The sequence below is a fragment of the Mauremys reevesii genome, linkage group 22 (genome assembly GCF_016161935.1).
Source record: "Mauremys reevesii isolate NIE-2019 linkage group 22, ASM1616193v1, whole genome shotgun sequence".
NCBI lineage: Eukaryota > Metazoa > Chordata > Testudines > Geoemydidae > Mauremys > Mauremys reevesii.
Genome location: NC_052644.1, coordinates 9,340,805 through 9,409,596, shown reverse-complemented (window position 1 = coordinate 9,409,596; position 68,792 = coordinate 9,340,805). Strand labels below are relative to the sequence as shown.

Genomic DNA, 68,792 nt, shown 5'->3' with positions numbered 1-68,792 from the left:
AACCCTATAGTTGAGGGAAAACAGGTTCTGAAAGAGTTCGTCGGGGTCTCTCAACACTGCTGGTATTGGGTAGGTTTGTGGAGCAGATGATATTATTATTATATATTATTAATCACATGAAACTGTCTTGTAAACTTAAAAATAAAATATTCATTAGGGTATTTTTCTATTTAAAAAGTCATAGCTTTAAAACAAAATAATCCATTTCAGGCTGTATAACAAACAGGAGTTTTGAGTTTTTCTACCATTTTAAAACAAACCTACAAACTTTTTTTTAAATACACCTCATTTTGCAAAATAAAAACCAAACGGCTTTTAAAATCAACTTTTAAAATCCAGGTTAAAACACATTTTGCACACTAAAAAAACAACACCCTCTTAGTTTGAAACACACCGTTACCATCAGTTTGCAGCCATATACTTAAAAAAAAATCCCACCTATGTTTTACAGAGAGAGAGAGAAAGAGAGAGAGAGAGAGTTTAAAACCCACACGCATTTAAAAGCCAATTTCAGAAAGTTACCTTCTACTACAGGATAAAGTGTTGCAGGCACATGCTTGTTCTGTCCCCCTCAATGTGTGTTTGGGCCTTTGGATTAAAGAACAAGCACAAACTGTTAGTTAGTATTAGCCCCAAATCCCTATACAACCTGTCTAGTATCTGAAGTTATTAAGCAAAACGACAGTTAAAATGGTTTTTACCTTGGCCTGGTGATGAAATGCAATTTAAAGTTATTAGTTCTGTGCTAAACAGATCACACTGCAATAAACATAGGCACCATTATTTACTAAGACAGCACAGTCAACGAGTGATATTATACAATATATCTTTTCAGAGTTTAAAACAGGGAGCATACCTCCTCTTGCAGCCCAGCAGCCATTCAAGAGTTTCTGTTGGAAAAAAACAGTCTCCAAAATACCTGAGGTTTTCATACCATCCAAGCAAGCCCTTTGTTTCAAAAGGACTTCAAAATAGTAGCTAGCAGGTTGATTTGATCGCTACAGCTCTGAAATACTAGAGACTTAAGGACTTTAGGCCCCTTCCTAACATTCCCTTTTGTGAGCTGGGGTGTGGGAATTAAGCTGTCTGAACAACTGAGGTGCTTTCGGCTACATTTTTTCTTTTAGTTAAAATACATTTTTCTGTAGGGCCTTCTTACAGTATTAAACATAAATCCCCAATCCTTAATGTAACTGCTTCCCCCCCGCCCCCCGTCCCAAGTGGGGACCTTTTGCAGATATCAATACATCTCTTTGGGGCTTGTTTTTTAAAATGTTTCTTTCATGCATAAAGTTTGGGGTGGGGGTTGAAATAAAATGGTTGTATCACAGCCATAATAAGCCCCCTAGAGCTTTTAAATGTTTGATTGTCTTTAGAGCAAATGCTTCTTCTAAAGCATGATGAAGGTTTGTGACCCCTTGAAACATTTGAGTTTTGGTTTAGACCCTTTGGGGGGGGTTGTTTGTTTGTTGTAAATATATTAATTTAAACTTTTAATGGCTTTGAATTGACCCATAGCATCCAACCAACTCCCGGGTCATATTTAAACTGTCCAATAACACTCTGTCAGCTCCAGGGGTTATATTTAAACTGTCCAATAACATCTGCAAATTCCTGAGGTTTTATTTCATTTCATATTAATCAAAACTCACCCACCCACCTCCCTTACTATGGGTGCACACCAATCAAATTTATCCCTATGGCAACAACGATAAGTAGTCACAGTTACCTTCACTATTCAGTGGGGGGTGGTTAAAACCATTCAGTTCAACAGGATGAATCAACTCTATTGTACTCAAACACATGTCTGAACCATCCCTGTTTGTTTTACTGTTGTAAGCAGAGTCAGGGTGAGATCTACCCTGACATTTGGTGGTGAGTTGTGGAAAAGAATGTCAGGGGTTGATCTTTTTTGCACAGGCACACCCACCCCGCCTAGCATGAGCCCACAGTAGCCCAAATGGTCATTTTGGCTGCTGTGGAATCCCCAGTTTCTCTGTTATTGAGGCAGGAAGAATAAAGTGTTGTTATCCTGATTATGTGAATCAAGGACAGTGGAACTGTACTTGGCCTTTTATGAGGGAGGGACTCGCCATCAACTAATTAGCACTCGCTAGGCAAGGGACATGGGTTCCAAAACTCAGCAAATTGAGAGAGGCTGGGGACAGGTATTTGTACCTGGTGGGTCCCAGACACTAATTCCATCTCTTCTTCCTGTCTCCACTGTGAAATGTTAGTACTAATTTTGATTCCATGAAGAGTCTGATTACAGACTGCAGAGCTGAATTCACTTTGGGCTAATGGTGAACCAGCACTGAGTCCTCCCTACTACTTAACACAGTAAGTGGTGATTTTAGCTTGTAGTAGGGGAGCCTCAGTGCCCCACTGGCTGAGGGCTTGAGCCAGTTTTGCATTGTGTTATTGGAATGGAGTTCCTAGCAACTGAATGCAGCTCTTGTTGCTGCCAACTCTGATGGGCAGAATGGTTACACTGTAAACACATTTTTAGGATTTTTCTCCTCCCACAACATACATTTCAGCTTTTTGCTATAAATGGGTCTTTTTTACACAAAACCACAAAAGTTAGATTCTCACAAACCATTTTTTTTAATTTAAAAGACATACAGCTTCTTGAAAACAAACCAAGAGGCTCCATTAAAACTTTTAGCTCACTTAAGGGCCAGAGACCTTCTAACAGAAATGCATATAGTCACAGAGCCCTTTTCAATAGATGTTTTTTAATTTACATATTTAAATTTACAAATTTACATATAAAGTTGAAGTCCAAATCACACAGTCATGGTACCATTGGGCTGGGGCATCTATAACATAGCCCTCACAATCTTCAAAAAGCTTTTCCCTAAGACAGTTATTAAGAACAGCATAAACAGCAATGCATACGATAGTTCACATACATTTTTACACTCACAATGTGGCACTGGCTCAGCGAGTTCCATGCCAAACCTTCTCCTAAACTCCTTATAACCTTCATCCTCGAAGTCCTCTTCAACAATTTTTAGCGGCATTCAGCAAAAACAAGGCGGGCCCAGTTCATCTTTGCTGCTTGATGCAACGTTGTCCAGGGCCTCCGGGTCCTCTAGAAAGGCATCATCGAGCTGTCTCAGACAAGAAACAAGTGTAAGTTCTCACTGCTTGTTATTTAGATTTACACAACCCTAGGTTCCTAACCTCATTACACCTCATCATCAACTGTCGCTTCTTAATAATTCATTTACCTGAGCGACGTCTTTTCCGTTCAGCTTGTCCGCCGGTAACTCCCCCAAGCAATGATCGCCTTCGTCCTCCAGGGTGGTGGACGAGAGGCCACCATGCTCATTGGTGTGTCTCATGAATGATTGGGCTTTGGGTTCAGGTTCTGGCGTATCCATCAATGGCTGGGCCAAAGGAATCCCCTCGGCTGTTCCCTCAACTTCTTCGGAACTGTTGCTGCTGTAGCACTTTCTCCACACGAGTCCAAAGGTCCGCGGGGCTAAAACAAAGTCTGAAGTTCTCAGGGGGGTGGTAAAGGAGTCCACGTTTCCTCTCAGCCTTTCCACAATTTCTGAAACATGTCTTCTTGGTAAGAGATCGCCTTCTCTGTCCAGCTCTGGAACTTGTGGGGTGATGGTGATGCACTCTGATTGGCAGAGGGCATTGGGAGGAGTTCTTAGAGGGGTCACACAACCCTCTTCTGGGTGGTCACCCCATCCCAGAACCTGCCCTGTTTTGGTCAAATCTCCTTTCGGGGCAGTCCTCTGCAGCCGAAACCCATCGCGACTGGTAGAGGGTGGTGGGACGAGTTCCTAGAGGGGGTCACACGAACCACTTCTGGATGGTCACCCAGCCCCAGAATTCCCCCCAATTGGTCTAATCTCCTCTCAGGGTGCTCTCTAGTGGCTGAAGCCCCTCCTGATTGGTAGAGGGCAGTGGGAGGAGTTCTTAGAGGGGTCACACAAACCCCGGAACTCCCCCTGGTTGGTTAAATCTTCTCTCGGGGCGTTCCTATCGGGGCAAAATCTATCCTGATTGGTATAGTGGAAGGAGTTCTTAGAGGGGTCACATGACACACCTTGCTTCCAGTCATGTGTCTGCCTTGACCCCAGAAGTAATACCCCCATGGGGTGGGGCTTCTGATGACCGGTGGGCAGGGCTTATTGGGTCAAGGGGTGGGGTTAAGTTTTGATTGACAGTAGGGCCCTTATACTCCTCGCTGCTGCTACCCAAAATTGGAAGAAGACAGAGGCAACTATAATACTGGGCAGTAGTCACCGTTGTCCTACTGCTCAGATGCTGTAAGTGAGAGAAGGATCAGGCCCTGTAAAGTAGCCTGGGTTGATTTTTATTACGCAAAGCGTTTTTATTACACATCAGGACATCTAGTCATTCTGATGGACATGCAGCCTCTGGACAAGCTCATTGATAAGCATGTACATTATACTGCTTGCTCAGAGGTCATTATTATAGTAACAGTCAAGTACTGGCCCAGATCCTCAAATACACCTGAGCTCTAGACTCTGGGCTGTTCTAAATTACGCTGTCTTGTAACAGCCATTGCTGCACTGGAGATAGCTGTAGCACAACGCACACTGTGTGTGCCATCTTCTGTTCCCAGCTCACACCCCATATACTTGGGTGGGAAGCTAGGAGTTGGTGACATACAGCCAGCTACACTGGCTGTACACTCTACATGCTGGTTCTCTGGGTGTTAGGGATTTGCACATGCTGGGGAATTCCTAGCTGCCTCTTAGGGCAGCTTTATGGCTACTTTGCCCTGCTCCACTGCAACATAGGGCAGCAAAAGGGTGACTTTACAACTAACCCCACCCCTATTGATGCACATACCCGTGGTTGTTAGGAGTCTGAGTTCAGGTATCCGGGTTTGGAAAACCCACTCACCTGGCATAAAGTTGTCTAATGGCAACCAAAGGCCAAATATGCCTTTAAACATCAGTCCCCTTGTTTTTCAAATATCTATTTGAAACACCACAAAGCTGATAGAGATTTAAGTGCCCTAATCAGCACCTCTGCAGGTGGCTATAATGGGATTTAGGCATCTACCTGCAGATTTTAGTGCTTAACTTTAGCCACCCAGGGCCTTTGTATTTGTCTTGCCCAAGCCTATGAGTTGCTGAGTGTTCTCAAACTCCCACTGATGTTATTGGGAGATAAGGATGCTCTGCCCTTCACAGAAGGCGCTCAGCAGATATAACTCATCCTCCAAAGTTAGCTACTATGATCCTTCACCTCCTATCAAAAGGTCACTCAATGGTCAGGTTTCTAGTCTCCATCACCACCTCATTCTCCAGTTTACTGTCCCCTTGGGTGCAGGGCTTGTGAGGATTCACCAGGCAGCAGTTAGCAGAGGAGGGCGAAAGGCAGAGGGAGTCTGGGGTGTTATTGCTTATAGTTCTCAATGGGGAGACAACGTTCCTGTAATAGTTGAATATTTGAAGGAAACCCAATAGAGACCCCTGTTGAATTGACACATTCTGCTAATTCAAAAGTGACTCTATTAAGTAATATGGGTTCCCCTAATCTTGTAGTGTTTCCTGTTTTGGTGATTGTTTTCTATACCGTATCCAGCAGCTCATTCCCAGTCCATGTTCTGCTATTGTTATTCCCTAGTATTCTGCACTCTGTTTAAGTGTATTAAGGGGCACTGGACAAATACTGATGACTCTTCACATTTCTTTTTCAGGTGCTGGCCATGTATCTCACAAACAAGATCATATGTAAATAACCCAGCTCCAGATTTTGTATATACTGTGTACATATTTCCTACTAAACTGTTTGAAGTATCTGTTTCAATTGCTCAGAGGCCTGATTTCGTCTTTCAGAGAATTGGGGCTTCCTCAATGTCCTCTGTAACCATGATGTGGGGGCTTCCTCCCTTGCTCCGTGGAGCTGGACGAAGACCTCAGCTCAGCGCCTCTCTAGGGTCTCTAACCACTCTTCCGCAGTCCCCACAAAGCTAGATCTACTCCCTGTAGTTAGTGGCCTGGGGTCTGGTTCTTAATCATATTCTCATATTTGTTTTTCTGGGAATTCAGTGTTGCTGATGAATTCTGGGTTGTAAGTGGGATGGACTGTGTTCTGGCGAGTTATCCTCCCTCCTGTCTAGCCTATTTGTGGGTCAGAAGGCTATCTGTGAACTGCGTCTGTTTACTTACAGCCTTAGGCTCGGTGCCTGTAATAGTGTGTGAGGGAAGGCATCTCTGCTTTTCTAAGCCAAGTCCCTGTTTGTGAACTGCAAGACTTTAGCCGAGAGGAACCACTGGATTCCCTAGCTTCCCCCACTGCACTACAAGGGAACGACTGTCATTGGGTATCTCTGACAGGGTATGTCCTGCTGTGCTCACTGGTCTTGTGATGTCTCCATATCGGGGACCAGCTCATTTTGTTAATAATTCACATTGGACTAGAGCTGGGTGAAGGCTGATGGGGCAGTTCACTGAGGGGCTCACCAGTTAAACTCCACAGTTCAGAGAATCCTAGAAATGTAGGGCTGGGAGGGTCCTAGAAATATCATCCCATCCAGCACTATACTTAGACCGTCCCTGACAGCTCGTTGTCCAATGGGTTCTTAAAAACCTCCAGTAATGAGATTCCACAACCTCCCTTTGAAGCCTATTCCAGAACTTAACTATCTTTATAGTGAGAAAGTTTTTCCTAATATCTAACCTAAATCTCCCTTCCTGCAGATTAAGCTGATTCCTATTTCTCCTACGTCCAGTGCACATGGAGAACAGTTGAGCGGGGTCCTTTTTATAACAGTCCGTAACATATTTGAACATGGTTTGAACATATTTGAGGGTTGGCTAAGATAAAGAGGCACGTGGAGGAGGGAAAGCAGGTTACAGGGGTATGTGTGCAGCTTTCTTGGGGTGCCCAGGCTGAGTCACCTTGTTACTCATCCGGCAAGAGGAAGATTTTCTCAGGGAGCTGATATCTAGTCAAGCATAACACCACCGGTCTGTTAGCCAGCCTACCAATCTCCACAGGGCTCTGCCAGCCCTTGCTCTGCCTTGCATGGTAACAGTAGTTGCACCACGGCCACGAAGTCCCTCTGAAAGTGTCCCCCAGTAGCATCAGATTACTGTCACAGGACACTCACAGAAATTACCAGGGAACAGAATCTAAACAGCTTGATTGGTACAGCTCAGGATCAGATCTTTATAACCTCACAGCACTGAGACATATGTATAGTGGAATAATCCTAAATTCATTACCAAAGATTAAGATTTAAGAGGTAGTGAGTCAAGATCATGGAAACAGAACTGGTTACATATAAAATGAAAATCATAACATGCTTCTTAGAGTCTAAAATCAATTATTACGGCAGTTTTTCACCTAAAGCAATCTCCCAGCAGCATTAACCAACATGCCTGGGATCCAACTTTCCTGAGGAAGGAAAAGGGCTTTTTGCACACTGTTCCCAGATGTGCCCGTTACTTTGGGGGTAGGCTCATTTATCAGGGTTACTCTTCTGGGGGAGGGGCTTCTGTAATTCAATTAACGTGCTGTGAAAGTCACTTGTGTGTTCACATGGAGTTCTGCTCCTTCCTTCTGCAAGTCCCCTCCCAATGGAGCTCTCCTGCAGGACCTCGGTTCCCCAGGGCTGGGTTCCTCCAGCGCTAGAACTAGATGAAAATGTGCACACACACACTAGCAGAGCAAGTCTGAGAGGACCAGGTCAATCAGCACTCTCCAGCTGATCCCCTCATGTGTTCCTGTACTCAATGGGCTGGGTTAAGCAGCACTTTCAAGCTGGTACCCTTATGTACTCCTGGTCTCAATAGGCTGGATTGAGCATCACTTTCAGCTGCTCCCCCCACCCACCCATGTTCCCCAAGTTAAACACATCCCTATCACACATTCACATTACAATTGTACTGGTAGTAACGCACTTGATGAGCAAACCCCACAGTATATTTTGGGGCACTACGGGGATCTTTAGCTTAGGTACAAGAAGCGTCGCTGCAGAGTAAATGGGGGAAGCTAAAACACAAAAGAGTTAAATTCAGCGAGAGAGAGAAAAGCAACCAGCTGAACCATAAAAGTCATTTATTGAATCATAGTGATAACCACACCAGGAGGGCTAAACAAACATAACAGTTACATTTTAAAGGTTAATACCTGAGGTAGGAAAGAAAACAGAGAGAGAGAGATGGATCTCACCCACTCCATGAGGCTTGAACTGGTCGGGGTTCCCAGGTGATGGTGGTAGCTCAGGATCCTGAGTGCTGGAGACAGGCAGAGCCCCTAGCACGATCAGTCAGAAGATAGAATCCTGGAAAAATCCTGATCCTGGAAAAGCAGAAACTGGATGGAGTCTTCCAAGAAGATGCCCCCGTAATCCGCGGAGAGATGGTTGTACGTGTTTTCTTTGACTTTTACACACCAGTCACTACCCACCTCAATCATCACAGCAACTTGTTGGTTCATAATTCAAAGGGACGTCTTACTGGGCTACATCCCAAAGTCTGTGCTCACGCAGACTGATCTCCTCTTTCTCTCCCGGTGCAGTTACATGGGCAGCAGTGAATGGAGATTCAGGCCCAATGGACCAGAATGTATCTATTTAGTCCTTAGTGGACTTTATGGAGTCTTTGGCACTTCTCCCTTTTTGGGGATAAACATTCTGCTGGGGGTAGATCATTTTTGGTTTTGTTGTTGTTCGGAGTATAGGACTGAAAGGGGGGTCATTGTTGGAGTTAGGGGTGTCAGGGTTGGGATTAGGGGTGCCAGGGTTTAGGGCATGTCAGTGTTAGGGTTATTAGGTAAAAGGGGGTGTCAGTGTCAGGATTTAGGGGTCTCAGTGTTAGGGTTTAGGGTAGAAGGGGTTGTCAGTGTCAAGGCTTGGGGGTTTCAGTGTCAGGGTTTAAGGTGTAGAAGGGGGTGTTGGTGTCAGGATTTAGGAGGCATCAGTGTTAGATTTTAGGGGTCTCAGGATGGGGTTTAGGGATCTCAGTGTTAGGGTTTAGGGATTGAAGGGGTGTCAGGGTTTAGCAGAGGTGCTGGAACTAGGGGTGCGTGGGGTGCTGCAACAACCCCTGGCTTGAAGTGGTTTCCATTATATACAGGGTTACAGTTTGGTTCAATGGCTCTCAGCATCCCCACTATAAAAATTTTTCCAGCACCCCTGGGGTTTAGGAATGTCAGTGTCTGGGTTTAAGGGATCTCTGTGTTAGGGATCTCAGTGTTAGGGTTTAGGGCAGAAGGGGGTGTCCATGTCTGGGTTTAGGAGGTGTCTATATCAGGGTTTATTAGATAGAAGGGGGTGGGGTTAGTGCCATGACTGTTGTTCTCATGGTTGAAAGACATCTCCAAAGGGGATAGTTTTGCAGCATTTACTAAAGATGCTTAGGCTCTGGCCTGATCTCCCCTGGGCATTGGTTCCCCAGCCAGCTCCCCTCAACTGAGAATGCCTTGTCCACACCTCTCATGAGCTTCGTCCTGGGCTTAGTGACTTGCATTGCCCCAGAGGAGTGCAGCTGTCTTGGTGCTTCACAGGCCAAAGTTTGGTTTTTGATGTCACTGGGGCTTGATCCATTAACTCACGGGAAGCTGCCTGGGAGCTAGTGGCAGGACCTGAGCACCGGCCTGGTGAGCTAAATTCTCTCACACTGGTTTAATACAAAGCATCTCTATTAACTTGGATGGAGTTCCTCCACACTGATAAAGGAGTAACAGTAACTGAGATCAGAACTTGGCCCAGCTATAGGTCTGGCCATGACTGAGAGTCCATTCTTGGGTAGCTTTCTAGGAAGCATGTGTTCTGCTATACTTTCCTATGCTGAGGTCCTGGGATTAATTCTTCCTTTTCATGGTACTCGGGGGACTTTCTTATCCCAAATCTGTCCTTTGCTCCCCTTTAGGGAGGGTACAAGGGTGCTGAGCCTGATGTCTCTTTAACAGCTTTTGTGCTGATTGCATTGGAAGAGGCCAAGGACATCTGCAAGGATCAAGTCAACGTGAGTATCTCTGCACCGTAGAGTCACTTCTACGTTCATACCCAGGTTTTCCCATCTTTCCATCCCCTATGAACCACGCCCCATGGTGTTATGCTTATAAGAAGCACATGAGATCTTTTTCAGGGGAAAAGGCAATACGCCACATTTATTGAAGATACAGCAATTAACATACGCATTCAATCTCACACCACACACACACTGTCCCACCAGTCAATGTTATAGTTATCAGTCCAGAGTCCGGATCAATCTAGTGGCCAGCTAGGTTGATCACAGGTAAGTAGGAGCCGGGTTCTGTCGGTTGCAACATGATGCTCCGGGGAAGTCTTGGAAGAACGAACCCAAAGTTTCATGGCACCCCATTTATATAGTGATTTTCCTTCATTGGGACCAATGACTTCTTCTTTGAGTGCTTGCTGATATCAATTCCATTTAGGTGTGTGCATGCGCTGCGTGCACGGTTGTCGGAAACTTTTCCCTAGCAGCTACCCATCAGACCAGCTGGGGAGCCCCCTGGAGTGGCACCGGTATGGCACTCTATATACGACCCTGGCGGCCCGACCCCCCTTCAGTTCCCTCTTACTGCCTGTGATGGTTGTTCAAACAGTGGTTTCTTTCTTGCAAGTGCTCCACTAATCCCTGGCTCTTCTGCTTATCTTTGTATATAGTTACCCATTGTTAGTTAATTGTTCTCTTCTAGTTGTTAATTGTAGTCTTTAGTGGTTGGGGGGGGTTCCCCTTCAATGAGTGCCCCTTGGGGCTCCAGGGCATGCAGTCCCAGGGCTTCAAACCCTATAGCTCCTGCACCAAGCCTATGCCTACGGGCAACCCCCATGACTCCTGTCTCTGGTGTCTGGGAGAAGCCCATCAGGCAGATAAGTACAAGATCTGCAAGGCCTTCAAACCTCACACTACAAAGGAGAGGGACACTCGTTTAAAACAACTCCTCATGGAGTCAACCCTCTGTCTGCAGCAGGACCCGGCCCCGAGTGCTTCGGTGCAGAGCACCCCTCCAGCGGTGCCATCAGCAGCACTCTCAGGGGTCGGCGGTCTCCTAGGGCCCAGAAGCGTTCCGCTCAGCACCGCTCCCACTCGCCAGTTGCCCACAAGAAGCAGGCCAAGGGCAAGCCTCCACAATGGCCTGATTCAGAAACCGTCGCCTCGGCAGGGCATGCTGCAGAGCATGGGCCTAAGGCCAACAGAGGTTCTGCTGGACTCCTGGCCGTGCTTGTTACATAATTGGTCTCCTCAAAAAGCTGTTACCTGCTTCTCAAGGGGTTTCATCCACAAGGATTCAATTTGACTCCAGTATGAGGGATTCGTCTGAGCTTAAAACAGCTACTGGATATGGGAACCCATGGTCAAGAGCCATCATGATGTCATACTCGCTGCCACCTAGTGCTTTGTCCGAATCGGGCAGCTGCTTAGACAGAATTCTGTAACGTATCCAGCCGGGCTGGTATCAACCTGCTCCTCAGGACTTATGTGGTCATGAGGTGGGGGAGCTGCCTCTTGGTTAGCTACGGTCTGAGCTTTCCAAGCATCAAAGTCTCAGCCCCCCCTTAGATCCTCTGTTCAAACTGCATGGTTTGAAACATGTTTAGACTGGAAACTCTTTGGGGCCAGGGCTGTGGTTTTGTTCTTTGTTCATACAGCTCCTAGCACAGGGTCTATGGTCTGTGACTGGGGGTTTTAGGTGCTACCACAATAAAAATAATCAAAGGGATCCATGTGAAAAATTCGCCAAGTGAAAGGGGGCGAGAGGAGGGGGAATCAAATTATTTCAAGCTTCCAAGATCTGCCACTTTGTGCAACTTCTCGTTGCCACCTCACAAGCTTTGTGCTAGTGCTTCCAAAGTTACAACAGTAAATGCACTGATTCTCACAGGCATTTAGGTGCCTAATTCCCATTGATTTCAATAGTGTTAGGTGCCTAAGTACCTTTGGCAGTCTGGGACTAAGATTAAGCCTTCTCCCCTTGAAGTCAATAGCAGGACTCCCACTGACAGCAGACTATTGTATTTGGGAGAGGGCCTGAGCCCTGCCTGCCCCCTGTACAAGCCCTGCCTTCCCCCCGTGCAGGGCTGACATCGCCTGTCCCCCCTCCTTGCACATTCCTCAACACCCCACGTTTTTTACAAAAAGTTGGGACAGCCAAGACAGGTCTGAAAAAAGGGACTGTCCTGGCCAAAAAGGGATGTGTGGTCACCTTAGGCACAGATAGGTACAGAAGACTCTCTCCTAAATATCCATCCATGCTTATCTAGCCACCCATTCATGCTTGTCCATCTAATTTAAGGTGTTTCTTGTGCACTCATGATCCTAGTAGCTGGTTACTTATAAAGCTCTATTGCAGACTATGTAAAAAGTCACACAGCAAGGCAGGGTAAGAATTCAGCCTTTTATATAGAGAGAAACAATAAGAAAAAAAAAGAGTGAAACCCCCAAAGAGGACAGGGCTAGCGGCGAGTGTCAGCAGCATTGGGACTCTGAGTGGAGCTGTCTCCACCTGAGGGTTATGCTCCATCTCAGCTCAAACTGTCCCCTTGGGGCTGCTGGGAAAGCTGGGTCCAAGTTTAGGTTGGGCAGCCAAACATGGTTATGGCTTCAGAGAACTCAAGGAATTCCTGGCAGAGGTTCTGGAAATCCAGCTTCTGGCATTCGTCCTCGTTGAGCCACTTCTCGATCCAGGTGTCCTTGCCAATGATGTAGGATAGCCTGGGACGGACAGGCAGGAGGGTGAGCAATGAAGCACAAAATGTGTTCAATTTGTTTGCTCAGTTCCTCAAGGGCAGCCGAGTTTGCCTAAGGGCATGGCCAGCGGGTATGGCAGGCCAGGGGAGGCTGATTCTCCTCAAACAGCCAGGCGTGGCCCCACTCATTCTCCGTCCTGAACCCCGTCCTACTTCCCACCGCTTCCCCCGGCCACAGCCCATGCAGGCTGCTCCTCTTCCCCAAGGGGGCTGGGGCTAGCACAGGCTGGCCTGCGGCTCGGGACTTGAAGTGGCTGGGTGCCCCTGGTGCTGGGGCCCCCCAGCTCTGGGGCTGGCGGCGCTTGAGGCACTGGGGCCACAGCATATGGTGCTCCTGGGCTGGTGGCACTGGGGCCGCGGCCTCTGGGGCTGGGGATGCTGGGGCTGCAGCGCCCAACGCTTCAGAGCTGGGGGTGCTCAGGTTAGCTGGCCGGAGGGGCCTGGGGCTGGGGCAGGGGGCTGGTAGCCACAGGGGTCGTGCTGGACCTCCGGTGGGAGGAAAGGGCGGAGGAGGGGTGGTGTCGGGGTCTAGCCTTCCCAAACAGGCAGCTCACACTCCGCCCATGCCTAAGGGCCACATCTGACTTGCAGAGAAACAGTGGGTTGCCTCCCCTCTCACAGGTCCAGCCCATGGAGTACAGAGGGACTACAGATCCCAGCATGCAATGCTCCATATACAGCATGAGGATGGAACTTTCAGCCTCTGTGAGCTGCATCTTTGTTGGTGAAACTCATTTTTAGGTGCAGTTTTTACCCTAATTAATGACATTTCCACCCAGTTGAAACCTAAGTGATTTAGGAACAACTGTGGCTGGATGCAGGGACCATGAAATTGCACTGACAATGTGATCTGTTCTGGTGAAATAGTTGGGTAGCCCCTGTGAGGAATGGTGGTCCAGGGTTAGACTACGAGGCAAACCTGGATTCAATTCCCAGCAACTCCAGAAACTTCCTTTTAGTACTTTGGAGAGGTCACCTAAGGCCAGTCAGTGGGAGTTAGGTGCCTCAATACCATTGAGGACCTGGACCGTAGGCTGTCTGTGCCTCAGTTTCCCCATCTGTTAAATGAGAGTAATAACGCTGCCCTGCTTCCCATAGTGAGAATAAATACATTTGCTCTTGTGAGGCCCTCAGAAAGTACAGTAATGGGGGCCTGATGGGTACAGTAACTCCTCACTTAACCCTGTAGTTATGTTCCTGAAAAATGCGACTAAGTGAAACAATGTTAAGCAAATCCAATTTCCCCATAAGAATTAATATTAAGTTCCAGGGAAAAACATTTTTGCCAGACAAAAGGTGTTATATACATTTTAAACAGGCAGTTTAATACAGGTACTGTACTAGAGTTGGGAGGCGCCCCTGCCGTACCCCACCCAGGCACAGCCCACTGGCACTGGAGAGGAGGCAGGCAAGGAGGCTGAAGGTGCTGTAGGTTAGGAGAAGCACCTTGCGCAGCAGCGGCAGCTTCCTCTACTCTGCAAGCACCAAGGGTGAGGAGGCTCAACTCTCAGCCCTCCCACTTACCCCCTTCCCCCAAACCCCCACCCTTAACCTGCCTCTTCTCCCCCCGACCTCCTCCCCCTTTACTTCCCACGCTGCATCCTCGCTTCTCCTCCCTCCCTTCCCCCCTCCCTTCTAAATGCCACAAGCCACCTGATTGCCCCGGGCAGGAGGGACGGGGAGCCTGCATGCTGAGTCCTCACTCCTTCCCCCTCCCTCCTGCCAGGGGGAATCAGCTAGCTTGTGGCGTTCAGGAGACAGGGAGGGAGGGGGAGCCTGCACTCTGAATCCTCGCTCCTCCCTCCTGCCCCCAAAACGCGGCAAGTCAGCTGATTGCCAGAGGCTGGAGGCAGAGGAGGAGGGGGAAGGCGCTGATCTGCGAGGTCTGTGCTGTGGGGTGGGAGGGCACAGGGAGGCAGCCAAACCACGTAAGAGTGGAGCATTGCACAACTTAAAAGGAGCAGGTTTCCTAACTGATCAGTAACATAACAACGTTAACCGGGACAACTTAAAGTGAGGAGTTACTGTACCTAAAATAGATAGGGCAATTAGTTAAGGGCGTGTCTGCTTGAAACTGACTAACACAGGGTAACCACAGGAGGCTACTTACTCAGCTTCCCTGGGCCACAAGTCGGTGCTGCGTCCCCAGATCAAGTAGTCTTTGTTACGCTCCAGCCTCAGAGACTCCCTGCATTTTATGTGACTGATGAATTGGCGGGTTTTTCCTTGCGGATTTTCATCAGTCCCTGTGAAAAAAGATGTCACATATAAGAGCAGAGTGAGGATGAGATAATATGGGGTGGAGAGGGATGGAGATGAAAGGAACAGAGAAGAGGAGACTCCTAAGTGTTCTCTTGAGGTTTCAGTACAAATTCAGCCCCAGAGTGACTGCAACGATAACCAATCACTGAAGCTCCAGCAGTCACTAGAGACAGGAAGGACCGTCTTGTGGTTGTGGCACTGGGCTGGGCCTCAAGAGGTCAGGCCTCAGCTCCTGTTTCTGCCACAGACTCCTGGTGTGACCTTGCACAAGTCACTCGATCTCCCTGGGACTCAATTCCCCACCTGTGAAATGGGGCTAATAAATCCACCCAGTGTCGATTTAGATTGTAGCCTCATCAAGGCAGGGGTTGTATCTGGATATGTCCAGTGCTTAGCACAAGGGGCCCCTAATCTCAGGTAATACAAATAATTAGAGCAGTCAAATCAGCTCCCAGCGAGTGAAGCTGCTTTGAGCTCAGTTAGATCCCTGCTTCCTTTGCCTTTATATTGATTTATAAAAATCAGCATTGAGGAAGAGAGACTCCACGTCCCCTATAGCAACTTGGGCCAAAGGGCCACCAAGTCTGGGATCTTGACTCCCCCAGTGGCCAATACCAATTGCTTCAGAGGAAGGTTGAAAAAGCCCATAATGAGACTGGTCAGTTGTGCCAAGCTGACCACAGGGAAAGGTTCCCCCTGTTATTTTGTTTGCCTAGGAGGGTTGAGCACATTCTTTCTTGTCCCTTGTGGCGACAGGTTAATGCCTTGGAGCATGAGACTAGATTAACCTTGGGGCTTTAGCACTTTCTCTGGCTAAGAGAAATAGCTCTTATGCCGGCCTTTATCCCAAAGGCCATTCATAGAAATTGCACCCTGATTGTAGAAGGGGAGCTCTTACCTGCTTTAATGATTTCCAAAATTTTCATGGTGTAGTAGTCAGAACTGCCCGCTTCTTCACTGCTAACAAGCCTGGTCTTATACACTTAAATAAAAGAGGAAGACATACAAAACACCAGTTGAAGGTCTGCAGTATTTTTCTGTAGTGAATTCAGTGTGTAACTGACTCCTCAAATTGGCTGTGAGAAAGCTGGTGCCATGGTGAGGGCATTAGCTGGAGACTGGGGTTCATTTCCCTGCTCCACCACAGACCTACTGCATGACCTTGGGCAAGTCACTTAGTCGCTCCATGCCTCAGTTTCCCCTTTTGTACAATGGGGATATTTGCACTGCCCTGCCTCATATGTAGTAGTAGGATTTTATATTTTTATTTTGTATGATTTAGAATGAGGGATAAAGAATGATGAGATAATAATGTAGCATGTATTAAATGTATTGCTGTATGATTTGATCAAATGCTGCCAGCCACCCTTTTGGAGTAGGAGAAAGGAATGGCCTAATAGGCCAATTGGCAAAGATGCATCAGCCGGAACCTGTGTCTGGGCTGATTTCAAGGTAGTAAAAAATGTTTTAAGCTCACTACTTTGTTGTAGGCTTAGCATTTTAAAATAAGTAAAAGAGTGCCATGATTGTTTTCTTTTGCATTGTAACTTGATATTCTTGTTCCAATGTTCTGTGTAAATTGATTCCATTTCACGTGTGAATGAGGAACTTATGTGTTAAGGGATACGTGTGAAGGCCATTGCTGAATGATATGTACAGGGGAGGAACCAGAGACAGACGCAAGGGCGCCAGGAGGCTGAACACGCCCCTGTTGAAATGTCTGAGGAGGGCAGATTGACAACTCTAAAGATGAGACAGGCACCTATCCATGGGGACAAGATAGCTGTGATAAAGAATGAGAAGGACTATTTAAGAAAACAAGCCCTCAGACAATAATTGAATAAAACTCATTGGTTCCAGTGAAGGAAAGTCACTCTATAAACAGAGTGTCTTGCCATGAAACCCTGGGTTCATCCTGCCAAGACTTCCCCAGAGCATCATGTCGCAACCGATGGAACCCAGCACCTCCATACCCATGATCCACCTGGCTGGCCACTAGATTGATTCGGACTCTGGACTGGTAACTATAACATTGACTGGCAGGACAGTGTGTGTGTGTGTGGTGTAACTGAATGCATATGTTAATTGTTGTATCTTCAATAAACGCAGCGTATTGCCCTTTCCCCTGAAAAAGATCACAGCACGGGCGGTTGTGAGGATAAGCATATTAAAGATTGGGAAGTGCTCAGATACTAGGGAAATAGGGGGCAGATAAATACTTAGGGTTAGATTGAATCTTAAACTGTCATCTGATTTTGTTCATTTCTGGGAGCTTAAGGCCCCAAAATCTCATCAAGTTTCTGCCCCAGCAGATCCAGACCTTACCCCTGATTCAGCCTCAAAGGCAAACTTTACAATCCAAATCGAATTCCAAACCCTGTCTCTGTGCTCTCCTCATGGAAAAAGATGCAGCAGATCCAAATCACACATTTACCATAATCCACTCCAGGTTCACAGGCTTCCTCCATTCGCTTGTTCAGAGTGATGGGATCCTCTGTCTTCTGCTGCATGAAGCAGCTTTCTGTGGGGAAGGAAGATGGGGAGAGAATCACCAAGGGAGACCATAGTTTCAGCTCTGTTATTAGTGACCTACAAGTGCCCACCTATTTGAATCCTGGGTGAGCTGCGCTAACCCACACAGTGACCAGTGACAGGCCCACCTCCTCCGACAAGGGAATGGCCATGGAAAAAAAATAGGGAGTGTTCAGCACCCACCAGCCACAGCCATTCAGCGGGGATGCCGATCAGCTGTTTGGCGGGTGGCAGGAGGCACTTGGCAGAGAGCAGCTGGCGGGGGCCTCTGGGGAGGGGGCAGAGCGGGGCCAGGAAGTGGCAGAGCGAGGGTGAGGTCTCAGGGGAAGGGGCGGAGTGGGGGTGGAGCACCCACCAGGAAAAATAAAAGTCAGTGCCTGGGTTATGGGGCACAGTAAAAGATGAAACAAGGGATGGAGGGGTAGGTTGCAGGGTCTAAATAAGGTGATCCTGAGCAGACAGACTCAGACAGCTCTGCAAAGGAATCAGTAGATGTTGCCCAGAGGAACTCTGCCTGGGTGTATGAAATAACCAAGAACCATAAGTAGGCCTGGCAATCCCAGCTAACTTCCCTCTCTGCACTGATGGATCTCTGCCTGGGTCAGCGCCAGGAGGAGCCTGGTCACAGGACTTAGTGGAGCTGCAGATGGGGAATCAAAGGTGATGGGAAGGACAGATCCGGAGACTGAGCGCCTCTCTGTATGCCCGGCAGACAGCAGGGCTACAGCAAGTTCCCCACTGAACAACGGCCCCACCAATGGGTCTCCACCCTCTTCCTAAGAGTCAGTGGGGAGCAGAGCCTCCATGGATCATTCAAACTGACAGTGGGGGGCTGAGGGGTGCCAGCTGTGGGCATCCTGGAATGAGATGACCCAGATATTTTAAAGAAGTGCCTGACTTCATGTCACCACCCCCTACCCCCACAGTGGATTCCAACCATTGAAACAGCTGGTATGTTTCCACTGAAGTTTCAGAACCAGGGAGGAGCATCCCTGTTGGAATGGCTGGAAACCCAGCAACTCCTGCATCCCAGACTGCCCTGCTTCCATGTGTGCAGCCCCACTTCATGGTGTGACGGGTTCAGTCACGGAGACCCCCTTGGGACTGTCACCTGATGTGCTGAAACTACCTTTGAGCCCATTTTATTTGCCACCTTGGGACTTTAGAACCCTGTCTTGTTGAGCAAGACAGGCAGCCTGCTGCAACACAGACCCAGAGTCTGAACCACACCCCCAAAGCTGCAGTTTAAGCTGAAAGGAGCTTAGCAAGTACTCCTGTCTCCAGCACCCAATGGGATCCAAACACCAAATAAATCCATTTTACTCTGTATAAAGCTTATACAGGATAAACTCATAAATTGTCCGCCCTCTATAACACTGATAGAGCGATGCACCACTGTTTGCTCCCCCAGGTATTAATTACTTACTCTTGGTTAATTAATAAGCAAAAGTGTTCTTATTAAGCATAAAAAGTAGGATTGAAGTGGTTCCAAGTAATAACAGACAGAACAAAGTAAGTTACCAAGCAAAATAAAACAAAACATGCAAGTTTAAGCCTAATACATTAAGAAACTGAATACAGGTAAATCTCACTAAGATTCTTTCATAGACTAGACTTCTTCCTAATCTGGGCCCCATCCTTTCCCCGGTACAATCCTTTTTAGTTCCAGCTCAGGTGGTAGCTAGGGGATTTCTCATGACTGGCAGCCCCCTTTGTTCTGTTCCACCCCCTTTTATATCTTTGGCACAAGGCGGGAATCCTTTGCCTCTCTCTGGGTTCCCACCCCTCCTTCTCAATGGAGAAGCACCAGGTTTAAGATGGATTTCAGTATCATTTGACATGTTCACATGTCCTGTGAGACTTCATTACCCGCTGGCTGGCACACAGGTATACAGGAAGGCTTACAAGTAAACAGAGCCATTTACAACCAATTGTCCTAGTCAATGGGAGCCATCAAGATTCTAAACTACCATTAATGGCCCACACTTTGCATAACTACAATAGGACCTCAGAGTTATATTTCATATTGCTAGTTTCAGATACAAGAATGATACATTCATACAAACAGGATGAACACACTCAGTAGATTATAAGCTTTGTAAGGATACCTTAGAAGAGACCTTTTGCATAAAAGCATATTCCAGTTACATTATATTCACATTCAAAGTATATTTTCATAAAACATATGGAGTGCAACATCACACATGGATCAGCTAGCTTCACGCAGCCCCCAAGGCCCTGATGGGCAGAGAGGAGGAACTGATGTCTGCAGTACCCGGTCCCTCCTAGGCCACCCAGCTAGCTAGAGAAATTCTGCTTCTACGTCCTGCTGCCAGTTCTCCTGCAATTGGCAGGTGGGGTTGCCATTGGAGAAGAGAAGGAGAGACCACAGGTGAGGGTAGGTGGTCAGGGAGGGTGGAAACCATCTGCAAATGTGGGGGAGAGGGGATAGGATAGGGAGTGAAGGAAGCTATTGAAACTCTGTGGGAGTGAGGGGCAGGATTCAGGTTGGGAAGGTGGGTCCTGGGGGTTCCTACAGCCTCCAAGGCCTGTTCTGCTCCCTGGCCCGATCCCAGGCCCTGCAGACCCTTCTGAGTCCTCTCTTGCCTCTGCTCCCCAGGCGTGCATCCCCCACATGTTTCCACTGAGGGTACCCTCACCCCAACCCTGGTCCCACCATTCCTGTATGTGGTGATGTGTATCAGGGACACAGCCAGCCAAGAGTCAGAGCTCCAAGCTAGGGGACAGACCCAGGGACCGTCCTGCCTGTGGCTGCCGTGAGCCTGTATCGCACGTGAGAATCACCCAGAGCCCACAGGGAAGGAGGGCCCTGATCGGCAATGGAGGGGGCTGATGCTGGGGGGCCCTTGGACTTCATGTTTGCTGATAAAGCTGACACAGGAGCCCCCACCAGAGATATAAACAGAGACAGGACTCTCCTTACCTTCTGCACAATGGCAGACGTCCCCATAACAGATCTTACTGAAGAGCCCGCTCTGGTTAGACGGGTGGTAGAACTTGGTGCACCGGTCATCTAGAGAAAGATCAGAGACACAGATCATTCCCCGTCCCGCAGAGCAACGGCCATGGTCTACAGCACCTAGGAGACACCCCTGAAGCCCTTACTTAAGCAGATGTCTCACTGGGTGACCCTGGGGAAGGGAGCAGCAGTCTGTGTGAACGACTTTCTTAGCTATAGAAAACCATCAACTTGAAATGATGGGCTGGTGCTTGTTGGAGACACCCTCTTAATCACACTAGCAGCAAATTCACCTCTGGAGGTAAAACGGGGGGAGAGGGCAAGTAGGATAATTATTGCCTGTAGTCAGAGGTTCCCCTTATTATTTTGTCTACCTTTGCATGGGTGTGTTAAGGTGATGAGTGTGACAATATAATTCCAAAATGGGGTAATGTTGGAACAGGAGGAACTGGGAGGTGAGCAGTAAACCAGACTAGACAGACTAGTCTGGCCTTAAAGTCTGAGTCTAAATCCCATATTCTAATCCAGTAGTTCTCAACCAGGGGGACACATACCCTAGCGGTACCCCAGGGGGTATGTTAACTTATCTAGATATTTGCCTAGTTTTACAACAGGATCTAGAGCCCTGCAGCAGGACTGGGATCCCGCAGGGCCTGCTACCATAATAGGGGAAGCAGGATAAAAATTCAACAAACAGTGCAGGAGTGGGAGTAGATCTTATGGGGCGGGATGAGAGCAGGATTGAAAAAGATAGTCCTCATTCACCGCCAACAATACCAACTCCACAGCGAGCAGCTGCCTCTCTCTGGCCACACATCTCTGAAGGCATCGCTCCCACCAGCAACAGCTCAAGTCCCCTAATATCTGTGCGGCTACTGGCGGCAGCATTATCTTGAGAGCTGGGAAGCTGGCCAGCAGCTGCCGCTCTCCAGCACCAAATGACAAGGTTCACAAGTGAAAACAGGCTCACGTCTCACACTGAAATGTAAGTATAATATTTATCTTCCAATTGATTTATTTTATAATTACATGGTTAAAAAATGAGGAAGTTGGCAATTTGGCATGGACACTTTTGTATTTCTATGTCTGATTTTGTAAGCAAGTCGTTTTTAAATGAGGTAAACTTGGGGTACGCACAACAAGTAGAGCAGGAGTAGTGTAGAGCAGGACATGGGGATTCAGGACGCCTAGGTTCTATTTCCAATGGTGGGAGAGGACTGTGTGCGCGGAAGCTGTACTTGGAGCTCTGAACTGGCAATCTGCTCCCAGCTGTGCTCCTAGCTGTCTAGGCCTTACCTGAGGGCAAGTCTCTTACCATCTCAGTGCATCTCCTCTGTTACACGGGGATAATAATACCTAAGTACTGCAGCAAAAGACTACAAGAGGTAATGATACCAATGTGACCCAGAGCAGAATTTGAAGCCAGGTGCCTTGAATGGTGAGGAGAGCTGCGATCTGTTACCTATGGTGTAATAATCGTAGACTGTGACGGATGCCGGCTGAATGAGACCAACTTCGAAAAACTGGTGAGCTTTAAACTGCAGGCATTCATCCTCTCTGTGAGAAACCTGGGTGGATGTGGGGAAATAACAGGATTGCTTAGTGAAGGGTGGCTGGATGGAAGAGAGAGAATGAAAAAGAATAAAAGAAGGGGAGATGTTGGGGAAAGAAGAGGGGAAACAGAAAGTGAGTGAGGTGGAGGAAAGAAGAACTAGAGAAGTGAAAGCAGCAAGGAAAGAAGAAGTGAATGACATAGAGAAGCAAATTCAGCCTTAATATCAGATGCTGCATTTCCCATTAAAGTCAATGGACCTACATCCACATACACCAGCTGAGGGTCTGGCCAATTCAGTTGATCCTAGTGGAAAGTCTGAATCTGGACCAGTGAATCAAAATTCGGCCATGGGTTGCAGTTTGTCAACCTGCTGACGTCTGCGGGGATGCCAGGGTATATCTGGGAGTGCAGTTTGGCTCAGCAGGAGCCCATGAAATTAACACAGGATCAGAGAAGCCCCTTGTCGAGTCTTTACCTTGTCCGCATAGATTACGAGGTTGCTTCTGTCGGATGGGGCTTTGTCGATTTCAAACTTGGAAATGTATCTGTCGACCTCTTGGGAAAGCTAAATGTGAATAAGGAAAAGCAAGAGGCATTGTGGGTAAGGCAGCGTCTCTGAAAAAGTGCTGCAGCTGGGTGAAAAAAAAACACCGTCTCACTACGTGGCTCAGTGGTGTCGTGCTTGTGATCACATCTCCCATGATAGGATCTGCAGGGAAGATACTAGCCTGCTACTTACTCAACACCTAGGGTTGCCAGGAGATTGGTTTTTGAGTGGAACACCTGGTTGAAAAGGGACCCTGGCAGCTCCAGTCAGCAGCACAGCGCGGCTAAGGCAGGCTCCCTGCCTGTCCTGGCTCCGCACAGCTCCCAGAAATGGCTAGTGTGTCCAGCTCCTAGGCGCAGAAGTGGCCACAGGGGCTCAGCGCACTGACCCTGCCCCAAGCACCAGCTCCGCAGCTCCCATTGTCCAGGAACTGCGGCTAATGGGAACTGCAGGGGTGGTGCCTGCAGGTGTGGGCAGCACACAGAGCCCCCTGGCCCCTTTGCTTAGGAACTGGAGGGACATGTCACTGCTTCCAGGAGCTGTCTGAGGTAAGTGCTGCCTGGCTGGAGCCCTCACCATAAACCCCCTTCCGCACCTAAATGCCTGCCCCAGGTCAGAACCCCCACCCTAATGCCCTCCCATAGCCTGCACACACACACCCGCAAATCAACACCTTGCCCCAGCCTGGAGCCCCCTCCTGCACCCAACCCCCTCATCCCTGGCCTCACCCTAGAGCCTGCATCCCCACCCGGAGCTCTAACGTGCTCCCTACACCTCAACCTCATGCCCCAGCCCGGAACCTCCTCCCGCACTCTGAACACCTCATTTGTTACCCCACTCTGGAGCTCACACCCCCAGCCAGAGCCCTTGCCCCCTCCCTCACCACAACCACCTGTCCCAGCCCGGTGAAAGTGAGTGAGGGTTGGGGAGAGTGAGCGATGAGGGATGAGGGATGGAGTGAGCAGGGGGCCAGATGTTGGAGAATGGGTGAGGCAGGGGCAGGGTCTCAGGGAAGAGGTGGGGCAAGGGTGTTCAGTTTTGTGTGACGTACTCTCTTAAGATCTTCCACATCTGGTGAGAAGCCAGTGAGCATGGAGACATCGATGATGGACATTGTGGCATCAACCACACCGAGGAACCTAACGAAGAGAAGAGAAAATACCCTTTTGATGAGAATTCATCACTTGAACATTGATTTTGTGATTGCTCCACCAGCTCCTGTTGCTTTATCATAATTTTTTTGGCCATTCCATAGAAAAATTCATAGCCCAGGAGTCTCCATCTACCTCCTGCATCTGTCCATCTATTTATCATCTATCATTAAAGGGGATTGTTCTCACCTGATGCAGATTTTAATATAGACTGAACGCATGGCTCCTTCTGGCTTCTTAACTGGAAACATTGCAGAAGAAATATTAATTCATCTCAGTGTAAATTTCATGCCAGAAAAACTCTTTTGTTTTTTAGGTGTATTAACATGGCTTAGTAATCAAACAGGTCTTGCAGTAGGTGTGAAAAATTCCTCAATAAACCTCCCCTCCCCTCCAGCAATCCATAAATAACTCTTTCTTTCACTGGCAGGCAAACTAAAAAGCCTCTCCCAGCTGAGTGGCACAAATGAAATATAGTCTAGGGTTGGCAGAAAGAGGAGATTGAAACAGAGAGAACCCATGGGTGTGAACTCCTTGGACAGCTGAGAAAGTTAAGAACAATTTACGGGTGACTTCTGTTTCTGTGACAAGCGGTTTCAAAATCCTGTATCCCTCTATCATATGTGGACCTAATGTGTGGTCATGTCTCCCTCTAGTGGCCAGTCCTTTACTCCTTTAGCCCAAGCAGCAGAGGCTTGTGTTTTGGGTGCTGAAGATCCTGACCTCTGTCCCACGCTGATTTCACACCTATGCTGTCTGGAAATGTGTGCACTGGAAGTTTGGGTCTGTAACCAGACTTCCTGGCATGGGCTCATCTCTGCTTTAGAGGGAGACAATACCCAGAGTAGCTGGCCCGTGTTCCCATCCACACCTGATGCTCCAACTATGCTGCTAACAAGTGCTATGATGAGAGAAGGCAGCATCTGCTCCCTCATCAGGAATGACCCTGCATTGGTTGCAATCTAGAACATGTAGTAGCTGGAAATATTATTTAGTGCCTGCACTATGGGTATAATTTTGTAGGATTTGGGAACTGGGAGAGTTTGAAGAAGCTTCACAAAAATACTTTCCAAAGTTAAGAATGTGATTGCAGAGATGGTGGTCGGTTTACACATCGGTGTAAATCCGCTGCTGTCCATGGAGTTAAACTGGTGTAACTGAGCCAAATTTGTCCAGATCTGCGGATTGAAAGCAAGCTTCAGAAAAGAAAACACAAGTGGTTACTTACCGCCCCGGGCTTCTTCGACCGATACCCTCAGGTCAAAATTCTTACACTGAGATTCATCCTCCTGTAGCTTTGCATTATAAATTGTCATTACGGTTAAGGTCCCTTGTCCAGTTCCTTCTGCCTTCACAGTGAAGTCTTCATTCCATTTGGTCTGTAAAGTTGATCCAAGGTTAATTTTATTTTGTACTTCATTATTATTATTATTTAAAGACAGGGCAAATGAAGCTAATGAAGAAAATGAAGCTGGTGAGATTGACACTCACTCACCCGGAGGGGCTGGGGGAACTCTGCAGAGACAATAGCATGAAGGAGAAAAAAGGTTACTTCCCAGGCAGTAACTCTTTGATCTCCAGACGTCTTGCTTCTCTAGAGCCAAGCCTAAACAGCAACCCATCCTCTCCTACTTCTGGATTCAGCTCAAAACCACACACTCCAGGCCAATAACCCTGGAACAATTTACCTTGGGATGTGTGAGGCAAACCCCACCCAGCCCAGGGCTGCTCACTCAGCTGCAGTGACTCACCTCTCCAATGGAGCCTGCAGTGACTATCCCTGGTCAGGGCCCAGGCCAGATGACCCCCAGGCACAAGTATTTCATTGTCCCCATCAGAGCTGAGAGTTACTCTGCACAACAGCACTAGTCGGCCAGGGACCTTCCTCCGGCCTTGCAGTGTTACAGACTCCCCAGGCTTCTGACCTGCCCTTGATCCAGTTCCTGTTCCTGCCCCAGCCATGCCCGAGCCTTGTTCCAGCCCACTTCAGCCTCCTCTGTGCCCTGCTCTGACCTTGCTCCAGTCCCGTTCCAGCCTGCATCCGCCTCCTGGCCCCCCAGGCCCTCGCTGATTCCAACCTGGCTTTGACCGTTGGCCTGCATCCCAACTCTGACTTCAATCCTGATTTGGCTTGTCTGTGGATTCTGACCTACGGCCTGTCCCCAGACCCTGATTTCAGCATTGCCCTTGGCCCAGTACAGAGTCTACAGCCAGCTCCAACCACCAGGCCTGACTGCCTAGAACCTAGGGCCTGACAGGATGTGGTGGATTCTCCATCACATGAAGTCTTTAAGTCAAGACTGGATATCTACCTAAGAGACATCTCACAACTCCGCTAGAAGTTACAGGCTTGATGCAGAAATTAGTAGGTGAGGTTCTCTGGACTGTGTCATGCCGAAGGTCAGACGAGATGATCATAATGGTCCCTTCTGGTCTTAGAAATCTGAGTCAAAAGTGTGGATGCATTTGGATCTGGTGCCAGGAATATGAATTCCCCTCCCCCTCCCAAAAGGGTTTGGATAGGAGGTTCTAGTCAAATCCCCTTTATCTATAATTAGTGATCTGTACTAATCACACAGAGAAGCATGATACCTCTGCTGTTCGGGCCACCAGAGCGTTGTGATTTAAGATGTTGTACTTTATTGGACTAGCACGGCGTGGCAGGAGAATAGTAACATTCAAATTCAGGTCTTTGTGCTGCGGAATGTCTATCTGGTACTGCGCAAGAGCCTGGAACACCATGATGGTCGCCTAGAACACCAGAAGAAAGACAAGAGGGTTCCACCGTATTGTCCTATTGCGCTGAACATCTGACAGCTTCTAAACAGACTTTTTAATGAAGAGGAACCAAAAGTACAATGAAAGAAAAAAACAGTTACTCACCTTTTGTAACTGTTGTTCTTCAAGATGTGTTGTTCATGTCCATTCCAATAGTGTGCGCACGCATGTGCATGTTGGCCGGAAGATTTTTCCCTTAGCAGCATCTGTCGGGTCTGCCTGGGTGCCCCTTGGAGTCACGCCCTCATGGCACCTAATATATAGCTCTGCTGACCCGCCACCCCTTCAGTTCCTTCTTGCCGGCTACTCCGACAGAGGGGTAGAAGGATGGGTATTGGAATGGACATGAACACTACATCTCAAAGAACAACAGTTACAAAAGGTGAAGAAACCTTTTTTTCTTCTTCGAGTGCTTGTTCATGTCAATTCCAATCAGGTGACTCCCAAGCCAAATCTAGGAGGTGGGGTCGGAGCTGTCCACTGATTGGAGTACTGCTCTATCAAAGGCCGCATCATCTCTGGCCTACCTAGTAATCGCATAAGGCGCAGTGAAAATGTGTATGGATGACCACGTTGCCGCCCTGCAGATTTCTTGGGTGGGGAGTTGAGCCAGGAATGCTGTTGATGAAGCTTGCGCCCTTGAGGAGTGTGCCGTTATCGGTGGCCCTGGGATCCCTGCTAGATTGTAGCACTCAGTAATGCAGGCCACAATCCATGATGAAATGTGCTGGGTTGAAATCGCCTGACCCTTCATCCTGTCCGCTACTGCCACAAGAGCTGTACCGACTTCCTGAATGGTTTCGTCCTCTCAATGTAAAAGACCAGTGCTCTGCGGACGTCTAGAGTGTGGAGCCTCTGCTCCCTGCTACTCAAATGAGTTTAGGGTAGAAAACTGGGAGGAAACTGTCCTGGTTGATGTGGAACTGCGACACAACATTTGGGAGGAAGGCCGGATTGGGCATGAGCTGAACCTTGTCCTTATAAAATACGGTGTAGGGAGGCTCTGACATTAGGGCCCTGAGCTCAGACACCCTCCGGGCTGAAGTTATCGCCACCAGGAACGCGACCATGTAAGAAAGAGCAGGGAGTATGTTGCTAAAGGGTCAAAGGGATGCCCCATGAGCTAGAGAGGACCAAGTTGAGGTCCCAAGCAGGAACCGGTTGGCAGATGTGCAGGTACAACCTGTCAAGGCCCTTCAGGAAGTGGCTGACCAAAAGGCTAGCAAAAATTGAACGGCCCTGTACCCCCAGATGGAAAGCCGAGATGGCAGCCAGGTGCACTCTTATAGAAGACAAGGAGAGACCCTCCTGCTTCAAGTGGAGAAGATAATCCAAAATGTGGGGCACTGAGGCTAGTGCCGGAGGCAAGTTGCACTGTGCTGACCAGATTGAAAATCTCTTCCACTTGGCCAGGTATGTGGAGTGGAGGGTTTCCTACGCCGAGAAAGACCTGTCTGACTTGTTCTGAATAGGAAAGCTTGAATGGATTCAGCCACGGAGCTTCCATGCTGTGAGATGGAGTGACTTCAGGTTCAGGTGTTGGAGACACCCGTGATCCCGACTGAGAAGGCCTGGGAAGAGCAGCAAGGTAATCAGGGCTCCCACGGACATGTCTAGGAGAGACGTGTATCAATGCTGATGGGGCCAGGCTGGTGCTATGAGAATGACCCAAGCCCAGTCTCTGCAGATCTTGAGCAGGACCTTGTGGACAAGCGGTATAGGCAGCAAGGTGTATAGAAGAGGTCCCCCACAATGGAAGAAGAACGCGTCCGCTGTGGAAACCAGATTATGATTCTGGAAGGAGCAGAACTGCTGACACTTCCTGTTGCGTCACGTGGTGAAGAGGTTGATCAGGGGACAGTCCCACCTCTGGAAGAGTGAACATGCGATGTCCAGGCGAAGGGACCACTCGTGGCTGTGGAACGACCTGCTGAGGTGGTCCACCAGCTCGTTCTGGACCCCAGGAAGGTCCGACACCTATAGATTGAGTGTTCTATACAGAAGTCCCATAGCCTGAGGGCTTCCTGGCACAGGGGAGAGGAGCGTGCACCCCCATTTGTTGATATAGATCATCCCAGTCATATTGTCCATAGTGACCGATACACATCGACCTGTTAGATAAGGGCGGAATGACTGACATGCTAGGTGCACCATTCTGACCTCCCTGACATTGATATGAAGACGGAGATCTGTCTGCAACCAGAGGCTCTGAGTCCTGTGGTCCCCCAGATGAGCTCCCCAACCGAAATCTGATGCGTCCATCACCAGCACTAGGGATGGCTGTGGGGCAGCAAAGGGAACTCCTGAGCACACCTGCTGAATGTCCGTCCACCACGGGAGCGAGTCGAGGATAGGGCGAGGCAGGGTCACGATCCTGTCCAAGCTGTCCCTGGCAGGTCTGTGCATTGACACAAGCCATGACTGAAGCGGATGAAGCCTGAGTTTGACATGTCGTACCACATATGTACAGGCTGCCATGTGCCCGAGAAGCTTCCGGCAATTTCTCGCGATGGTGGTGGGGAACTGCATGAGTCCCTGGATCATGGTGTTGAGAGCCTGGAATCTCACCTGTGGGAGGAATGCTCTGGCTTGTGTTGAGTCCAGTACCGACCCTATGAACTCTATCTCTGGACTGGGGACAGAATCAATTTGGCTTCGTTCAGTAACAGGCCCAGATTCTTGAAGGTGGCTCTGATAAATGCCACCGGCGCTTCCACCTGAGCCCTGGAGCGGCCTTTGACCAGCCAGCCGTCGAGGTACAGAAACACCTGCACCTGATGTCTCCACAGAAAGGCGGTGACGGCTGCCATGCTCTTGGTGAATACTCAAGGTGCTGCTGACAGGCCGAATGGGAGGACAGTAAATTGGTAATGGGAACCATTGACCAGAAACCTGAGGAACTTTCTGGGGTTGTACGCGATTGTTATGTGAAAATATGCACCCTTCAAGTCAAGGGTGGCATATTAGTCTGCTGGATCCAGTGAAGGGATGATGGAGGCCAGGGAGACCATGTGGAACCTGAGTTTCCTCACAAACTTATTGAGGTCCCGCAGGTCCAGCATAGGCCTGGCCTTTGGTATTAGGAAATAGTGGGAATAGAAACCCTTACCCCTGTGTTCCAGTGGAACCTCCTCCACTGCCCCTAGTGCTAGGAACAACTGCACCTCCTGAATGAGAAGTTGCTCATGAGAAGGGTCCCTGAAGAGGGATGGGGAAGGGGGGTGGGAGGGTGAGAACTGGATGGAGTATCCCCTCTCTACCATGCAGAGCACCCAGTGGACCGATGTGATATGGAACCATGGATGGTGGAAAGGGGATAATTGGGAGGAAAAAAGGTAAGATGGGATAGATCCAGTCTCTGGTCTGGAACGCCATCCTCGATCACACCCTCAAAAGGCCTCTTTAGGGCCAGAGGGCAGTTTGGGCTGGCCAGAGCCTTGATTAGCAGAGGGATGTTGCCTCCTCCTGCCACTCCGGTTCCTCCTCCGAGAATTGTCCTGGCGGTTCTGCTGCTGGAACCTTTGAGGAGGTTGCGGGCGGAAGTGTCTCCACTGTGTGGCAGGGGTATGCAAGCCCAAGGATCTGAGAGTGGCTCAGGAATCTTTTAGGCTGTGGAGCCGTTTGTCTGTCTTCTCTGAAAACAGTCTCACCCTCAAACGGAAGGTCCTGAATGGTTTGCTGGACCTTATAGGGTAACCCTGAGACTTGCAGTCAGCGTCCCCCTCCTCCACATAGCCACCCCCGTTGTCATCACTCTAGTGGCAGCATCTGCAGCATCTAAAGCTGCCTGCAAGGAGGCCCAGGAGACTAATTTCCCTTCTTCCACCAAGATAGTGAACTCCAATTGGGAATCTGAAGGGACAAGCTCCGTGAACTTCACCATTGCTGCACAGGTGTTACAAAAGTACCTGCTCACAATGGCCTGTTGGTTAGCAATATGGAGCTGCAAACCACTAGTCGAGTAGAGCTTTCTACCCACAAGATCTAGGCATTTAGCATCCCTATTCTTTGGGGAAGGACCTTGGAAATCCTGTCTCCCCCACTGGTTAGCTGCATACACCACCAGTGAGTCCGGCAGCGGGTGGGAATACAGATGCTCAAAGCCTCTGGAGGACATGAAATACCACCGCTCACTGCATTTGGCAGTGGGTGGCAGGGGGGCCTGGTGCCGACATCAGTACCGGGGCCATAGGTGTCTGCATCAAGGTCGACGTCAACAATGGTGCAGGCGTGGGAGATGGGTGCATCGACTCCATGAAGGCTGCTGCCAAAGTCGGAACCGAACATGGTGCCAGAGTCAACGACTGGGCCGGAGGCACAGGGCAGATGCACCATGGAAGGCAGTACGAAAGGGGTGAAGATGTTGCTGAGCATGGGCCCTGGGTTCCTTCCTGGCCCTGGTTGAAAAGCCCAGGGGGTCCAGAAGGGCCACTGAGGTGGGTTCTGCCACTGTGGAGGCCACGCCTGATGCTCTCTTCTGTCTCTACCCAATCTCACTCTACGACTTCTGCTCCTTCCCGAGCGATAGGAGTCAGACTCAGACTCCAAGGTCTCAGACACTGAAGACCACGGAAGAGCTGATCCTCGATGCCTCGAATGTTGAGAGCTCAGGGAGTGGGTAAGCTCTCTGTTGGAGTGGGTAGGCACCGATGGACAAGGCAAAGGGGAGCACCTTGACATCATAGCCAGCTTCCCTTTAGAGTGCACTGGAGGATGCAGCTATGTCGGTGCTGAGGGTTCTTCCCTGGCAGGAGAGAACAGTGCCGTCAGGTGGAGGAGGTGCCAAGCATCCTGGTACGCTTCTGCCATGGACAGGAGCTGCAGCTGCTGCGTAGGCACCGGTGATCGAGATGGGGCTGGACTCGACTGCCACACCTGGGCAGGAGTCAACATGGCCCCAGAAGGAGATGCCGAGGAGTGGCCCGCCTGAGGTTCGATGTCTCCTGGCTTAGCCAGAGGAGAACGGTCATCTGGCTTTTTCTTCTTTTGAGACACCGGTGAGTGGGGGTGGTGCATACTGTCAGACAGGCTCCGTGAGGAGCCATGGCAGTGCTGAACGTCCCTGGAGGAGTCCTTCCTTAGTGCCGAACTCGCCGACGGCGCTGGGATGCTCCGCGTTGAGGATGATACCATAGGGGTCGGATCTCTCGAGCCCGGGTCAGAGTGGGGGCGTAGGGCTGCCTCCATGAAGATCACCTTGAGCCATTGTTCCCTTTCTTTAACTGTTCTCTGACGGAACTTGCGGCAGATATTACAGCAATCTTTCTGATGGGTCTCCCCCAGGCACCGTAGACACGATGAGTGCGGGTCACTTTTCGGCATGCGCTTGGTGCAGGCCACACACTTCTTGAAACCCGGGGACCGTGGCATATTATGGCGCCGGGGCCGGAGTGGGGGGGAACCCCAATAAACACCATACTATACTAAACTGTTAACTCAAACAACGCTAAGAACTAACTATATACAATGGAATAGAGAAGAAACTTGCTGAGCAAGAGCTAAGGGAAGTTCCAGCCACTGTCACTGGCGGTAAGAAGGAACTGAAGGGGTGGCGGGTCAGCAGGGCTATATATTAGGAGCCATGAGGGCATGACTCCAGGGGGTGCCCAGGCTGACCCGATGGATGCTGCTAAGGGAAAAATCTTCCAGCCAACGTGCACGTGCGCGCACATACCCCTGATTGGAATTGACATGAACAAGCACTCAAAGAAGAACACCAGGGTTCCACTGGGTGTCACGCAGGCAAAGGGTTATATAATAATATTACCTGGCTCCTCTGTAGTGTGTTTCATCAGGAGATCTCCAAACACTTTACAAAGCAGTACAAGATCTTTATATACATTTTGCAGATGGGGAAACGGAGGCACAGGGCAGGGAAGTAACTTTCCCAGGGTCATCCAGGAAGCCAGTGGCCAAGCCAGGAATAGAACCCATGGTCAATAAATATATTGTGCATGGTCAATTAGTCTCCCATCACCCCAGCTATTAACAAGGGCCAACTGTCAGCTGGACACAGTGCAACAAGATAGTGGCTCCTTCTATGTATATGTAACCCACACACCTCCACAGGGTGTGGTGCTCTGTCCCCTCTAGTGGAACCAAGACCACTTAGAGAGAGAGATTAATGAGTGTGCTACAGCCTTAGCCCTGTGGCTTTTAGCTCATACAAGAGAGGCTCATGCATTTAGCTCCAGAGGTCCCAAGTTTGATCCTGCCCACCGACGACCAGTGTCTATCGGTATTACAAGGCGGGGGCTTGTCCAGGACTCAAACACAGGGCTTCTTGCTAAATGTATGAGCCTCTATTGCATAACCTAAAAGCCCTGTGTCCCTTAGCTAAGGCTGTAGCAGACACGTTAATCTCTCTTTCTAAGTGGTCTCGGTGTCACTGGAAGGGACAGGCACCACACCCAGGAGGTGTGTAGGTTACATATATAGAGACATCTATGCCACACACAGTTAGGGATAGAACACATGGCCTGTGACTCCAGAAATATAGACCACTCCCACCCGAGCTTGTAGCATCCATTTAAGTAGAGAAAATACAAGACTCAGTAATAAGGAATGTAAAGGGGCTTCTCTTCTGAGGCTGCTGGACACAGACAGACCCTATAGTTCCTAGCGGCCCCTGTACTCCAGGGAAGGGAGGGATATCTGAGGACACTCCATAGTGATCTTTATTTAGCTGTCACTACCAGAAGGGATTTTATCCTCTCCAGTGCCTTGTATAAGCAGTTTTAAAAAAATCCAAAAATAATGTTTACAGTTCTACTCAGAGATGGATAAAACCCAAATTGATTCAGATTAGTCATGATCCACCATGGCTTTGTCATATGGACTCAGACCATTGGTCGTACACGCCTGGTACCCTGTCTCCAGACAAATGGCCAAAAACCAAACAAATGCCAGAATGAGTCCAGATGCGTGTGAGTTTCTGCCCATGGGACAACTTGCTGTCTTAAAGAGAAGCATGTGCTCACACCCATCACCTTGGCAGGATGCAGCCTCTAGTGAGAAGATTCAGTCATGCTCCTGTGCTGGTCTCTGCCTTAGGTTAACAATGGCAAAGACCTGATAGGTCACGTTGCCCATCTCCCAGGCAATGCAGGATTGTTCTCTACTGGGCATTCTCCAGGGCTTTCTACAATGACTCAAGTGATCGGAATCCCATCCCTTCTGATGGGAGACCTGCCCACAAAACACAGTTTTGGAAGGATACCCGGGACTATAAGGATCATACTCACTTGCGTAGATCCATATCCTCCTCCAAAGTAGTTCTGCTCTCTCAGCCATCTGACTATGGGACCAGTCAACTCATACTTCTTCATTTTCAGCAAGGCCAGCAAGGCGTACGAGGTGCCCTCAATGTTGAAGGTGCGGGCGTTTGGCTCTTCCCAGCGATTTCCATCTAGGCAGCATCAAAGAAGGCGAGCTAAAGGACTTTTCCCAAGGACATCCACTCATTCTGATCAAACCTGACTGGACCATACCATCACCTGACTCCTTCCCCAACTTTCCGCATGGAGGATCAGTAAGTTGAACTGATTGTTGCCCTTTTCGGGACGAGCAGCTACCCAATATGTGGAGCCTTGGAGGATTGTTTCAATTAGGATGAGGAATTGGTGATAGGCCTCAGGTATTTTCTCTGGTGTAAACTGGATTGCTTACAAAAATGCACAGAAAGTCCCACTTCCCTGAGCATAAGAGAACCCAACAGCACGCATCTTCTTTGCTGAGAAATCCCCAAGTCTGCCCCTGAAGTGAGTTCTAGGCCTAACAAGCAATGTCTCTCTGCTTGTTTCATAAGACTTCTCCAGGCTTTCAGCTGGTTTCTGCCTCTAACGCACAGGGTGCAAAACCAACATACTAGCCCCTAAGTTTGCAATTAGGGAAACCCCTCAGCCCACATGCCTTAGCTCTTGACCTGCTGTGTGCCTTGGGCAGTCCCTACATTGTTTTTAGCTGAATCTACTACAGAAAGAGTCTTGATTGCTCCTTCCACTGAGTCTGAAAGATCACTTTTTTAAATCCTTTCTTAAAAATAGGAACTACATTATCAATTCTCCAGTCATACGGTACAACCCCTGAGTTTACAGATTCATTAAAAATTCTTGCTAATGGGCTTGCAATTTCATGTGCCAGTTCCTTTAATATTCTTGGATGAAGATTATCTGGGCCCTGCGATTTAGTCCCATTAAGCTGTTCAAGTTTGGCTGTGGTAATATCTACCTCCATATCCTCATTTTTCCTCATTTGTCATCCTACCATTATCCCTAAGCTCCTGATTAGCCTCATTAAAGACTGAGGCAAAGTATTTGTTTAGATATTGGGCCATGCCTAGATTATCCTTAACCTCCACTCCATTCTCAGTGTTTAGTGGTCCCACTTCTTTCTTTGTTTTCTTCTTATTTATATGGCTATAGAACCTTTTACTATTGGTTTTAATTCCCTTTGCAAGGTCCAACTCTACATGGCTTTTGGCCTTTCTCACTTTATCCCTACCTGTTCTGACCTCAATAAAGTAGCTTTCCTTGCTGATCCCTCCCACCTTCCACTCCGTATAGGCTTTCTGCTTTTTCTTAATCACCTCTCTGAGATGCTTGCTCATCCAGCTTGGTCTACAACTCCTGCCTATGAGTTTTTTCCCCTTTCTTGGGATGCAGGCTTCTGATAGTTTCTGCAACCTTGACTTGAAGTAAATCCTGGCCTCTTCCACCTTTAGATCCACAAGTTCTTCAGTCCAATCCACTTCCCTAACTAATTTCCTTAATTTTTTTAAGTTAGCCCTTTTGAAATCATAAATCCTAGTCACAGATCTACTTTTGTTTATCCTTCCATTTAGTTTGAACTGAATGAGCTCATGATCACTCGAACCAAGGTTGTCCCCTACAACCATTTCTTCTATGAGGTCCTCACTACTCACCAAAACCAAATCTAAAATGGCATCCCCTCTTGTTGGTTCAGCAACTACTTGAAGGAATCCATCAGCTATCGCATCCAGGAAAATCTGAGCCCTATTATTATTACTAGCACTTGTCTTCCAGTCTATATCTGGGAAGTTAAATTCTCCCATGATCACACAATTCCCATTAGTATTTACTTCATTAAAAACATTAAAGGGGTCTCTATCCATATCCAAGTCGGATCCTGGCGGTCTATAGCACATCCCAAGGACTATCCCAGGGGAGGCTCTGTCTAGTAGCTTTCTTCCCCAATGTGATTTTTGCTCAGACACACTCTAAAAGCTCAAATCTGGCCAAAAGGAACAAGTCTATGCCTGTTATTCATTCCTCATTAGTTAATCCCTCTGCAACCTCCTTTGCTTCTCTTCCCTGAACCCCATCCTGACTTGGCCACATCTTTTCAGTACTTGATTAGATGCCCTGATTTACCTGTCGAAGCTCTCATGAGCGTCTTCTCGGTGTTCAGTGTCCCCACCATGGCTAAGGCATAGGATGCAAGAGCCACAGTGTAAGGTCTGACTAGAGACTGGTACCTTTGGGCTAAGTAGTCAGCGGCTTTGGAGATGCTGCTTTCAAAACTCTATGAGGTGACAAAGAAAACAAAAGAAAATCAAACTCGTGGGTTAGGCTGAGGTTTCGGGTGGTGTTAATGTAACACTGACAGACTCTGGTGGTCAGAGGGTGGAATGGGACCTGTGGAGCTACATGCATGAGCCTCTACTGCATGAACTAAAAGTCATAAGGTTCTAGAGCAGACTCATTAATCTCTCTCTAAGTGGTCTCAGTGCTACTAGATGGGACAGAACACCTCACCCAGGAGGTGTGTGGGTTACATTAAGACATTACAAATTTATGTGGCTTCCAGCTTTATTTAATTTCACAGTGAATTTTGTGCTGGTGAAAGATGGAGGAGGTAGGAAAGCATGGAAGTGAGATATTTGAAGGCGGCGAACGAGGACATTTCTGGAGAGGCTGAGGGAACTGGGATTGTTTAGTCTGCAGAAGAGAAGAATGAGGGGGGATTTGATAGCTGCTTTCAACTACCTAAAAGGCGGTTCCAAAGAGGACAGATCTAGACTGTTCTTGGTGGTACCAGATGACAGAACAAGGAGTAATGGTCTCAAGTTGCAGTGGGGCAGATTTAGGTTGGATATTAAGAAAAACTTTTTCACTAGGAGGGTGGTGAAGCACTGGAATGGGTTACCTAGGGAGGTGGTGGAATCTCCTTCCTTAGAGGTTTTTAAGGTCAGGCTTGACAAAGCCCTGGCTGGGATGATTTAGTTGGGAATTGGTCCTGCTTTGAGCAGGGGGTTGGACTAGATACTTCCTGAGGTCCCTTCCAACCCTGATATTCTATGAGTCTGTGAGTCACATGCAGAATGTCATCAGGAGTGAGACCAAAGTCTGTGGCAGGGCCAACCCTAGCCCAAATGGCACCCTAGAGCGTCTTTGGTGTTCCGCCCCCCTCCTCTTTTTGTTAAATTTTTGAATACCTTATTTTCTATTGCATTTGTAGCCCATTTCACGACTTTGATGCACGATTCACATGCATAATAATTTATCCCGGTCATATAAGATGATAAATTTGCACACTAGGAGCTGTAAATCTGCATTTATTCATACCATATATAAGCAAATAAAAAAACATTTGTTTCCTCTAAGCTTATAGAAACAAAGCTTATAGGTCCAGAACATTCTAGGAGGTTAGTGAGAAATGAATCCACATACGGAATACCGGAAACATTTTACTTCAAACATTCGATTTTCCCTTTTGTCTCTAACAACAAAAACAGCACCCTGAGCCCATCGTCCCTCCCCCACCTCCCAGCCCAGCACCCGAGGCGGTTGCCTGGATTGCCTGCCCCTAAATCTGGCCCTGGTCTGTGGTATCAGACAGAAGCTGCAAGAGAGGAGGATGAGATGATGTGGTGGGCATGTACAAAGAAGGGATGTCGAGAATCACAGGTTCCGACTCCATAGGTGCTCTGCAGCTCAAGCACCCATGGAAAACAATAGGGGGCGCTCAGCCCCCACCAGCCACAGTGGTTCCGCCCCAGCTGGCCACCGATCAGCTGTTTAGCAGGTTCCTAGGGGCTGGCCACTTCAGCAAGCGGCTGGCCGGAAGCTCTCGGGAGAGGGGAGAAGAGGGAGCGGCGGGCTGGCAGGGAGGGGGAGGAGCGGGGGCAGGAAGAGGTGGAGCAAGGGCGGGGAAGGGGTGAAGTGGGGATGGGGCCTCAGGGCGGAGCGAAGGGGGAGCACCCACTGGGAAAAATAAAAGTCAGCGCTTGTGAAGGGAATCCTGTTAGGGAGGCGTTTGAGAGTCACGTTTACAGGTGGAAAACAAGAGGATGGCCAAGAAAATAGTGGACAGACAGTGGACAGGAGGACAAAGCGCATATGGAGCAAAGGTAGGACTGGCAAGCCTGAAGAAGAAAGATGGAGGCAATTCTGGAGGAGGATGTCCTCTGTTTAGCCTCACGAACGGTAGTGGCCGAGCAAGTCTCCGTGAGATGAGAGGATAGTGTCGTCCCCCTGTCCCGGTTTCACGAGGTCCTAGGATCTAATAATACCAAGCTCCTATATAACACTTCTCAGCAGATCTCCAAGCTCTTTATAAAGGAGGTCAGTCTTATTAACCCCATATTACAGAAAGGGAAACTGAGGTACAGAGCAGGAAAGTTATTTGCCTGAGGTCTCCCAGGAGGTGTGGGATGAGAACTCAAGTCTCTTCTGTAGATTCTCGTTCTCTGATGACAGGATTGAAATCACATCAGTGAGGCACATTTTTATAAACTCACCTTCAGAGTAGGGCTTTTTTGCATGGGCTACATGCCAGGCCACATAATAGAAGGCTAACGTTACAGTCCGTGATCGGTTGGCAAATCCAATGAAGAACCGGGCTTCTACATCTGTTTGTTTTTTCAAAATGTTCAGTTTTCAGAACCTTGTGGGAATTCTTGATCCATATGTACATGGCTAGAAGCGAAATGATTCTGCAAGTTTGAAGATTTGAACTGAGAGACGCACGTCTGGCAAAGAAGACACATGGCCTTACCATTACGTTCAATGAAAAAGTACTTCTGCTCCCACTCCTGTTGGAAGCATCGATTTTCATCTGTGTATTTCTTTTCCATTTGCACTTGCCTTCCATTGTTAGATGGTGTAAGAAAAATTTTGATTACAAATTTCCACACCAGCAGTCACTGTGCACTTTATTGAAGGAGACCAGGCTCTGACCAGGGGTTGCTGGACACCTGGTTCTGACCCAGGCCCTGCCTCCCACTCCACCCCTTTCATCAAGTCCCCACCCCCACCCTGCCCCACCTCCGCCTCTTCCTGCCCCATTCCACCTCCTCCCCCAGTGAGCCATGTCCTTGCTCCTCCCCCTCTCCCTCCCAGAGCTTCCTGGTGCAAAACAGGGGCAGCAGGCAAGAGGACTGTGGGGGGAGGCTGTGCACCGGTTCCTCGCTCCTCCCTCCCCCAGCGCTTCCTGCTGCGATCAGCTGCTTCTCGCTCAGGAGGCTCAGGAAGGGAGGGGGAGGAGCGAGGATGCAGCACCCAGCCCCCCTACCTCCCCCCAAGCCACCTCAATGCAGCGAAACAGCTGATCGCAGCAGGAGGGGTGGGGGGAGGGATGGGGGATGGGCACTCCTCGCTCCTCCCCCTCCCTCCCAGAGCCACAACATTGTGAAAAAGCTGATCGTGGTGGCAGGTGGGAGGAGCAGGCACTGATGGGGGGGCGCCGACAGGGGGGAGGGGGGAGGGACTGATAGGGCTGCCGGTGGGTGCTGAGCACCCACCATTTTTTCCCCCACAGTTGACTCCTGGAAGAAGTCGCATATTTTCTTTTGAGCCACATGCAGTTCTGGAGCTGCCGGTTGGCCACCCCTACTGTATATAATGGAAACCACTTCAAGCCAGGGGCTGTTGCAGCACCCTGTGCACCCCTAGTTCCAGCACCTCTGCTAAACCCTGACACCCCTTCAATCGCTAAACCCTAACACTTCAAACCCTAAACCCCACTACTAACACCCCAAAAACCTCACACTCAGGCCCCCTAAATCCAGACACCTACACCCCCTTCTACACCTTAAACCCTGACACTGAAACCCCAAACCTTGCCTCTGACAACCCCTTCTACCCTAAACGCTAACACTGACACCCCCAAAAGCCTGACACTGACATCCCCAAAAGCCCAACACTGACACCCCCTTTTACCTAATAAACCCTAACACTGATATGCCCTAAACCCTGGCACCCCTAAATCCCAACCCTAACACCCCTAGCTCCAACAATGACCCCCCCTTCACACCTAAACCCCGAACAACAACAAAACCCAAAATGATCTACCCCCAGCAGAATGTTTACCCCCAACAAGGGAGAAGTGACAAAGACTCCAGGAAGTCCACTAAGGACTAAATAGATACATTCTGGCCCATTGGGCCTGAAACTCCATTCACTGCTTTCCATGTAACTGCACCGGGAGAAAGAGGAGATCAGGCTGCGTGAGCACAGACTTTGGGATGTAGCCCAGTAAGACGTCCCTTTGAATTATGAACCAACAAGTTGCTGTGATGATTGAGGTGGGTAGTGACTGGTGTGTAAAAGTCAAAAGAAACACGTACAACCATCTCTCTGTGGATTACGGGGGCATCTTCTTGGAAGACTCCATCCAGTTTCTGCTTTTCCAGGATCAGCCATTTCACCGCCCCGCAGATAACTTGGTTTTCAATGGGCACCAGTTTCTTAGCCATGGCAAAGACCTTCGCCACATACGCCGTCAGCCTGAGGGCAGAATCAATCACATCACGATCACTCCTGCCTTCCTGGAATTGCCCTCAGTGTGAAAGCTGGACCGTCTGCACACAGGTATGAGTTGAGACATTTCACAGCAGTAAATGGAGTGAGGTTCATGTGGGCCAGTTTATGGTAACCTGAGTGAGCGGGAGCTAGGGAAAATGTCACCGCTTGTCCGGGAAAGCGCATCCAGACACTGCTCCCCATTACAGCTGGCTCTACTTCAGCCAGCTGAACTCTCCCTGCCTGCAGTGGTATGACCAGGATGGTGGGGTTGGGGGCCCGCTGTGGGCAGCTGGCCGCTGGGAACTGGACCGGAGAGTCATCAAACTCATCTTCACACAAGCCAGTGAACAGCCGTCAAAATGGTAACGATTAGTCTGAGCCAGTTACAAACTAGCCACCTAAAAGGGAAAGGACCTGGAGTTCATTACTAAGGCTGCAAGTCTGTCATGGAGGTTGTGGAAGTCATGGATTCCGTGACTTTCCATGGCTTCCACAGCTGCAGCGGCTGGTGTGGCTGGCCCCGGGACCGCCCGAGCATCAGTTCTGGGGGCATCCCTGAGGACCGCCTGAGCAGCAGCAGTGCCAGGGGCCACCCTGGGGGCAGTCTGAGCAGGGTCTGGAGCAGCGGTCCTAGGAGCAGCCCCGGAGGCCATTGGAGCGCAGTCCCAGGGGCCTTGGAAAAGTGGGCAGCCGGATGCAGTCAGACCCTGCCGCCAGAGCAGGAGCCAGCTGTCAGCCCCCGGGAATCCCCCCACGCTCCAGGGACATCCAGAGCAGCAGCATCAAGGAGACCCCCAGAGCAGCAGCTCCCTGGGGACCCCCAGAGCAGTGGTGCCCTAGGAGCAGCTAAGCATTAGTCAGGGGTGTGACACCCTGATGGGGTATTTCTGGTAAAAGTCATGGACAGGTCATGGGCTGTGAATTTTTGTTTATTGCCTGTGGCCTGTCCATGACTTTTACTAAAAATACCCATGACTAAATCTTCGCTTTATTCATTCCCAATCCCTCAAGCCATCTGCTCACCCACACTGAACTGTCACTGAAATCACTGGGGCCACATTTACAATGTATTTAGGCACCTAAAGATGCAAATAGGCACCTAGCAGGATTTTCCAAAGTGCCTTAGTGAGTTAGGCACCCAACTCCCATTGACTTTCAAAGGGAATTAAGCCCCTACTCTGCTTAGGTGATTTTGTAAATTCTTCCAGGTGCCTGTCTCATCTTTGGGCGTCGTTCCATTGCCATCTGTGGGAGTTGGATTGGGTATTTTTTTCCCATTGTGTGTGTTAACCTTTTCCCTCTGGTTCTGGGCTGGAGACTGACTTGCTCTGGCTCACAAATTACATGTGTAGGGTCAGGCTAACACTGAGCAAGAGGGTGCATTAGAAAACCCACTGTCCTCACCAAGTGCTTGCTGGCCGGTCTTTGTAAGCAGCGTATGAGAAGTCGGGTTTTTTGTAAACCATCTGCTGTGTATAACCTGAAACAGGGAGAGTAAGAAGGAGCTGTGTGATGTCTGGCGAGCGTCTAATGAGGACTTTACATGCATAAGGCAAATGAAGTAAGAGCTGTGACCCCTGCTGCTGCTGTCTGAGTTGGGAGGCTCTCCCTTTTTCTGCAGGTGTCTCTCAGGAGGGACACAGCAACTCAAGGGAAGCAAAGGCAGAAAGCTGTCGGGTGGGGAAGCCGACTGGTATGGGCACTGCCCTGTTCCTCACCAGCATGAATCCTCCCTTCGGGGTGGGAGTGGGGCCAAGTGATTACAGTGTATGGGGACCTGGGAGGCGGGATGCCTGGGTTCTATGCCAGGCTCCAGGAGGGAAGGGTGGGTTAGTGTTTGGAGCAAGATGCTGTGAGTCAGGACTCCTGGGTTCAGTTCTCAGTTCTGTCACTCACTGCATGATGTGCTGCTGGGCAAGTCACTGTCTGCCTCAGTTTCCCCATATTGTAAAAGCTTAATGGATGGGATGTTTGTAGTTCAAACTCCACGCCTAATGTAGGCAGCCCACAAAGGGGCCCGCGGTGTAGGGAAAGGGACACCTGTTCCTTCAGGAGCTAGGCTGAAACCTACCAAGTTCTCTCGATGGTCATGAGATTTTCAATCCTTCCTCGCTACCTGACATGGATTTGAACTGTGGGTGAATGGCCTCCACCCCACGACCATCCCATCCCCCGCACAACAGCCATGGGCTAGCAATGAACAGGAGCCCAAAAGCCCAGCAGGACTGAAAACGAGGTTGGGTGTTTCTCTGCATAGGAAGGTCTATTCCGAGTCATCATGACTAATGCCGGTGTACACTGGGGGTGGGATATTAAACCTCATGCTTCAGGTCTTAAACCAACCTCTAAAGGGAGTAGGAGACCTAAAGTGGGAGGCAGATTCTCTCTCTATTTTAGGGGCTTATCTGGCCCCCATTCCCATAGTACCCGGGTGACTCACATTCTTCAATGTACCTACCGGGGGTGCCGGAATGGGGGCAGGTCAGGGGGACATGGCCTCTGCCACTTTTTTCCTGCCTCATGGGTGAGTGACGGGGGGAGGAGGGGCGGAGGGGAGTGAGCAGCAGAATGCAGGCAGGAAGAGGTGGAGCAAGGGCAAGGCCTCGGGGGGAAGAAGCCTAGTGGGGCAAGGCCTCGGGGCAGGGGCCACAATCTGGGTGCCAGTGGGAGCTTGCGGAGCTCCTGCCATCTACCCTCACAACCCCCCTGCCAGCAGGGCGCTGAGACTCTCCCCATTTGCAGAGGGGGAAATGGAGTCACAGAGAGATTAAGTGACTTGCCCAACATTGCACCAGGAGTCTGTGGCAGAGCAGGGAACTGAACTGGGGTCCCCTGAGCGCCAGGCCAGCTGCCTGATCCCTGAGCCCTCTTTCTACTGCCCAATGTGCTTAACGTGAGGTTTCTGAAGCATTTGGTACCGGCCACTCTCCGACACAGGCTACTGGGCTAGATGGACCTCGGGGCCAGTCCTGTGGAGCAGTTCCCGTGTCCCTAACGCAAGCCTGAAGAGGGATTTGCTGTCTGGCATGAAAGTACTTACCTTGCATGATCAACTTGATCGCTTCCGCCCTGCATTCCACCCCGATCCTTTCCCACTGCTCGGTGCTGTCCAGGTAGATGGTGGCGATGACCGGGGGGGTCATGCCGATCATGTTCTGTTCCCCAGAGCCGGACGGCGTCACAATGAGATGCTTCAGGTTGGCCCCATCAATGGAGTTTTCGACAATGATTGTCACAGGGTTTCCTGGCCAAGGAAATAACGCAGTGTGAATTCAAGCAGGGAGAGCAGGCACTGGTGGGGACAGAGAGACAGACAGACCTCTCTGCGGGCAGGGGCATATTGAGAGCTCAATCCTGCATGGTGCTGAGCACACCCAAACCTCATGAAAGTCAGATCCTATCCCAGCAAAAATTGATCTGGGCCCTGTGTGCTGACAAAGTTCCTACAATGCTCTGAGCATTTCTCACCAAGCCCTCCTAGGTACTTCACTCCAGCTCTGCCAGCGGTGGGGATAGAACCTGGATACTCCCACTCTGAAAGCACCAGCCCCTGCTGGTTGAGCTGAATGGGGTTAAAGGAAGGATTATTATCCACATTTTACAGATGGGGCACTGAAGTACAAACAGGCTAAGGGAGCTGCCCAAAGTTACCAGGGATGTCTGTAGAAGAGCAAGATCTTGAACTCAGGCTTCTGAAATACTAAGCTAGGCCTCAAACCACTAGGCCATCCTGTCCAGTGACATAGGCTGCCCCCTGGGTGCTCCTTATTTCTGTGCACCTGTCTCTCCTGTCAGCACCTTGTTTAGCCACACGCTGACAATGACCTTTCTCTATCTTGGCCACTAATGCTCGATAGTGCACGTAGACAGTTGTAACAGAACCAAGTGGGTAATCGGTCCACCTCCTGCAAGTGTGGCTACCAGAGAAGAATTCATTGCTCCCTTCATTCTGTTTCTAAAGCATAAAACACTTTCAAATCAGAGGCCCTTGCCTTGGATGTTGACTTTGGTCTCTGATTCTGTATTTGGAACCATGTCATCTATATCTGCCGCTTTCACCTTCACTTCCTGGACTCCCCCTGAAAAGGAAGGATGAGGAGAAGAGATAGTGAAATGCCATCCGTCCAGCCGGCTGAGCTTTGTTCATAGAGAGCCCTGCACAATCCACTGATGTGCTAGGGCAAAGGGAGGGAGGGGGCAGCTGAGATAGGAATCAGGAAGCTATGAATACGGGGCAGGCGGAGGCAGCTGCATTTCAGTGGCAGCTGAATTGCTCTGCATATTGCTGATTCTAGTCTTCTGTGACGAGCCTGATTTTGACCTCCATCTCAGCCAACATTAAACCAATCCCTCTGAAATCTCGCACGCGCAATCGGATGCCAGGGCAGAATTTTTCAGGGAAGTTTGCTGCAGATTCGATTAAGGGTTTGGGTTGGATACAATGGCTCCAAAAACAGAGATGCTCTCACTTAGATATAGATTGTGCAATTCTGTGAGACCTTCAGGATGAGAGGCACCACATAAAGGCAAAGTAGTGCAGCTACTCACCTGCTCCTTTCGCAGATGGATCCAGTACCACAGACATAATTTTTTTGGTCGTCCTCATCCCTTCAGGCTAGAAAGGAACGACAAAAGCATAGTAAGCATAGTAGCATTCAGAGACAATGAAGAGCAGTAGGAAAAGGTGAGCAACTTGCTGATCTTGTGATCAGCATGAATCAGGAGTGACTCCACTGGAAGTCCGCGATCAAGTGAAACTGAGATCAGGCTCCATCCCAATGAGTCTGGAATCTGACCTCAACCTCAGGCAGCGTCCCCTTTTGTTTTGGATCCTGGTTAGGATGCATCCAAGAAGAAGTCCCTAGGCCAAATTCATCCCAAGCGTAACACCACTGATTCCACCACAGATGAACGGGAGGAATTTTTGCCAGAAGCTGGGAATGAGCGACAGGATGGATCACTTGATGATTACCTGTTCTGTTCATTCCCTCTGGGGCACCTGGCATTGGCCATTGTTGGAAGACAGGTGTGATAAATGAAGGGAGGGAGGGTAGCTCCCTTTGATGGACACCCAGCCAGCCAGTTAGCTGTAAAATCCCTCTGGGTAGCTGTTTCCTACTTGCTTTACCTGTAAGGGTTAAAAAGTCACCCCAGTAAAGAAAAAAAAGTGGGCACCTGACTAAAAGAGCCAATGGGAAGGCTACAACTTTTAAAAATTGGAAAAGAAACTTTCCCTTTGTCTGTTGTTCTCTGGGCTGCAGGGACACAGAGCAGCAATGCTATGAGCAGAAATGCTGTAGAAGGCTTGAACCAGGTATGAAAAAGTATCTTCCATACCTACAAGAAATTATTTGGATAGGGAATGTTTAGTTAGACACAATCAGGTTTATTTCTTATTCTGGCTTGTGGATCTCCTCTGTGCTAACCCCTGATGCTTTTGTTTGCGTGTAACGGTTAAGCTGAACCCCCAAGAAAGCTAGTTTGGGTGCTTGATTTTTGGAATTGCTCTTTTAAAATCTAGCAAAAACCTAAATTCCAGATGTATTTTCTTCCTTTTTGTTTTTAATAAAATTTACCGTTTTTAAGAAGGATTTGGGTTTTTGTGTCCTAAGAGGTTTGTGCATCTGCTGTTTGATTAGCTGGTGGCTACAACTAATTTCCTTTGTTTTTTTTCTCATGCCCTCCATGAGCTTTTTTTTGCATTTGGGTGCTGGCAGCGTTTACCAAGCCAACGTCAGAGAAAAGCTGTAACTTTGGGAGTTTAATACAAAGCTGGAGTGGCCAGTATTAATTTTTAGAATCCTTGCGGGCCCCCACCTTCTGCACTAGAAGTGCCAGAGTTTAGCCTTAACAACAGGATACTGGGCTAGATGGACTTTGGTCTGACCCAGTATGGCCATTCTTATGAATCTGGACAACAGAGTCTGGCAGGGCAAAGAAGTGAGAAGCTCAATTAATTCCATCATTGCTCTGTGACCTCCCTGAAGGACTTTTCTATGCCCTGATCTTCAGTGGAGGATCTTCCTCTCACCCAGCATTGCAGTGATCTCCTGGGACAGGCCAATGGGACGCCCTTCACAACCCACCAATGCTGCTCATTTGCTCAGCTCTCTCTGCCGAGTGATATGAGGTTCTCCCTGGGTGCGCTGATTCCAGCACCCACTGGTCCAAGGAGCAAGACCCTGGGCCTGAGGAACTAAACTTAGGTCTCTTATATGACGACTCAGAGGAGCAAGTGCAAGATAACCAGGCCAGCCCCAGCCCTGCTGTAGTTGCCACAGGGGAGGGGAGGAAGTGAGACGAGGATGGAGATGCAGGGTATTAATGTAACAGGTTAAAGTACAGCACCAATTCTAGAACCCAGCCAATCTGGCCTCCAGCCTCTTGTTCTCCAGCAGATATCATGCCCCCGGCACCTGATACCTACCACAACCTTCAGTTTCTTCCTCACGCCATCAAACGCAAAACTGCCCCATATCGCTGCCTTGACCTCAATGTAGTGACATCCCAGCTGTAATGGGACAATCACTAATGGCACGGCCAGGGAGGACTTGGCTTTGATGTCAAGGATCTGCCGGTATTTAGCCTTGGAAGTGGATGCACCACAGAAAACTGGGTTGTGCAGCAGCTCCACCCGGACCTGAGAAGAGAACAGAGATTCATGAGCAGGCAGTCTGCACACCATGACCAGGGGCGGCTCTAGGATTTCCACCGCCCCAAGCAGGGCAGCACGCCACGGGATGCGCTCTGCCGGTTGCTGGTCCCGCGGCTCCGGCGGACCTCCCGCAGGCATGCCTGTGGATGCTCCACCGAAGCCGTGGGACCAGCGGCTCCTCTGCAGGCACGTCTGCGGGAAGTCCACCGGTGCCGCGGGACCAGCGGACCTTCCGCAGTCATGCCTGCGGGAGGTCCGCCGGAGCTGCCTGCTGCCCTCCCGCGGGACGCCGCCCCAAGCGCGCGCTTGGCGCGCTGGGGTCTGGAGCCGGCCCTGACCATGACACTGTAGGGCATTGATCCAAATCATACCCTCTGACTGGAGTTTGCCTTTAATCTTAATAAATAACAGACATGACTGTACTTACAAAGCATGTGACTGTATCCTGACCTCCTTTCTGAGAAGCCCTTCAGGACCACCCCCAGTTCTGTCTTGCCTCAGAGAGGCCCACAGCCTGTGGTGTTCCTGAGTGGAAGTAATGAGACCCACCGGTGTGAGTCAGCAGAAAGTTCCGAACCTGATACCCACTCACAGATTTGAGGCCCAGCCAGAGAAGAATGGCAGCCAGAAGGGTATTTATTTACCTCCCTCTATATCATACAATCTTGCCAGAAGCTGGGAATAGGCAACAGGGGATGAATCATTCTGTTCTGTTCTGTTCATTCCCTCTGAAGCACCTGGGACTGGTCACTGTCGGAAGACAGGCTACCAGGGTAGATCGACCACTGGTCTGACCCAGTATGGCCATTCTTATGTTCTTAATGGGTAGATTCCACAGCCCTGATCCTGCAAGGTGCTGAGCACCCAACAAGGTCAATGGGAGGTGTCCAGCCCAAAGGGATCAGGCCCTAGAAGAACAAGCCTTCCATCATTTTGTTTTGGTTTGGCTGTCTGTCAAAGCATTGACACTTCAGGTCCATTCCAGAGCCCATGAGGCAGTGAACTTACCTTAATTGTTTCATCCCGATAGTTGTAGAGAATAGCCCGGATTTGCACCTGCTCATTCCTCACTACAGAGTAGGGCAGATGGAGGTCGATGAAAAAAATCTTTCATTACTTTTATCTCATAGGGGTCAGCCACACAGATCCCTGCAATGGGGAAAGACCCAGGGTCAGAGACAGGGGGGCTTATACTTTAGTCCTGAAATGTGTCTGCTGTCTCCTAGATTGTTCCATCTCACTGTGGCCTTTCCAAGGCCCATTGTGGCCTGGTGTCTTTTCCCCATTAGCTTTTCTGCCTGTTCTCTGGAGAGCTCATTGTGTTCCACACCTTTGGTCTCTGAAAGGCTCACAGCCAGGACTTCCCAGGTGGTGATGGAATCCTTCAGGAAAATAGGCAATGTCTTGGAAGAAATTCTACATGGAAAGAGAAAGACAGAGTCTTTTACAGAAGGAAGGAGCTAGGACTCATGGACAGTCCCCAGCTAAGGATCTAGATCCTCCTTTAAAGGTCTCAAGGGTAAGGACATTAATTGTAGTGTCCAAGTCTAATTCAATGAATCATAGAATATCAGGGTTGGAATGAACCTCAAGAGGTCATCTAGTCCAAACCCCTTTTCAAAAACAGGACAAATCCCCAGACAGGTTTTTACCCCAGTTCCCTAAATGTCCCCCTCAAGGATTAAACTCACAACCCAGGATTTAGCAAGCCAATGCTTAAACTACTGAGCTATCCAAGCGGGGAATTATATCCCATTCCAGTGGAGAGGGGCCTGGCCCTGAGTCTCATTTACCATTTTTTTTAAAAAGAGGTTCAGCCATCCAGTTAGAAAGCAACATCAATATCTCATGACTCAGCAACCCAATAACACACCCTGAATAACAAACGGAAATGAGGAACGGTTCCCGAACAGGATAAAAGGCCAAAGCTAAACAGCCAGACACCTACATCCATATTTTGGCACCTAAATCAGCAGCCTGGTTTTTCATTAGGGCTGAAGCCAGGGGATAGCACTGGTTGCTCAGCACCTCTGGAAGTTGGGCCAGTTCTTTTAGGTACCTAAATATGGGCTCAAAACTGGAGTAACTGAATGAAATTCTCTGGTCTCTGTTATACAGAAGGTGAGACTAGATGATCTAATGGCCCCTTCTGGCCTTAAAATCTAGGAGTGACTATGAATATGGATCAGCTGCTGAATTCCAGCCATAATTCATGACAAATACTCCAGCCGGCTCCACTGGGGATCTTGCTGTGGAGAGACACTGACTTCAGTGGGAGCTGCACCATGCCACGCCTGAATGTGGCCCTTTGATGAATGGGAGTGGCACGGCCACATGCTCTTACCCCAGTTCATTTGGTCGCTCAGTCAGCTGCTCCACTTGCCATAGCCAGCTCTCTGGAAACTGGCTCCTTGAGGTGATATCTTCTTCGGACATGAAATCTTCATCCAAGACACCTGGGAAGTTAAATCACAGACCGTCTGGCTTTGCTGTGACACTGATTGGGATGGGGCAAATCTGAAAGGACTCGGGGGTTGGCCTACTCTAGAATTGACCTGAAAGCATCCCTGGTTTGACCTACATTGCCAAGTTTTGATGCTGTCAGCCCAGAAGAGCATGAATTAGAATTTGGTTGAACGGCTGGAGGGGAAGCCACAGGCTTCTTCTTCTCTCCATGCCTGCCTTTCTGTTCCCCCATGAGCTAGCCTTTTCTGGGTTCCTATAACACTGGTATAAGCCTCTGGCTCAGTGCTACATGTGCGCCCTCTAGTGGATATGCTGCAAAGGGTAAGAGCCTACGACTACTTCTAGCTAGGGGAGTTACCCCTTTAGCTCAAGTGGTAGAGGACTGTGCTTTAAAAACAAAGGTTAAACCTCAGGGGCAACCTGTGAAGAGGTTATTACCCTGACTCATCTTGGTCCCCATATCAACATGGTGCAAGACTAACAGGATTGCTGCCACTGCATTCATGCCCATCTCCCCCCGGGGGGATCTGTGAACATGAGCAGGGTTGGTTCATGTGGTGTGGTCTTAATTCTCTAACAATCCCCCCAGCCTTGCTCCTCTGAGTGATATTGAATCCCTGGTACTTGCTTCTTGCAAGTTGCAGGTGGAGCTCCCGCTGCAGCTTGTCCCATATGGTCTTGATATAATTGCAGCAGTCGAGGAAGGTCTTCTTGCACTCGGCTGTACCCAGGATGTACCCAACCCACTTCTCGCAGCTGTGCCCCATGGGGTTCTCGTGCATCCCGTCTTCACAGCATTTCTTCAGCTTCCGGTCCTGGTAATCTGCCGCTGAAATGTACAAGCCAGAAGGTCATTCCTACAAGCTTCTTCTAGTCCTTACGCTCTCTCTCTCTTGCTTGCTCTCTCTCATTTACTAGTAGACATGGCCAAAGAAGGAACATAGGAACGGGCACTCTGCTCTGCCTAATCCAGTATCTTGTCTCTAACAGTGACTAGTACCAGCAGCTTCAGAGAAAGGTGCAAGAAACCCCATAGTGGAATAACCTGCCCACAGAGAAGTTTCTTCCTGACTCCAATTAGAGGTTGGCTCATGCCCTGAAGCATGAGGATGTATAGGTCTTCTTAAAAAATCCTATCCTATGGAATGGTGAACATCCTCCTTTTCCATGTAAATGGCTCATCATTTTTGAATCCTGCTAGGCTCTTGGCCTCAATACAATCCTGTGGTGGTGAGTACTATGGGTTAGTTATGCATCGTGTATGAAAATAGTTCCTTTTATAAATTCTTAATTAGAAACCATTCAGTTGGGTTGAGTATCTCCTTGTGCTAATATGGGTAATGTAACAATGTAGCTGTTGTTGTTATTTCAGTTGTGTAGCACTTTGGGTCCCCAGTCATGGCCCAGAACCCCACAGTGCTGGGGGCTGCACCAACACAGAACAGAGACGGTCCGTGCCCCAAAGAGCAATTTACCATTCATTGTTTTCTATACCTCTCTCGCATCCCCTCTATAAACTGACCAGTTCCAATCTCTCCTCATGTGGAATTCTATCCAGACTCCCCCGTCTCCTGCTACAGGAAATGCAGCTGGCAGGAGACTGTAGCAGGGTGAAACTGGGCACGCTAGGGAATCCCCTGATTAGTACCTACCTTTGTTTGCCTTATACTCAATGAGCTGGACGCCGGCGTTTTGCTGGCTGGGGACACTCTGGATCTGCAGAAGGAAGTGAGAAACAGAAAATAAAAACCCACCCACCGAGTGAGGCCCTACACTGAACTTGCTGCCATTTCTCTGTCTGGATGTAACAGGGTAACTTTTGAACACCGCATCTGGTCAGTTCCCAAATTTCCTAGATGTGTCCAGGCCTCAATGAGCAGAACCCTGTTGATTTAGGGGGAATTCAGAAAACCAGAAAAGCCGTTTTGGCATTTAACATATTGCTCCTTCCTGTCCCAGCTGGGAGCCACATAAGAGCTGTTGGGCAGATGCTCAGCCAGCCAGGGCACCCAAAAAGAGGAGACTGAAGGAGGCTTCATTCCTTCCTCCCTCCTCGTGTGCTGCCCCCAAAAGCCTGCAGCCTGGGGTAGAGAGAGTCAGAGAGAATAACCAACCATCTGCCCGTCCCCTCCAGGCCAGGGGGAAGAAAGATACTTTGGAAGTGGGAGAAACCCAATGGACTAGAAGAGAAGGTCTTTGAATCCCCTCCTCGGAACCATCCTATTCTTAAAATTAATCCCTCTTTTAATAGGTGGGGGCCAGTGGGAATTCAGGACTTTATTCTCATCCCCCACTGTAACCCCAACATTTCCATTCCTAGGCCGTTCCATGGGATTTGCCCTGCTAGACCGATGTCCCTACTCTGGGCTTGTGGCGTAGGTCACTGTGCCTTGCTTTGCTGACTCTTTCCTCCCTTCCTCCATCACTCCTGGTGACCATTCAGCTCCATAGAGTGACACCTGTTCTCTGGGCTGTGAAAATCCCATTGCTTGTCTCCAGGGCCAGTCCAGCATCCGTAAATAACCCCAGATTGTTCTTTCCACTGCCAGCCGTACAGCCAATGTCACTCTTCTCCACCAAGTCCCAGATCTGTGCGATGCAAACACAATGGTTGAGAGATTATTGTTAACAATGACACTTCCCAATTTTACGGTGCCATCCAGCATGATCCCAAAGCATTATACAGGCTGTGAGCCAGATTCTGGTCTCAGGTATAACCGTGCAATCTGCAGTAACTCCACTGACTTCCTTTGAGTAGCTCTGTGTTTGCAGCAGTGCAAAAGAAAGCAAAATCTAAGCCGTAAGTAAACGATTTATTGCAATTCAATCCCCACTGAAATGCGTCCACCTCTGGGATGGAGCACAACAGCCATTGTGCACCAGCAACACAACCGATTTTAGGAGAAGAAAGAAAGAATTGTGCAGCCAGTTGAACCCAGACAGAGGAGGATGTTAGGCAGAGAGAAATTAAATACCCAAGTTAGAATTCAGCCAGAGCACCCAGGGGAAAGGGTCACAGGACATTTAATGACCAGAACCTCGGTTTGATATGTCAGCTGAGAAATGGCACATTCAGTAGAATTGCGTCCCCTAGAACCTTGATAGGGCCCGGAGATCAGTGCTGACTCAGAAGAAAGCGCACCCTCTGTTGAGGCACTAACACTTTTCCCTGCAGCACAGTGCCCTCTAGCTCCACACTGGGGGCATTGGGTGCAGCTCTGACTGGGGAGGGAGAGCACCCCATACTGAGCACACCCCCACACCCTGATGTACAGCACCACCATGGGCACGGAGGTGAAAACTGCCTCTGAAGGGAGAGCACCCCCTACTGCATCATCCACACAGTCCCCTACAACACAGCACCATCTGGGTCAACATAAGAACATAAGAACATAAGAAAGGCCGTACCGGGTCAGACCAAAGGTCCATCTAGCCCAGCATCTGTCTACCGACAGTGGCCAATGCCAGGTGCCCCTGAGGGAGTGAACCTAACAGGCAATGATCAAGTGATCTCTCTCCTGCCATCCATCTCCATCCTCTGATGAACAGAGGCTAGGGACACCATTCTTACCCATCCTGGCTAATAGCCATTTATGGACTTAGCCACCATGAATTTATCCAGCCCCCTTTTAAACATTGTTATAGTCCTAGCCTTCACAACCTCCTCAGGTAAGGAGTTCCACAAGTTGACTGTGCGCTGCGTGAAGAAGAACTTCCTTTTATTTGTTTTAAACCTGCTGCCTATTAATTTCATTTGGTGACCCCTAGTTCTTGTATTATGGGAATAAGTAAATAACTTTTCCTTATCCACTTTCTCAACATCACTCATGATTTTATATACCTCTATCATGTCCCCCCTTAGTCTTCTCTTTTCCAAACTGAAGAGTCCTAGCCTCTTTAATCTTTCCTCATATGGGACCCTCTCTAAACCCCTAATCATTTTAGTTGCTCTTTTCTGAACCTTTTCTAGTGCTAGAATATCTTTTTTGAGGTGAGGAGTATTCGAGATGTGGGCGTACCATGGATTTATATAAGGGCAATAATATATTCTCAGTCTTATTCTCTATCCCCTTTTTAATGATTCCTAACATCCTGTTTGCTTTTTTGACCGCCTCTGCACACTGCGTGGACATCTTTAGAGAACTATCCACGATAACTCCAAAATCTTTTTCCTGACTCGTTGTAGCTAAATTAGCCCCCATCATGTTGTATGTATAGTTGGGGTTATTTTTTCCAATGTGCATTACTTTACATTTATCCACATTAAATTTCATTTGCCATTTTATTGCCCAATCACTTAGTTTTGTGAGATCTTTTTGAAGTTCTTCACAATCTGCTTTGGTCTTAACTATCTTGAGTAGTTTAGTATCATCTGCAAACTTTGCCACCTCACTGTTTACCCCTTTCTCCAGATCATTTATGAATAAATTGAATAAGATTGGTCCCAGGACTGACCCTTGGGGAACACCACTAGTTACCCCTCTCCATTCTGAGAATTTACCATTAATTCCTACCCTTTGTTCCCTGTCCTTTAACCAGTTCTCAATCCATGAAAGGACCTTTCCTTTTATCCCATGACAGCTTAATTTACGTAAGAGCCTTTGTGAGGGACCTTGTCCAAGGCTTTCTGGAAATCTAAGTACACTATGTCCACCGGATCCCCCTTGTCCACATGTTTGTTGACCCCTTCAAAGAACTCTAATAGATTAGTAAGACACGATTTCCCTTTACAGAAACCATGTTGACTATTGCTCAAGAGTTTATGTTTTTCTATGTGTCTGACAATTTTATTCTTTACTATTGTTTCAACTAATTTGCCCGGTATCGACGTTAGACTTACCGGTCTGTAATTGCCGGGATCACCCCTAGAGCCCTTTTTAAATATTGGCGTTACATTAGCTAACTTCCAGTCACTGGGTACTGAAGCCAATTTAAAGGACAGGTTACAAACCTTAGTTAATAGTTCCGCAACTTCACATTTGAGTTCTTTCAGAACTCTTGGGTGTTCTTTCAGAACTCATCTGGTCCCGGTGACTTGTTAATGTTGAGTTTATCAATTAATTCCAAAACCTCCTCTAGTGATACTTCAATCTGTGACAGTTCCTCAGATTTGTCACCTACAAAAGCCAGCTCAGGTTTGGGAATCTCCCTAACATCCTCAGCCGTGAAGACTGAAGCAAAGAATCCATTTAGTTTCTCCGCAATGACTTTATCATCTTTAAGCGCTCCTTTTGTATTTTCATCGTCAAGGGGCCCCACTGGTTGTTTAGCAAGCTTCCTGCTTCTGATGTACTTAAAAAACATTTTGTTATTACCTTTGGAGTTTTTGGCTAGCCGTTCTTCAAACTCCTCTTTGGCTTTTCTTATTACACTCTTGCACTTAAGTTCGCAGTGTTTCTGCTCCTTTCTATTTGCCTCACTAGGATTTGACTTCCACTTTTTAAAGGAAGTCTTTTTATCTCTCACTGCTTCTTTTACATGGTTGTTAAGCCACGGTGGCTCTTTTTTAGTTCTTTTATTGTTTTTCTTAATTTGGGGTATACATTGAAGTTAGTTTTTTAGTTCTTTTACTGTTTTTCTTAATTTGGGGTATACATTGAAGTTGGGCCTCAATGAGATTACTGCCTTTGCAGAGACTCTTAGATTCCAAAGCCAGAAGGGAGCACTCTGATCGTCTAGTCTGAGCCCTGCCCCCCCACACACCCACACCCCTGCTGTATAACACAGGCCAGAGAACTGACCTAGAATAAATCCTACAGCAGATTGTTTAGAAAAATATCCAATCTTGATTTAAAAATTGCCAGTGGGGGTGGGGCTGTGAGCCAGTGATGAACCCACCACAGCTCTTGGTAAATTGTTCCAGTGGTTACTTCCCCTCACATTAAAAATGTACACTTTATTTCCAGTCTGAATTTGTCTAGCTTCAACTTCCAGCCATTGGATCTTGTTAGACCTTTCTCTGCTAGACTGAAGAGCTCATTGTTAAATATTTACTCTCCATGTGATGAGTTTCAATATGCGGTGGTATTATTGTCATTACCGATGACAAGGATACCACTTTACATTGAGTCATAGGAAGTATATGTGAAGGAGTAGCTTACTGTATGAACTAGTGTTAGATGTTTACAACTACGTATTTTACATCACATACAAAGTAGTAGCTTATGCAGAAAAATAAATTAAAAGCAACTGTAGAAAAAAAATAAAAACAAAAGCATAGAATCATAGAATATCAGGGTTGGAAGGCACCTTAGGAGGTCATCTAGTCCAACCCCCTGCTCAAAACAGGACCAATTCCCAACTAAATCATCCCAGCCAGGTCTTTGTCAAGCCTGACCGTAAAAACCTCTAAGGATGGAGATTCCACCACCTCCCTAGGTAACCCATTCCAGTGCTTCACCACCCTCCTAGGGAAAAAGTTTTTCCTAATATCCAGCCTAAACCCTCTGCAACTTGAAACCATTACTCCTTGTTCTGTCATCTGCTACCACTGAGAACAGCCAGGGTCGGCGCTTCCACTAGATGACCCTAGGCAGTCGCCTAGGATGGCAGGATTTGAGGGGCAGCATTTTGCTGCCCTTTGTGGAAATTCAGCGGTGGGGGGGTCCTTCCGCTCAGGGTCTTCGGTGGAAATTCGGTGGCGGGTCCTTCACTCGCTCCGGGACCCGTAGTCGAAGTGCCCCGAAGACGGAGAGCGGAAGGACCCCCGCTGCCGAAGACCCTAGGCCCCCTGAATGCTCAGAGGAGTGCTGCAGCCTAGAGTGACAAAAACCCTGGTGCCGCTCCTGAGAACACCCAAGCTCCATCCTCTTTGGAACCCCCCTTCAGGTAGTTGAAAGCAGCTATCAAATCCCCCCTCATTCTTCTCTTCTGCAGACTAAACAAGCCCAGTTCCCTTAGCCTCTCCTCATAGACTCATAGACTTTAAGGTCAGAAGGGACCATTATGATCATCTAGTCTGACCTCCTGCATAACGCAGGCCACAGAATCCCATCCACCCATTCCTGTAACAAACCCCTAACCTGTGTCTGAGCCACTGAAGTCCTCAAATTGTGGTTTGAACACCTCAAGCTGAAGAGAATCCTCCAGCAAGTGGCCCGTGCCTCATGCTGCAGAGGAAGGCAAAAAACATCCAGGGCCTCTCCCAATCTGCCCTGGAGGAAAATTCCTTCCCGACCCGAAATATGGTGATCAGTTAAACCCTGAGCATATGGGCAAGACTCACCAGCCAGCACCCAGCAAAAAATTCTCTGTAGTAACTCAGATCCTACCCCATCTAACATCCCATCAGCATGTCTCAGGCCAGTGCTGGATGCATCAGTGCAGAGTCCAAACACCTGGTCAAAGCCTGGACTGGCCAGACAGGCTTTCCTGGCAGAATCCTCTTTCCTGCCTCAAAGCCTGCCAGACAGGCTGCGCTCCACGCATGGCTTTCTGCAGAGCTCTGTGATAGCAGCCACGGGGGGCTGAAACCCTCCACAAACCTGCTAAGCCTGTGAATGGCTGGATTTGCTTTTTGGTTTGGGGAATGGGCCAGTTATCAATGGATTCCACTTTCAAGGGATCCAGGCAAACCTGCCTCTGCTAACTAGATAAGAGACGTGGGCTGCCCCCATCTAGCATTTTTATACCTTTAGGGTTTGACCTGCAGCTCCAAGTCTCTCCAGTACAATTCCCACGTGATCCTGATGAACTGCCCTGGACTAGCAGAAGATGGCACTATCATCGAAGTAGGCATGAGTAAAGGCCAACACTTGATTAACTAGCCGCTGAAATGTGCCTCCTGTGTTAATGACTCCAAATGGTAACACTTGCACCTCAAAAGTCCTGAATCAGTCATGTCATGTGCCCCAGCCAGGGCTGTCTTTAGCTATTCTGGGGCCCTACACAGCCCCCCCCCTGCAGGGGGGGTGCCCCAGGCCTCGGGGGTGGCAGAGCTGGCTTGTGGGGGCAGAGGGGAATCACCCCCCAGCATTCACCAGCAGCTCAGCTGGGGCTGGGTCGCTGCACTTCCCACAATCGGTGAGTGCAGGCTCGGCCCTGCTGCAGAGTCCTCAGGGGAATGGGGGCGGGGCTAAGGTAGAGCAGGGGCGGGGCTGGGCTGAAGCAGGGGCGGGAAGAGGTGAGGCAGGGAGGAGCAGGGGCAGAAGCCATGGAGAAGAGCCAGAGCAGGGGAGGAGCAGCACGCAGCTGTGTAGGGCACCCGGAAATTTGGTGCCCCAAATTTCCTGGTGTCCTATGCAGCTGCATACTTTGTATATGGATAAGGACGGCCCTGTCCCCATCCTCCTGATCATTTTTGTTGCCCTCCACTGGACTCTCTCCAATTTGTCCACATCCCTTCTGTAGTAGGGGCCCCAAAACTGAACACAATACTCCATATTTGGCCTCACCAGTGCCGAAGAGAGGGGAATAATCACTTCCCTCAATCTGCTGGAAATGCCCCTACTTATACAACCCAAAATGCCATTAACCTTCTTGGCAACAAGGGCACACTGTCGACTCATATCCACCTTCTCGTCCACTGTAATCCCCAGGTCCTTTTTTGCAGAACTGCCACTTAGCCATTCGGTCCCCAGCCTGTAGCGGTGCATGGGATTCTTCCGTCCTAAGTGCAGGACTCTGCACTTGTCCTCGTTGAACCTCATCAGATTTCTTTTGGCCCAATCCTCCAGTTTTTCTAGTCATTCTGGACCCTATTCCTACTCTCCATTGTATCTACCTCTCCCAATGAAATCCAAACCAATTATTAGCTCACACATGATCCTGGCTTCTTGCTTGAATTCCAGTGCTCCAATTTTCAAACCCAATTTCCCCCATTTTTGGAAGGGTGCACACTCCCCAGTCATGGGGCATGTCTACATTTCACACAGAGCGTACTGCAGGGGTGTGAATTGCAGAGCACACCAAAAAGCTGCACTCAGTCTGCCCTGTGTGAACGTTGCTGGTGCAATCTCAAGTTTCCTTATTCGAGTTAACGTGCTGTTTGAAAGAGGATTATGGTAACTATGGGAGGGCAGGGGGAATTCAAACACTGTAACTGCCCCCCCCACACACACACACTGGAGAGAGCGGTAGGCCAGGCCAGACCTGGGGGGGGAGAGGGTGTCATGCTCCTATTCCAGATGTGGTCTGACTACAGAACTTGCTCGTCCACCCCAGCTGTGTTCATCCTTAGATGCTTTAATGCCCTGCCAGGTATGACTGAGGTTCGGCTCTATAAGGGATGTTACACACAGCGCCACTCAGTGGCTGAGCAGAGCACTACAGATTAACATCCCTGTCCATCTCCCCCATTAAGCTCCATGTTCCTGCCATTTATTCACACTGTCACTCTGGCTGTAGAGTTCAGGACGGATCAGTCTGTCCAGTGTCTCTGAACCACCCTGGGGTCAGTGAGGGGCGGGGTCAGGGACATTCAGTGGGTGGGACCAGCAAGGGGGTGGGGTAAGGGTTCATGGCAGGGCAGGGAGTGGGGCCAGTGAGCAGGATGAGAGTTGGTGAGGGGGGCAAGTGAGAGTCCATGGGGGGGGGATGGGCCAGGGTCAGTGAGAAGGGTGAGGGATTGGCCCAGGGTCAGTGAGGGGATAGGGCCCCACCATGACACGTCGATAGGCCCAGCCTGGCAGGACCCCATGGAGGGGAGCGAACCCAGCAGCAGAGACAGGGGCTGCAGGGGGGATCTGGAGGATCATGACCTGGCTGTGAGGGAGCAGAAGACAGGCAGAGACCCAGCGAGGGGGAGTGAGTGGGCAGCGGAGGGGGCTGAGCTGTGGTATCCCAGAAACTGCCGCTCCCCCATACAGGGGGAGCCATGACGACCCTGGCCTAGGGGGTTTCTTATGACTGCAGCCAGCTCTGCAGAGACTTCTCTGATCTGGTCCTGAGGCAAGGCCCCTGCGTTAGCCGTGCACGGCCTGGACTAAGGCAGCCCCACCTCACAGAAGACCAGGGAGTCCGTGGCTCAAAGGAAGACGGGTTTTTCTTGTCTTGATTTCTCTCCTTTTCAGTTGACCCTTGGCCTCAGGGGCTGAGTGGCCCAGTCCCTCCGTGAGTACTCGGCCGGGGCATTCACCAGTGTGGGAGATGGGTCTTCATCACTCACGAAAGCTACTGGGTAACAACACCTAGTGACCTTCCGAACTAGGCTCTCTCTTGGAGGAGAAGATATGGGGCTAGCACAAAAAGAGAAAAAAGTGGGGTCTGGACACTGCTGTGATAATTTGTGTGGAACGTCAAGGGAAGCTATAACCCAGGGGATGGGACATCGCCCTCATCACACCCCCTTCTGGCGCTAGCAAACCAAAGAGCCAAATTTCAGCACCCCAGAGTAGAGACTGTTACTGCTGAAGGTGTGTTGGTTTGTATGTGTACAGACAGAGTAAATAGTTCAGTGTGCTTCCCATCCACATGTAGGTCATAGTGTGACGATGGCGTTAGTATATTTTAAAACCTTTCAGCTGCTTAGTGTATTCTGAAACCTGCTAACAAGTTTTCTCCTAGTTTCAGGCTGTTCCTGAGAGAGAGAAATCTGTTGTATTTGAGTTGACGTGTTGTGTGTGTGCCCTTTTTAACAGCTTAGATGTTGATAAACTGACTACCCCAATTAGGGGAATGTTACTTAGTGGGAATCTATCTATCTAGTAGCCAGGCAGGAGCACTCTAGCTCACAGATGGCTTTGACATGGATAAGAGGAGAAGCTGAGGAGGAGGTACTGTGCTGAGGGGACAAGGCAATTTGGAAGCCCCTTTGCCATAGTTTCCATTGTTCAGGTTCAGTCCTGAGGTCTCACGAGCAGCTGTGAGGTCTCACAAGAGGGAGGATGACTGGTAATTGGGTTGCAGCCTTAAACCAAATCCCAGGGTGTTCTGGGGTCCCATAGGCAAGGTGTTGCTGGTGTAGCCTCACTAGGTAAATTGGGGGAAGCAAGTCCCTGGAATTACTAGTGTCCCTCTCCTTCCCATTGTGGAAGTAGAGCTAGAACTGATGGGGATTTCAATGCATGACAGTCTGTTGGCAAGAGTCAGGCTAGCTGTAACCCTAATAACACGAGATTTGTAGAAACGAGGAGTGTGTGAAGCGAGTGGGAAAGAACTGTGTGAGAAATCATTGCGACCTTGTGTCGATAATAAGGAATATAAATTGGCATCTAAATAGAAGTAAGAAAAAGAAGATAAAATAGCCTATGTATAAACAAAATGCAGCTGTTGCTCATTATTGTAGGTAACAAAAAGTATAAATGCTTGTTGTAATTGTTTACTTGGTGAGAGACCTGCCTAGGACTGAGGAAACCCTGTGTCCTAGGGCACTCCCTCCCTCTGTACAATTGTAAAGAGAAAATAAAGTATCTGACTCTGCTGCACCCAATCAAAAAGTGAAAACTAAGTTTTTCTCCGGCAGCACATGGAGGTGCTGGGGGCTCCAGGGACCCAGCCTCAGCCGCAGGGTGCGGCAAATCCAGAGCCCCCCGGGGACCTCAACAGAGAGATGACCTGGCTGGTGAGGGAAGACTTGGTGCTGTAAGAGCCACTTGCCAGCCGGGCTGGGCTGGGCTCAGCCTGCATTGAGAGACAGGCTGGTGGGATTCTGCTCAGAGCAGCCCTAGAGCTGCCAGGTGCCTCAACTGTGGGGATGCTGATGGGGCTCATCTGGGGGCTGGGGCTGGGGGTCTCCACTCCCCCTGTGGGGCCCCTGGCACCATTGTCCCCCCAGCTGACTTGGAAGGCTCCCCTGCTCCGCCCCACCCCCAGCTTTCCCTGGTGTAGCTCCCAGCAGCTCCCATGCCCATCCCTGAGCAGCCTGTGCCCAGCCATGCAGACAGCATGTGGTGCACCCTGCAGAACCATTGTCTGGTGCACAGGGTCAGCCGGTTCCTTCCCCATGCAACGACTATCCCAACATTTAAATGAGCTATGGGGAGAGACTGACTATGGGTGTCTGCCTGTGCCCGATGTGCCAGGCCCTGGTAAAGCCTGGTGTTCTCATATGTATGTGCCCAGTACACCCCAAGCTCGAGGTGCTGGGCTCTATCTATCTGTACCCAGATGAACTGAGGGTGCCAGGCCCCATCTGTCTGTCTTTGCCCGATGCACCCTGACTCAGCGCACCAGGCCCTGTCTGTCTGTCTGTTCCCGATATCCCCTGATCTCAGGGCACCAGGCCCTCTCTGTCTGTCTGTGCCCAGTGCGCCCTGAGCTCAGGGCACCAGGCTCTGTCTGTCTATGCCCAATACCCCCTGAGCTCAGGGTGCCAGGCCCTGTCTGTCTGTCTGTCTGTGCAGCAGCCAGCCCGGGGTCCCAGTAAGTGATCATTACAATTTCCAATGTGTAGCTAAGGTGCAGACCTAAATGCAGCTGCATGGTGGTGCCTTGCTTAATGGAAAGGAATGGGCCGGGTTACAGATACAGATACAGACACAGAGAGCTTCCCTCTAACCTTCCCAAATTCACGCCCCGCTCTGTCCTGGCCCCTCTGTCCTGCCCCACCAGCTCCTTGTGCTGTATAAACACCTTGTGGTAATATTCCACAGCTAGACACACAGATGGCAGCTGTGTCCAGACATGAGCCCTCTTGCACATTTCACAGCGGATGATGTTGGGAAACAACCACATTATTCCCCCTTCTCTTTGCCTTAGTAGCATATTGGCAGCTGAAAGATGGGTTTTTGCCATTTTCTGATTTCTTGTAATTCCCAAAGCCTTCCACAAGGTGTCACTGGTTCCCTGCTCCTTGAAATGCTCCACTCTCACCCCCTCTGTAGGAGGGTGATTATATGCCCTGTTTTGGCAGGGACAATCCCCTTTTCAGCTCTGTTCTGGCCGTCCCTACTTTTTCACTAAAGCTGGACATTTGCCCTGATTTGTGCAGGAAGCGCTGCCTTCAGAGCTGTCCCCCCGGGCAGCAGTCCCCGCTCTCTGACGGGTTAATGGCAGTGCTCTAATTTGTAAACGCTGGTTTTTTTCTGGTTAGCTGAGTTGCAGCTGCAGGCTGAAAGCAGCGTGATGGTCTCTTCCCAGCTCCAAGGTTTGCCTCCCTTGGGAGCCTGAGTGTCGAGACAGTGTGAAACAGGAAGGGGTTTTATTGCACATTTTGTTTTAGCTAAGAGTCCCCCTGAGCCAAACAGGCTGCCTGCCGTAGTTTGTGTATGGTCATTTTTTGCTATAAAATGTCTAGAAAACATCTGTGTATTTGTAATGAAGACCTCCAAAAACAGTTCAAGTTTTAAAAAAAAGACAGATCAACACTGGACAACAGCAAAGTTGTATGTGAAACATGTGGAGCACATTCCTCCATTGCCGACGGCGGTCGAAATGACATTACCTAGCACCTTCAAGGCAAGAAACACAGAGATGCTGGTAAAAGTAAGCGTTTAACACCAAGTGTTTCAGGATTTTTTCTGAGGCAAGACATAGAAGCTGAATAAGTTTTTGCCACTGAGGGAGTGTTTGCTTACCACTCAGTGCGGCACGCACACAGTTTCCGCTCTAGTGACTGTACATCACAATTAATTAGGAAACTAGGCCAGTCTACGTTTTCATCTGCTCGCACAAAATCCGAGGCAATCGCTTGCAACGTCTTAGCCCCTTTATCCATTGAAAAAATGCAGCTTGAGTTGGACAAGTGTTCCTTTATTGTGCTTGCCCACCCCTGTTCTACATGCTTCCCAAGATACACAAACAGGGGAACCCAGGCAGACCCCTCATAGCTGGCCATGGCACTCTTACTGAAGAAATATCGGGATTCATAGAAACCATCCTCAAGGCACTCACCACACAAAATAACTCTGAGAGCAGGAGGACAATGGAACAGGCTGCCTAGGAAAGTTGTGGAAGCTCCTTCACTGGAGGTTTTCAGAAGGAAGCTGGAGCCATCTGGCTGCATGTGCGATGAGTGGAGCCCCCCTTTGGGGATGCTAGCCCAGGCTCCACCCCTTCCACCTAGGGGCAGCTCCAGGCACCAGCACGCTATGCGTGTGCCTGGGGCGGCAAGCCATGGGGGTTGCTTTGCCGGTCGCCGCAGGGCGGCAGGCAGGTTGCCTTCGGCAGCATGCCTGTGGAGGGTCCACTAGTCCCACGGCTTCAAATCTAGGGAGCGGGGACCTCCGGCAGGCAAGCCATCGAAGGCAGCCTGCCTGCCATGCTTGGGACGGCAAAATACCTAGAGCCACCCCTGCTTCCACCCCACTCCCATGGCTGGAGCCCTGAGACCTCCTCCCCGTCCCCCCTCCCACCATGGCAGGTATAGTGCGAGAAACTGCTATCTTTAGGAATTTGCTACATCAGCTAGCATTTTTTATAATTCTTTACATATGAGTTACTTCGATAGGTATCAGATTACTACAGGTAGCAATTTGTCACACTACACCAGAGTCCCAGACTGGAGCGAGTTAAGGGGTCCCCCAGGCCCAGGCTGTGAGATCCCATCACACACAGCCCCCACCTGCTCAGAGGAGTCCAGGGCCATCTGCAGCCTCATCATGCTGCGCCTCCGCTCCCCAGACCCCAAGCCGCCCACAGAAAGAGTCTCTCAGGCTTTTCTCCAGACAAAGCTTTTGATGAGCCTTATGCAGGTACTGGGGTGGCTATGGAGGCAGTATGTGCTACTCAGGTTCCCGGGTTCATCAATCATGACTGATGAACCCGGGAAGCTCAATAGCACATAGTGCCTCCTCAGCCACCCTGGAACCTGCATAGGGCATAATAAATCAAAAACTTCCCCCCCAAACCCCACAATCGGGGGTTCAGCAGCCACAGCAGCACCAGGGGAGGCTGAGCCTGCCCTGGCCTATTATACCCACCACCCATGGCTGGCTATCTTTCTGATTCCCTTCGTAACATTACTACAGAATTCCTCGGTATCTTCATTGATGCATTGCTCAGTCACATATTCCTCACTTTTACTTCTTGAGAATTTCCAAATTGCCTATTTAGTGGGGATATTATTCTTGCCTTCAGTATTTCCTTGATCTATAATTAATGTCAGGAAGTGGTCACTACCCAATCCTTCCTCTCTGTACATTTCCCTGCTGCATTCACTTGCTATGGTGCTAGAAGTTCTTCAAAGTTCCAGCCATGAGAAACTTCTGTCTGCCATATTGAACCTGGTAGGTACTCCATCATTTAATGTCACTAAGTTATTCTCTTCAAGGAATTTCTGTAAATATTTTCCTTACTTCCCCACAATCTCCTGGGACTACTCAGATCAGCACACATAATGAACGGGCATGTGACATCTGTAATCAATTATTTCAGGTCCATAGCCTAGTTTCCTGCACGGGCTATTGTGACACCCACAGGGTACAATCTGGACTGTGGGTCTGCTTTGTCCCTTTTACTTTCTGGATCAGGGTACCTCTCATACTGCTCTGCTAGTGACAAGCAACTCCTTCAGGCTTCACTCTCACACAGCCATTAGCATGTGAAGGCCAAAGTTACATGCAGGCTCTCACAGCGACTCATGAACTATACACAGGAAGACACCAACAAATCCCCCCAGCCACAGCCTCACACCCCAGAAATGTACCATCTTACATTGCTCATAACCTTCTCTTGAACAATGCACGCTCATTAATTAGTTTGCCACTTAGTCAAAGGATAGTGGACATGCACCAGCCCTTTGCAATCTGAGCACATTCCCAAGCATTTTAAACAAACTTCCTAGTAAGGATAAAACATAAAAATAAGTTTATTAACTGCAGAAAGATAGATTTTAAGTTATTATAAGTGTTAGGCACAAAAGTCAGACATAGTTACCTTAAAAATATAAAAAGTAAACATGGTTTCTAAACCCTAAAGTTTTAGTCTAAGCAAGAGTTGAATTGAACAGCTTTTCTCACCCTGACAGATGGTACAAGCCCGTTACAATTCCTCAATACACAGACTGGACGCCCTTTCCAGTCTGGGACCACTCTTACCCAGTTCAAAGTCTTTATCTGACAGACATTCTTCCAGGTATTGATTTGGGGGGGGGGGAGAAAGGCCAAGTAATGATGTCACTTCCACTCTGTGACACAGACCAAAAGGGTTACACAACTCGCAAGCTAATTGACCCAAATTCAGCCTTTAGAGACATTTTAGAGAAGAATATAAATGGTAATTAGGGCCATTCCTTATAAATAGTTAACAGCCACATTATATGAACTAAGGCTTTGAAATGCAAACCTGTATTGTTAGAGAATTAGAGGTAAAACTAATCGTCTGTGTTTACTTATGTCTTGTTAATGTCAACCATGTAAAGAGACATTTCCTAGCTATTGATTCAGAGATCAAAAGCTTAAGCTTCATTCAGGGGAAGTTTGAGTCATAAGATTGAGGTCCCATCTGGACTACCCTGATATTAAATATTTGGACATTGGATTTATAACCTGATGAACTGATTCCGAAAAGGACTCACTGCAACCCTAAAGCTCACCATCTCTACTATGAAACTGACCTAAGGACTCTATTCAAGTCTGCATGTGTAATGATCTTTTAACCAATACTCTCTCTCTCTCTTTTCTTTTTTAATAAATCTTGGTTAATAAGAATTGGCTGTAAGTGTGTATTAGAGTAAGATCTGAAATATCCATTGACCTGGGAGGTAATGCATCTGATCCTTTAGGGTTGGTACAACTTTTTATATGATGAACAAGATTTTCAATAATCCCCATCATATCTGACTTGGCTGTCTGGGTGGAAGCGCACAGCTGGGTTGCTTTAAAGGATTCTTTGCTGCTTTTAAAGGAACTGTATTTTTGCCTTCTGGGTAACCAGTAAATCATTGTGGAAGCTGTTTTTATTGCTGGCAATAACCATCAGTATTTAACTGCTGACAATAACCATCAATTTGGGGGATTCTTTGCCCCATTCTTTGCAATTTGCCCTAATTGAGCAATCTCAGTGTGACTCCCCTAGGACCGCAGTCACACCCTCTTTTATACTCCTCCAGCTTTCTGGAAAGATCTTTGCTGTGAAGTGGGGATCAGGCAGTCCCCATTGGTCAAGCAGTCTCCATTGCATATGTGCCTTTTCTAAGAGGTCTCTGGGATAGTGGATTTTTTTTTGAGGGGTGTTGATGAGCCATTAACACTGTCTGGCTATTGATGGTTCCTCCTTTGTTGTAACTGAAAGGCTGGTTGTGGGTGCTCCCAACTTCACAACCTATTTCAGTAACACATATAGAAATACTTCATAACTTCACAGACCATGCTAATTCATACAATCCAACAGGTTATTGATGTTCAAGAGATCAAGACTTTTAAAATGATACCTCACAAGGTTTACTTTGTAGAAAACATATCATAATCATATCACCAAGGTGAATATGGAGGTTCCAGGGTGCTACTTTGAGGTACAGAATGTCACACAAATCCACTTATCATTCATTCTAAGATAAACAGTTATTTTCTGCTGATTATTAATTGATCAATTATCGATTATATTTGGGGATAGTTTCACAAAGGAATTTCAGCGTGGCACTGCTCAGGAAGGGGATTCTTTCACTCTCTCATATTGAAGCTGTTCCAGTGTGGATAAACAATGGAAAACACATTGGGCTAGAGAGAAAACAAGCATAAGAATGACTGTGTAGCCTAGTGGTTGGTACACTCAGCGGGGAGGTGGGAGACCTGGGATCCAGACACTCTGCTCTGATGACTTTTTAAATTATTTCTCCACAGTGGCACAGCTTCAATAGGAGTGATTGGGGTTTTTTCCCCCACATAAGGGTATTCTCAAGCTCAGTGATTACAATACCCATGTGGATGATGGCAGATCCTAATTCTCCTTCCCCCTCTCAGGTGGAAAGGGGAGTTGAACTCGGGATCTCCCATGCCTTAGGGGAGTACCCCTAGCCACTGGGCTAAAAAGTCATGAGCAAGGGCTTCTGCTGCCCTCCCTGTAGTTGTTTTGTGTTAGCTCGGCTATACGGGCCCAATCTGGTAGGCAAGGTCCGAGCATGCTTACCAGATCAAGCCCACAGGCTAGTTAAGCAGAGGAACTCCTATTTTCCCAGTTCATGCATTGCTCTGGAACTTAGGCATCCAGACACCTGGCATGGAGCAGCAGTGCGCAGGCTCAGAAGCAGGAACATAGGTACCTAGGGAATTTTTACTGGAAAAATTCAGGCGCCAGGTGAGTTAAGGCACCTTCAGGGTTCAGGAGCAGCTGACATCTGCTGACATCAGCTGACACTGATGACTCTCAGTGTGGCCTGATTCTGGGATTTAGTCGCTTAAAGTGGCAATTAGGTGCCTATGTCCCTTTGTGAATCTAGCCCACACTGATTATCAGTTTCCTTTACTAAGATTGGCTATTGCTGCCAATTACTGAAGAATATTGATGAATATTCTTCATTCCTAGTTATTGGTTACTATGGATTACTGTTTGCTTACTACCAATTCTGATCAGTTATTATTATTAATACTGATATCTACAGCTAACTATTATTGCTATTCAGTTATAGATTGCTATGCTAATTGCTTTCTGATTATTGTTAACTAGCAATCATTTTGATCAGTAATTAAACTATTACTGATTTTTTGTTACTGATGATTGCTGATTATTTATATTGATCACTGCTATTATAGCCTAGTAATGCTCAATTATTGATTCTTCACTAATAAGCTGGATCACTGATTAGTGATTATTATAACTGACTATTAAAAATGATGACTTGCTGATTGCTGTGATGTAATACTGATTATTGTAATTGATTATTACTATTACTTCTTATTGATTGTTATGATGGATGATTGATTACTTCTGACTCTGGCTGATAATGGTTACTATTATCAGTCACTAAGTGCTGTGATGGGGCACATCACTAATTACTCTGGTTAATTATTGATTGCTGGTTGATTAGATAGTGGCTGATTCTTGATTGATTATTGATGGCTATTATAAATTGCTGTGACAGGGCATTGATTACCAATGGCTTGAATTGATTACTATGGATGGCTGATTGCTGTAATGTACAGCAGATTATTGGTGACCTATAAAGGATTGGTTACTGATAGGGGCTATTAGTGGTTGGTGATTGGTTACTGATTGCTGGGGATTGGCCCTTGGGGTTGTTAGCGGTTCGTAATGGGTTCCTGATTGTTGGGAACTGGCCATTGGGGCTGTTATTGGTTGACAATCAGTGACTGATGGTTGGGGACTGGCTGTTGGAGCTGTTAGTGATCGGTTAGTGATGGTTGGGGACTGGCCATTGGGGCTGTTAGCGGTTGGTTGTTGGTTACTGATTGTTGCGGACTGGCGTTGGGGCTGTTGGCGATCGGTTAATGATGGTTGGGGACTGGCCATTGGGGCTGTTAGTGATTGGTTAGTGATTGCTTGGGACTGAACGTTGGGGATGTTAGTGATCAGTTAGTGATGGTTGTGGACTGGCCATTGGG

At 48.7% G+C, this 68,792-nt stretch overlaps 1 pseudogene; it reads right to left on the bottom strand.

The window, feature by feature from the left end:
• Positions 1 to 12,358: 12,358 nt before the first annotated feature.
• On the bottom strand, positions 12,359 to 63,895 carry LOC120388832 (annotated as a pseudogene).
• Between the last annotated feature and the right edge of the window lie 4,897 nt (positions 63,896 to 68,792).